Source organism: Blennius ocellaris (genome assembly GCF_963422515.1).
Source record: "Blennius ocellaris genome assembly, chromosome: 14".
Taxonomy (NCBI): domain Eukaryota; kingdom Metazoa; phylum Chordata; class Actinopteri; order Blenniiformes; family Blenniidae; genus Blennius; species Blennius ocellaris.
The window spans coordinates 25,450,309-25,521,674 of NC_137663.1; the positions used below are offsets into that span (position 1 = coordinate 25,450,309).

A 71,366-nucleotide genomic window follows, 5' to 3' on the forward strand; every position below is an offset into this window, starting at 1 on the left:
TGAATTTGCTTTTGTAAGAAAACAAAGCAGTAACGCGTCTTCTCGTTGGCCACGAGCCAAATGCTGCAAGTTAAGCTTTGTTTCCACTGCGCAAAATATTTCCGATTGGAATGGGGCGAAATGTGACGGTGGCCCCCGACCCAATCTCTCTTGCACATTCCCACCGCAGAAAGCATGGTTAAAATGTAGGTGGGACTGTGAGCGCCGCAGGTATGCGATGTCGCAACAGTGGTGTCAGTGGGCGGGGGGGGCATTGTGTTCCACCCCAGCAAATTTTGTGCAGTGGAAACGGGGCATCAGGTGGTCATTTTGTGGTATTTTTCAAACCCACAGTGATCCTGTGGACTCAGAACAGACTGAATCGTCCTGAAAACGAATAAGAAGCAATAGGCTGGTGCTGATTTAGGAACCGTTGCCCGACAGAGACTATGAGCTAATATTTAAGAATCAAAGAGAATGAATTAGGCTGATTATTTCCGAGTGTACGATTCTGAAACTCGTAGTTTAGAGCAGTGATTCCCAACCGGGGGTACACGGACCCCTAGGGGTACACGAGGGTATTGCAGGGGGTACGCAGAAAGATTATAAATTAGCCTACAGTATCCACACACACAAAAAAAAAAATTATACTATATTATATTGTATTATATCATGAATTTTAGTAAGGCCATACGTTTATTTTCCATGAGTAGCAGTTCGTCCACAGTGATTGTAACACTACAATGCACATAATATGAAAAGACTATAAAGTGGCGCGCTTTAAAAAAAAAAAAAAAAAAAAAGGTTCACGTTCTTGCTGCGGGCGCGCACGATTCGCGAAGCTAGCTACCTCTAGCTGCATACCGACTGTAAACATGGATGCATGGCTAGGCAGGAGTAAACGTCCAGCTACCGCTACTGCTACCATCGCCTCGGACGCAGGCACAGGGGAGCCCAGTGAAAAAAGGAATTATGAAAGACTTATGAAAGACAAGCAAGCGCAAGTGTCTCATTAAAAGGTATGTTTTTACACTCACAATAATTGTTTTATTTAAATGAGCAGTTGGATAGATAGAAAGACAAAGGGTTAAATATAAGTACACATTAAGGCGAATAATCACACACGAGAGAGGGGGTACTTTTCACATGGAAACCAGCTCAAGGGGTACACTGGTCGAAAAAGGTTGGGAACCACTGGTTTAGAGGAGCAAGTGGAGGGAACTGGTGGTAAACTGGCGTGGTGAGAAAGAGCTTTTCAGATGCTTATATTTAGATTAATTCGTCAATGGTATAAAAACTTGTTGATAGCCAAATAAGAAAATCTTTTTTTTTTTTTTTTCGTGGGCTATCTTCAGTGCTCAACCCTTTAAATGCTTGTCATAATGTTGTGGCAAAAAAGTTGCGCAACCCCTTCACTGTGTCATTTGGGTGTGTTAAAATATGCTGTCAATAAACCCGAACTACAACATTGTCCCACCAAGTATTCATTACGAGGAAATGTGACTGCTTAATCTAAAAAAAAATCTCGACTTTGATTTTGGACTTTTTCTGAAGTGAATGAAGGTTTTTTTTTTTTTTTTTTTAGCCTCTGAATTCCTTCAGTGGCCCTAATACTCTTCCAATAAAAATTGGAATCCAATATTCAATAAAATGTCATTCAAAATAAAACTCCGTGTCTCAGTATCACAATTTATGTCTCTACTCCTGCACGGGACTTCTTTTCAATTTGTCATTTTCTGGAGATAACATTTCAAACACACCAGTGATCCATTTCTTGACAAACTCGTTTGCATTGTTTCCAGCCACTTGATATGACGCACGCATCACAGACCTTGCTCAATCCCTGAACTAACTGGTTCTGTTTTTGAGTTTCACATTTAAAAATCTTTCAGAAAGTCCTGGTCATTAAAATTTTAAATTGTGCAACTTTTTAAAACTTGTACAACTTTTTAAAAAAGTGTCAAACAGTTAAATAAGTGTCAAACAGTTAAAAAAGTTCAAACAGTTAAAAAAGTTCAAACAGTTAAAAAAGTGTCAAACAGTTAAAAAAGTTTCAAAAAGTTAAAAAAGTTTCAAAAAGTTGAACAAGTTTCAAAAAGTTGAAATAGTGGAACAGTTTAAAAGTCGAATGGTTGAAATCGGTGAAGATTTGAAGAAGTTATAGCGAGTTAAAACATTTCTCCATCCGTTAACATTGGAAAAAAGTTGCACAAAAGTTGAAATATTTCAAAAAGTTGATGAGATTTCAAAAAGCTAGAACTTAGCCGGAAAGGGCCGAAAAAGCTGCACGATTTGATATTTGAATGGTTACGAACGGGTGAAGATTGCCAGAGTTTTAGCGATTCAAAAAACGTACAGAATAAACAAACAGAATCTCAAGAGTGTGAATGTCTTGCATTCACACTAACAAAGACTCTCCCAACCGTGGACAGGGCGTGTCCTCGCTTGTCTACTTGCTGCTAACAGATGATGTCAGGTAATAAATATATTGCAAGTTCAAGCCGATACTTAATACTGCCATCAGTGTGTCCCTTCTATTAATTGTGTGTTCATGCTTGACTGCTATTACAAGTTTTTTCAATACTTACTTTGTGCTAGTGTTGTAACATATATGTTATTTGTTTTACTTTGTATATTTATTTTGAAAATGAATAGAACAAAATAGCATTATTATGCCCAACAAGACAGAGATGAGCCACCACCACCACCACCACCATAACAACTGAAACTAGATGATCTGCATTTCCCGCGGCAAATGCATGATAGTGTGAATGCTGCTGGCAAACTGTAATGTACCTGCGGCCGGTAGACTGTAATGCTTTGTCCTGCCGGCCCGTCTCTGGTCTGGAGTGAGAGTTGAAACTTGTGCAACTTTTTGAAATGCTACCTGCGGCAGGTAAACTGTAATGCTTTGTCCTGGTGACCCGTCTCTGGTCTAGACTGAGAGTTTAAACTTGTGCAGCTCCTTTTAAAAGTGTCAAACAGTTAAAAATGTGCAAACAGTTAAAAAAGTGCAAACAGTGAAAAAGGTGCAAACAGTGAAAAAGGTGCAAACAGTGAAAAAGGTTCAAACAGTGAAAAAGGTGCAAACAGTGGAAAAAGGTGCAAACAGTGGAAAAAGGTGCAAACAGTGAAAAAGGTGCAAACAGTGAAAAAGGTGCAAACAGTGAAAAAGGTGCAAACAGTGGAAAAAGGTGCAAACAGTGAAAAAGGTGCAAACAGTGGAAAAAGGTGCAAACAGTGAAAAAGGTGCAAACAGTGAAAAAGGTGCAAACAGTGAAAAAAGTATAAACAGTTAAAAAAGTATAAACAGTGAAAAAAGTTCAAACAGTGAAAAAAGTTGAAAAAAGTTGAACAAGTTTCAAAAAGTTGAAACTCTAGAAAGTGTCAAACAGTTGAAAAAGTAAGGAAAAGTGAAAAAAGTGGAAAAAGTTGAAAAAATTTGAAAGTTTCAAAAAGTTGAACAAGTTTCAAAAAGTTGAAACAGTTGAAACATTTGGAAAAGTGTTAAACAGTTGAAAAAGTAGAAAAAAGTAGAAAAAAGTGGAAAAAGTTGAAAAAAGTTTCAAAAAGTTGCACAAGTTTCAAAAAGTTGAAACAGTTGAACAAGTTGGGAAAAGTGTCAAACAGTTGAAAAGGTTGAAAAAGTTGAAAAATTATCAGTTGAAATAGTGTCAACATGTCAAAAAAGTTGCACAAGTTTCAAAAAGTTGCAACAGTTGCAACAGTTGAAATAGTGGAACAGTTTAAAAGTTGAATGGTTGAAATCGGTAAAGATTTGAAGAAGTTATAGCGAGTTAAAACATTTCTCCATCCGTTAACATTGGAAAAAAGTTGCACAAAAGTTGAAATATTTCAAAAAGTTGACGAGATTTCAAAAAGCTAGAACATAGCCGGAAAGTCCCAAAAAAGTGGCACGGTTTAATATTTGAATGATTACGAACGGGCGAAGATTGCCAGAGAAGAAGCGGTTTGAAAAACGTACAGAATAAACAGAATAATAATGAATCTCAAGAGTGTGAATGCCATGCATTCACACTAATAATAAAGATTTGAATCTCAAGAGTGTGAATGCCATGCATTCACACTAATAATGAAAACATGACATCTGAAAATACACTTTTATTACATCACAATTTACACCACAAAACTACATGATAACTGTTACCTAGAATTCTCTTTTGGAGAATGAATATTCAACCATTTTAATAAACTATATCTGAATCTCAACTTGGCTTTTATGTCCATCGTGATACAGCAGACCCATGTCATATTGCTCTCATAACATTCTAAGAATGTAGATAATTTAAAAAAAATATAATTTGTAATTATATGCATATGAATATTCTGTTTATAAAAAAAAAAAAATCACATCTTCATTTCACGTGACAATTTTCATTACAGCGTATGAGCGGAGCTTGTTCCTAATTTCTCCGCCCCTTGAAGGCCACCGATGTGTAGAAAAGAAGCCATGCTATAAAGACATTTCTAAATCTGCTTAATACCTGGATCAGGTCAAGTGTGTCAAGTCTCGATGCTGGGGTCTGCACCAGAAAAAAAAGGTGGTGGTTTTTCAGTGCGAGTGTGCCATACTAAAACCTGTGGGCAAGAAGAAAAGCAGACACAAGCAGAAAAACAGCCAATATGAGTACAGTCTAGCAAACAGATTCTGGTTGAAAATACTAAAAGAAAATGTATACAGAGCATTTAAGATTAGCTATGGATCCGAAGAGGCACTTAAAAGCTTCAGTGTTTTTTTTTTAAAATAGTCTAAAATGATCCAAACCTTTGAATCGAGTGTGGAAAAAAGAGACTGCATCTTCAACGACTCAAAGGACAAGTTTTTTTTTTTTTTTTTTTTTTACGATATGTAAATCACACCCAAAACCTCCTTTTCTTACCTTGGTGCAGTTGTCAGCTTTGGGCTCCAGGTCGTCGATAGTGACCAGATCCTCTAAAAATCTGGTCTCCTGTTGCCCCACGTCTACATTGTACAGTCTGAAATTTGCCTTGGGTTTGGACAGAAGCAGCTTCAGATTCACAGCAAAACCCGCCATGTCAATGGCAAAGGGTCGATCTGGAGCGTATCTCGTCTTCCAGCCGTACACTTTGCCCAAGGCGTTGACTTTGATGGACTGGTAGCGCATAGCTCCCGTAAAACCCACGGGCCACACGGACACCTTTTCAGTGTAGCGCATCTGAAAAGTAAAACAGAGACAGAAATGCAAGTCATTTACTTAATACAAGTTCAGTTTCATGAACCACTGCAGAAGGCAAAGGTAAAGTGTACAATACTCCGACTCCTCTTCAGCATCCCATCCCTCAGGTTAATGAGAGGGTGGATGGTCGTTGACATTTAGGAAATAAATTACCGCAAGTGTTGACGATGTCGCCTAAACAATGCACAACACTAAATATTCAGCTGCGATATATATGAAATGATAGCGTCACATGATTGTACCTAATGACAAATTCTACTGACATTGGCTGTGTGGGGGTCGCCATGTTACATCCGTTATTATTGATTATGACTAGCATCAAGCTAGCTTTAGCAGGTGGACAGTCGGCTCGGCCAGGCTCCTTCACAACGGAGACAGTTCGGCAGCTAATTTTTGTCTGTCCGCTCTGCGCCTTCACGTTGACCAATGAAGGGATGAGCGCGACAGGGGAGGGCCAAGGGCGAGAGCTCTAGCACCACCTAGTGTCTATCTGAGCCACGCATGTTGTCTGCGTCTATGCTTACCTGTCCTTCCTGTCTGCGGCCGCTATTGTTGTTTTATGTGTTTTTTACACCGATGCACCAGGGGCAAGCAGAAGTTAAACGTCAGTGCCGGAAGTCCTTGTTAATATAGGGTTTGACTAGAAATGGGCTATACCGATTTGTCATGCAACCTTTTGTTTGGCTGCTTTTTGGTTGCGTGTGAAAACTGGGGTAACTCTGGTGATTTGCAAGTACGTCCCCAGGTGGGCAAAAAAAAACACCACCATATGAGCTTCCCCATTTTTGAGGGCAGGCAGGTTATTGCTGGTGGTTTATACCCAACTCTACCAACCTTGAGAAAACCAACTGACCAAAATTACCCCAAAAGATGTGTCCCACATCTGGGCTGATGGACAGAGCCATGCTAGCTGGCATTTGGGAAGGTCGCCAGTCCCCCATACTGATAACTTCTCTCTCATCCTGCATACTCATGGATTAAAACTGTGTGAACATCTGGTTTTATCTCTGCAGTCTTGGCGTTTATCGTGTAATGGTGTACAAACATTCCAAGCTGTTGGAAAGAGAGACGAGGTATAGCATGGGGGCGTGACGACTCCGGAAACGACAATAAGCGAGTGTTGTTTGTAAACTGGCTGGGACTGAAAGGACAGACGTCTGAGACGGAGTCAGAGCAGAAGCTGTGCAAGTCTGTTCAGCACTGAGACAGACGGAGAGCTGACTCGCAACAAAGCACCCGACAATAAGCTGCAGTTACCAAGCTTGGGAAAGTCTGTTTGATGCTGAGAACCCACAGGGTGGTGCTGCGCCCCGTTACAATCGCCTCACCTCGTCGAACAGCTGCAGACTGTACGTGTTGTCGTCGTCTCCAAAGAAGACGACTCCATGATGGCTGTCATTTACGCCGAACGTGTCCCGGAGCCACGTCAAGGCCAGGTTTCTCTGCCTGCTGCCTCTGGAAGTAAGCTTCTCGACTTCCTGCACGTTGAGGTGGGTGTAGTTCAGCCCCGTGTTCTTCAGGAGGTTTCCAACCAAACTGGTCTTCTTGTCGGCGTCTTCGACCACGATCCAGTGCAGGTTGGCCACGTGGAGCAGCGTGTTGGACATGCGTGTGAGGTCCGCCTTCTGCACCAGTCGGGTGTATGTCGGAGTGATGACGTAGATCGTGGGCAGGCTGTGGGACCAGGGCGGAGGCCGAACGTAGACACGTTTAGTGCAGTGCTCCTTGTTCCCCCTCGGGAAGAAAATCCTGACAGTTCCAATCCCTCTGGCACCGATATCTAGTCAAGGAAATAAAATACAGTCAATGAGCTCCTGCAGGATGTCACATATAGGCCCTGCTTGTGCTACAACAAAAACGAGTGTAACCGCAAAACTTTCTTCACGTATGGGGTTCTGTTTCCACAACACCGGTGCTCAGATCCACTGCAACCCTGTCTTTGCAACTGGATATGTAAAGAATCTTAAAAAACAGACCATGATTTAAAATCACAGTAGTAGTCTGATACTTACATATTATAGACCAGATTCTATATATATATTTTTTTTTTAAAGAAAAAAGAAGAAGCTAATTTTGGCTTCTTTAATATCTTTTTCTCAACAAGGTCATGTTATGTTATTCAGTTGTGTAGTTGCTTATATATTCTGTATAACTGCATGTGTTGTTGGTGCGATCAGTTGAAACCCCCCCCCCCCCACCAGATGATTACCATTATGGTGGCTAATGTCCCTCATATTGCTAATGTTCATGCTCAGCCATCGGTACAACCTGCTGCAAAATGTTCATCTCAATCCCTGTGGCAGTTATTCTTAATCAGAAGTGCTGCATTTGTACGCAGCATGTTGATATTATGCAAGTCATGAAAGGGGAATTGTTTTCTTCCGGAGTGGATTTTTTGAAGAGCAACGCATCTCAAAAGGCTTTACATCAGCACACATGAACAGCAACAAATGCAGAATAATGAGAAATACAATAATGATGAGAGACGTACGAGCAGCTTTGTTTCATATAACCACGGCAAACGTCACCTTGTCCGGGAGCAACCAGAGGTTCGATGGTGCCGTAATAAGAAGCTTGAAGGAGCAGTGTAGCGACTGGCACGACGATCACCACAAATGCAAGGATGTGCTTCTTCTTAAGCGGCATCCTGTCTGCGTGGCGCCACGACCTGCAAGACAAATGCACATGCGACGTGGCCCACGGTCAGAAAGACCAGCCTGAACCTCCCTGTCACAAAACCTACGCCCGTCTGAATCGGTGATAAACCTTCGGAGGTCTTCCTCTGAGTGCGGTTGGAGCCATATTTTATGGACGTAAAGATATCTACGTGACGATGTTATTCACATTCAGCTGGAACAATGACGTGCATGGAAAGACGGAATAAAATCAAATAGTTCCATTCATCCAATGGTGTGAATTATGAATTCATTTCACATTTAACTTAAATACCAATGATTGTATCTGGCTTAAAATAAACAAAAAAAATCCCCTTAACGTCCCTATTTGTTGTGCCATACGACATTGAGGTGAAAAAATTGGGTTGGCCAAAAAGAAACTATCCCTAAATATATTAAAAACAGAAATTGTTTTGTTTTTAAGAAAAAATGTATGTTTCTTGGCATAATTCTTGATCACAAGCATCCCAAGTCTCAAGAATATATATATGTGTGTGTGTGTGTGTGTGTGTGTGTGTGTGTGTGTGTGTGTGTGTGTGTGTGTGTGTGTGTGTGTGTGTGTGTGTGTGTGTGTGTGTTTTACTCTTATTTATGTAACGAACAGGAAGTTCATTCCTCATTTTAAGCACTCACAGCACTTTGTTCCAGCACTTTAAGGCTATTTGCACACATATAAATGACATTTGTTTTTAACCCTCTGGGGCCTGAAGCATTTTGTGCCGTTTTTCACTTCAATTGATTTTTCCTTTATATCTCAGATATAGAATCCTTAAACCTTGCCTTGTTTGGTGTCATTTTGTTCAGGACAACCTCATAAATGCATTTCTGAAGTATTTTCATCACTTTGGCATACTGTATTAAAACAGTGGATCTAAAAACACCATAACATTACAAATTCGGGTGGTAAAAACATAGAGGTATTGACTGGAAAAGTCACAGACATGGTTAACGACTCATTTTGTTTACTTGTAAAGTAAGTCTAAACTACAACTAACTAAAATGTATCAAAACAGGACTGAAAAAACAGTTATATACAGATATTTACAGTGAAATAGAAGCACTGCCACAGGCGTTTTTGTAAAACTATTTATAAAAGGTCACACATATTTTTCCTCATATCTCCATTTGGGCTATCAACGTCATTTAAAAACGAGCTTGTAGTTTTATATCTGCACTTTCGACACGGATTGAAACACTGGACCAGATGACGCTGTGCTGTGACGCTACTGCCTTTTCAAACGGTCATGTGACGAGGACTCACTGGTGAGTCCATGGGCCCCAGAGGGTTAATTGTTTATTGAATTTGGTTCAATTTCATTTTGGTGTGAAATAATGACTAAGAACCAATAACTACTAACAACATAACATTTAATCAATATATAGTTGTTTGTGACTAATAACAGACTTGTTGCGTTATTAAGTCATTTCTCAAGCGGCGCTCCCATTACATGCCAGATGTCCTCCGGATAGTTTGGTCCCATGCCAGATTCATCATCGCAGTCTTTCATTGTTCAGTTTAGCTTTGAGACGGGTTGTTTTAATACTTGTCAATGACTTTACTTCAGGTGAATGACAAACAAAACAAACAAAGACACATAAAAAAAACAACCAAATAATTGGTGCTTTCATACATTGTTTTCTTTTTGGTTAATCCTTAAACCTGACAGGTAACTGTGTTGGCAGGTGTACAGGGACATTCCATATTTTACCATGCTTCCCTCTCACAAGAGAACACGATCAACTTCAGTGTTCAAACAGCATTACACGGGTGTTTTTTTTCCGTCTAAAAGTATGAGGGAAAGAATAAAAAGTGGTCACGGGTTTCTGAGCCTTGTGTTCATGGAGGCGGGTGTCCGGGTGCTGAAAACCTGGTTTCTGCTTCCTGTGAACACAATAAAGGAACGCAGCCTCTCTTTCTGATCCTCATCAGTGGAAGTTTGATGTGACTGATCTTTGTCAAAGGTCATATTTTCTTTTCTCTCGAAGCCAGAGATGATCTGACATGTTTGTAGATATATTAAAAAACAAAACACACACAACAGAAGAGAACATCAGAACCAGTTTGACCTCAATGGTGTTTGCGCTCTCTCTCTTTCTTCACGACGCTGTAACGCTTTAATATCTATTGTGTCATCAGAAGGAGGAGAGAATCACACCCGAGGCAGGATGGAATGGAGTGAAGACCCAGAATAAACATGATCCTGATCACTTTCTGGAAGAAGAACGTCATTTACCCTGAACCCTGGCCAGACCCACCCCTGAAAACCCCTCGGAACCTGGAAACCCGTAAGAACGCGCAATAACGCGAAGAAAAGCTCGGCTGTGACGTCGGGCCAGCCGGAGAGCTTGGTACTCTGAGGACAAGCCACGCCCCCTCACAGCAGGCACACTTCTGTGAATTTAAAAGAAAAGTGGAAAAAGCAGGCAAACCCATCTACTGTTCTGTAGTGACACATACTGTGCAATGCAAGTGAGGCTATTGACCAGGAATTCCTATAAAAAAAAAAGTGAAACTGGAGAACAGAACCAGTTGGTTCAGGGATTTAGCAAGCGCTGAAAAGACTGTGACATGTGCGTCATGTCAAGCGGCCAGGAGAACTTCACGTGGCCCCCAAAAAAAAAAAAGCCATACAATGAAGATTAGTTTGTCACTCATAAGGTGGAAATATTATCTCCAGACAAAAAAAACTGTCAACCTCAGACCATTGAGGGATATGATAATACGTATCTGGGAATTCACTAACTGACTATTAGCTCATTGTCAAGTATTTGGACTGGTTTTACTGGCTCTGCTCAAGTCCCCCCCGTAATTAGCATGTTAATATTTGGTTCTCGTGCAAAAGCAAACCTGTCGTGACGAACATCGAGCGTTAAAAAAACAGCTCCATTCATCCAATGGTGTGAATTATGAATTCATTTCACATTTAACTTAAATACCAATGATTGACAATATTTGGTTTGACAATATTTGGTTCTCGTGCAAAAGCAAACCTGTCGTGACGAACATCGAGCGTTAAAGAAACAGGAATCAAACGTGAACTTATCAGTCAATACGCTGCGTGTTTTGTGGCTTTTCTTGGATTGTGCGGCCTGAAGAGGGAAGAATTTGACCTCTTCCTTAATTCTGCCAGACTGTATTCTGTGTTTGATTGAGTTGATTTGAGTCCGCAGGACCATTTGTCCAGAGACACAGGGGGAAAACAGGGGTCATGCGAGCTCCGCAAAACAAGTGAGGCGCTGGCGAAGGTATGCACTCTAATGCGTGTCGCTCCAGTCTCATGTTGCATTTGCATGACATAGGAAGTTTGTACATGCGTGTAATGGGGCTGTTTGTGGTGTCGTAAATTATTTGGCTCTCGATCTCTAAGTCAACAGTCAAATGGGGGACTGTCAGTTTGAAGACTACCAAAAAATGATCAACTCACATTACTCCTCATTAAAGTGTGTTGCCTTGGACTCATTTTACAGGCTCTGCTTAAGTTCTGGGGAAATACATGTTAAGCCGAAGCAAATCAAAAGCAAACCTGCTGTGATGAACATCGAGCATTAAAAAACCCGGAATTAACTACAAAAAACAGGAATTCAATTGGACTCCATCTGTCACTACGTGGCTTTTCTCGGATCGCGCGGCTTAAAGCGGGAAGAATTTGACCTTTTATTCTGTTAACTAATTCTGCCATAATGGGTTTTGTGTTTGAATGGCTTCATTTGAGACCACGTGACATTTCGTCTCGAACAATACACTGTAAACACTAAAGATGGCAGTAAACGGACATTTGAATGGACGGAAAAGTCGGATTCCTCTTACGGGTAACTCATTAAGTTACATTTTGGATTTTTGGATTTCGCTCTCCTCTCTTGGCAAAGTACACCTCGGTCCAGTGATGTGAGCATTTGTCTTTGAAATGGGACCCACGACTTACATCGTTCTGCTCAGTGCCCATATTTGTCACTCATACTCACATATACGCTTTTTACACGTTATTATAAATACAGCAACACAGATGAGATGTAAATTCCGACTTTCTGGTAAAAAAAAAGTTGGAATTCGGACTTGTGCTGTTCTCGCGCACGCACAAAAAAAACCCCTGTTGACGTTCGTATTTTTATCTGTTTTATTGGTTTAAAGTTTCACCAAAACAAACAATACCTGGAAGGTTGTTTTTTTTTTATTCTTTTTGACCAACTCATTGTGCGTCTCGGCCCAGTGCTACATACATGCGGGTGTGTGTGTGTGTGTCACTGATTATGAATGTAGGTTTTTCACATACCAGTCTGTTACATGATATATCTTGTCTCCCCCCCCCCCCCAAGCCCAAAGCAATAACGACCCAAACAAACCAGACAAGCCCGTTGCTCAACCTAAATGTCTGCATTCATAACGGCGCTGAAAAAGCCTCCAAGATATAGACACAAAAGCCACATTTCAATTAAACATACCAGGGACCTTTAGGCCCCGTTTCCATGACAACAGTGTTCGGGGCAACCGTGACTATTTCAAACCAGGTGGGACTTTTGTCTGTCGCCCCCCCCGACGCCGACGAAGAGAGACGGCCGGAGTGTATGTATTAGTTAATTATAGTTATAGTAGTTAATTATAGTTTCATAGTTCAGGCTCACCGCGAACAGGATCCAATTCCTCATCCGTTCATACGAATGTTTTAAATGTTAACAGTTATAGCGTATCGTCTTCTGCGAACGCTCACGGAACTATTTCAAAAACACCCAACAGTGCCGTCTCCTGACGCGGTGTGCGCACTGCATCGTTTGTAAACGGAGTTGTTTTTTGTTTTTTTCTCAGAACATGGCCGTGTAAAGATAAAGACTTCTCTGAAACGAATGAGGTGTTGTGACTTGGAATGTTGTCGTGCAGAAAGGGGGGGGGGGGCTGAGTTGCAAATGCTTTTCTTCCTTGAAAGGTACTTGTGGGTAATGGAGTACAGTATCAAGTAAACCATGTTCAGAGCAATATTCGATTAATGTAAACCTCTAGGGGCCCACATATAATGCAAAATATAACTTCTTAATGCCCATAATGTGCTTGAGTTCTCAATTCAATACCATGAAAACTCTCAGGAGGCGAAAATGTTTCTCTTGACTGTTGTTTCAGGAGACGACAGCCAAAGTGTTTGGGTGTGGTGTCGTCGTGCGGCGGCTCAAAACGTCAAAGTGAAAGAGACGAGACGGCGAGCCAGTTTGAAAAGACCCCCAGATGCCTGCAGCGGAAACACTTTTCCAAAACAGCCATTCCAAAATGTCGATGACCAAAGTCATTCCTTCGCCACGGCTTTCAGGTCACAGGACACCATCTAGGCCGCTGACCAGTTCTCACCATTACACCTGAGCCACACAGAGACGCGCTTCAGGACTGTTTGTTTGCGGGGCCGAACTGAAAGGCAGACGACAGATCGAAAGTGCACAAAAAAAGCTGAGTCGGGACTCCCAGAGCGTCGTCTCAAAACGGCACGACGCCAATTTGTTCATGGCCTCCAGACAAGTTGCCGGAAGGCCCGATTCTCATGAATGGAGCAGTGTTTCCCCTACATGCCATGACGCGCACGCCGCCGCCGCCGCCGCTGATTTATTCATTTATTCAGTTTTACAGTTACTCTGTGAAAAAGTACCATTAGATATACGGTGGCTTCATATCCGGGTCAATCCACCCCACATGGAAAGAACCTATATGAGGATATATGCACATATATGAAACCTATATGCAGCATATATGCACATATATGACAATATATATGCTGTATATATGCACATATATGCACATATATGACAATATATATGCTGCATATCTGCACATATATGACCATATATATGCTGCATATATGCACATATATGACAATATATATGCAGCATATATGCACATAAATGCTGCATATATGCACATATATGACAATATATGGGCTGCATATATGCACATATATGACAATATATGCTGCATATATGCACATATATGACAATATATATGACAATATATATGCTGCATATATGGAAAGTCCCACATGGACAGAACCTATATAAACATATATGTTTTAATATAGGTTTTGATATAGGTTTTGAATATATGTGACATATAAAATTGGCCATTTTCCTATATTTTATGCACATATATGGACCTATATGCACAGATAGGTATATATTTTATTTTTTATATATATATATATACACATATACACATACACACACACACACAAATATATATATATATGTATATATATATGTGTGTGTGTGTGTGTGTGTGTGTGTGTGTGTGTGTGTGTGTGTGTGTGTGTGTGTGTGTGTGTATATATATATATATACATATATATATATGTTGGGATCTGCAGGACCACAGAAAGTTTGTTCATTTCTGGGGAGAGACAATATTCATTTGTCATGAGACGCAGTCATGACATGAATTCTGACCCAGGAATGTGATGGCCTTTCACACCTAGAGTGGGGAAGGGGGGACATTCTCCAGGACCTTCCACCCCCCCCTTTCTGCTCACAAGACTCTTCCCCCATGCAATCAGCCAGTCACTGATTGGTTAAAGCTCTCAGGCTTTGACACCTCTGAATCCACACGTGGAACAAAGAGCCTGCGAAGCCAGGCTTCTTTCTAAAGAGACTCTTGCAAAAGCAAACTCCAACGAGGTGGGTTGCTGGAGAGCAGCTCATCCAGTGTTAGCACACAGCTAACACGAGAGGCCGGCAACCAGAGGCCTCCACTCCTCAACTCATCTGCTGACCCACCACGAGGGTCAGACCTTCCCCTGATCCAGAGACCAGCACCCAGAGTCTGCTCTCCAGGGAAACCAACCGGTTCCTCCAGGACGGGACCAGGGACCCTCACAGAACTTCTTTGTGTTTTTCCTGAACAAGCAGGAAAGCCATCACAGGCCTGAGCGATCAGCTCCTCAGTCTGAACAAAGGGACAGCCAGGCGCTGCAAAGAAGGACAGCTCCTGAAACACCAACTCCACCTTCTTCTTCTCAGCCTGCAGAACCAGCAACCACAGTTAGCAGGAGGTGCTAACTACAGGAGAAGGCACCAGCTTCCCTCCAGCACGACAACTGAACTCTTCCAAGGAAGTGGTAACAACTGGGCATTACTTGAGATTAGTTAAACTTGATGCTATGCATAGAACTGTTTAACTTTATGAAGATGTGTTGATTCTGTTACAGTGATCGCGTTCTGTTGATTATGATATTAGGCACCGTTATCAACCTGTAAACCACTGTTAGCTCTGCCACAGACACAGGGTCTGCATGCTAATCTGCTTTACTAACTTGTTAACTCGCAACCCTACACATATCACATCAAAGACAACATCACACCGTAACCGAACACCATCTGACGACTCCTGACGTTTTACAAGACAAGTCTCATTCACATAAACTCATTCTAGAAATGGTCCCTTAGCAGAGACACACAGAAGCAGATGCTGTGGCTAGCTTCTATTGTTCTTTTGCTATCAGCACATGGCCGAGCTGTAAAGGACAGACTTCCTGTTCTCTGACAACCTCCATTTGGAATGTAGTTTCTTGTGATCCGCCATCTTGTTTTGTAGTTCCATCACACGTCACACACACACACTCCCTCCAACTCTCTCTCTCTCTTTCTCTCTCCACACACACACACACATGCACCTACACACACCCAGCTGTATATAGGTAGTTAGAATCTGTGTTTTATTTGTTTTCATTGTTAATAAATATATTTTTGGAATCATACTTGCTGTTTTATTAATGTGCACAAAGGTGAATGAAATGTCGACCTCTTCTGTGTTAAGAACTCCAAAATCCTTCAAGCTTTACTGTTAATTCTGGTAATTGTAATTAATTTCACTATTAATTCAAATTCCTGATTAACTGTTTAGTATATCTTATGAGACTGATATAACTGAATTGGCTATCATTTCCTGTTACGACAGGTGGTGCTCCGAGGTATCTGTAACAGATCAGATTAAATTTCAACATTATTAATAACTATCTTTGATAATTATTAATCATTATTGATAGCCAACCAAAACATAAATAGTGATCCATATGAGGACATAATGGTCCCAACATATATATATATATATACATATATACATATATATATATATATATATATATATACATATATATATATATATATATATATATATATATATATATATATATATATATATATATATATATATACCTATCTGTGCATATAGGTCCATATATGTGCATAAAATATAGGAAAATGGCCAATTTTATATATGTCACATATATTCAAAACCTATATCAAAACCTATATTAAAACATATATGTTTATATAGGTTCTATACAGAGACACACACAGAGACGCCCTTCTTTTCTCTTCACGCGTCGCATAATAACATTATATAATAATGTCAACATCCCGCCTTATAATGTGATGACTGGTATTGTTATGACGAGAGACTTGTGTTCAAATGGTGTGGATCTAATGTTGTTTTCTGATTGGTTGCAGTGACATCCCCCCCCCCCCCCCCCCCACCCCCAGGAACATGTGGGGGAACTTCCACTTTGTGTCGTAAACATACAACACATATTGGCCACAGTTAGCTCAACTTTAACGGGCAGATTGTCCAATTAAAACCAGTGCTGGAAGTAAGAAAGAAATGTCAGATTGTTACGTATCAACATTTTCAGAATATATTCTTCATATTCTTTGCACAAAAACGATCAAAAACTCAGTTTTTACGCCATCGTGTTGATGGTCCACACTCACTGGACAAATGGAGTCGTTTGTACAATGTACCCTTGAACTAATAAGACTTTGACATCCGCTGTAAAAGTACAAAATCCCTTCCAAAGTCAGAGAGGAGCTTGAAATTATGAGACTGTTTCTACAAAGACACACATTAAAAAAAAAAAAAAAGAGAGAGATTAAAGAAGATATATTTAAAAAACAAAAAAGGTGATTAAGTTGAAGGTATAAAATAGACTAAAAAGCATGATAAATACCTTGTAAGGATAAACTGTCCAAACGGTGCTTCCTCTCGTACGGGACGATCCAAGTGGAACTAAATTTATTCTGCACAGCAAAGTAAATTAGTTCAGTGGTTTCTTGACAAAGACGGGTTGGGCGTGTTCCTCTGGGATCGAAAATGTTTACAGAATTCATTCACTTTACTCAAACCCTCATGAGAAAACAAACGGTTTCGGAGCGTATTCGATTGTACAGGAAGCTAAAAACAGAGAAAACCTCCTAAAAACAAGGACAAACTGGAGATGGGAGAAACACTTTTTGTTTGAGGTCGTGTAACTCGCTGCTTGTTTGCGTATTGTTCTTTAAGTCGAGTCCTCGGGGCTCGTTTAACTGCCAAGTGAGAACTGCAGACATGCAGACAAATACATAATCAATAAATACACATTTAAATATATATATATATATATATATATATCAAATATATTAGTATATAAAAATATGAACAAACAAACAAACAAATAAATACATACATACATAAATAAATAAATAAATCCCTTTGAGAAAATCAATGGGTTTTGTGGCTGGTTCATATATAAAACGAAAGGTATATCAGGTATATTTTCAAACAACACATCAATCCATCTTTTTAGAACGCTTTGTAAGAAACCTCAAAAGAAAATTGCCAAAAAAAACTGCGCTTTAGATTTTCACAGATCAATAAATAAGATCATATCTAAACATTATAAACATTTAACAAACCTGGAGCACGTTGGCAAAAACGTCTGAACACGTTTCATGTTTGTGTGCATTTAAAACGACTATATACCTGGAGGAGCTTAAACCTGACCGGCAGCTTTCCAGACAAATTTCTTCATTAACGTTGAAGCAGAACGGAGTTTAAGCCGATCGCCGGGCGGATTTGGCCAAATCAAGAAACCGGCTCTTTTACTGAAGATTATCTTTAGAAAATAAAACGTATACAGTTCGGGGAGCCATTGTTAGTTTGTTGGCATAAACCTATTTCGACATCGTTACAGTTTATTAATATATTTCATCATTTCTTTTTCCGCAGCCTTCAAAGGTGATCATTTTCGGTGACTTGTCGTTTACGTGTGAACGAAAAACGGGTTTCCGGTTGCGTCCCTGATTGAAGAGGTGCTCCATCGTTTGAACGCGTAAACCCATTTCTGAGAATAACTTAAACCCGAGACGTTTTAGAATAAAGCGACTCCACGATTAGAAAATCTCTATTTTCGACGCAGTCATTCCCCGGTGCGTTTGTATGGAGGCGGTGGTTAATGCATGACGGGGGGGGGTGTTAGCCCTGTTGATGAGTTAAGATTTCCCTAACGCTGCACTGAGGCACTCCCACGAGGCGGTGCGAGGTTCAGGGGGCCGGCGTCATGCGCTCATGTGCTGCCAGTGAAGTCAGCGCCACTGCTGCCCGTGTGACCGACGGTCCCTCCCAACGCCACCGATGGTTGTCCTGAGAGCGAGGGGCCTGCACAAACGGAAATATGCGCTCATCTGCCTGTGCATTGTTGGCCTCGTCATGTACAGATATATTCGGTGAGTTGAAGCTCTCTTTGTGCTTTTAAAAATTATATATATATATATATAATATATATGACCACTTGTTAGGACTGAACCTGCACTGCCAACACTGGTATTAATTTTTTACGATAGTATGTTTATTGTACTTATCCTACACTTTGCCCCCCCATCATAGTTTATTTTCCTTGTATCTCATCTTACTGTATATTCTGCTCCCCTTAGAACTTATTGTACTTTATTATAGTTTGTGATTTTTATCTTATTTTTAGTCCTATTTGATAGTCATTGTATATAAGATTCCTCTATTCTTATCTGTTTGCACATTTCTTGTCTTTCCTTTCCTCATGAGTATATATATATATAAAACCCTTCAGAGTACATGTACCACAGGTATCATAGACTTTAATAGCAGTAGTTCCATTGTATTCTATCATCTTATCTCCAATATGAAACGTGAGGTCCGTATCACTGCATGGACGTCTGTCTTGCCTTCCCGTTGTGATGTGTCCTTGTCCCTCAGCGATTCTGCTCGTCTTGCACATTTTCCACTTAACGAGCGCGTCATGTGGTGGAGCCCCCCCCCCCTCCGCCCCCCCCAACAACAATAGCCAATGCTCTGCATTATGTGATTTCGGGCTCGCTAATGACCTCCACCCCGTCTCCCAGCATGCCGGCGAGGGGCCGGAGGTTGAGCAGGAAGGTGGGCCTCAGCGCCAACACGTCCCAGTTCACCCTGGAGGGGGAGCCGTTCCGCATCCTGGGGGGTCCGTCCACTACTTCCGTGTGCCCCGGGCCTACTGGAGGGACCGCCTGATGAAGATGAAGGCCTGTGGCATCAACACCCTCACAACGTATGACGGTTTTTTTTATTAAGGGGGGAGGGGGTTAACGAGCCCCCGTCGTCACGGTGGGGGGGGGGGGGTCGTTAACCCCGGCTGTCACACGTTCGTCCCCTTGCAGATTTGTGCCCTGGAGTCTGCACCAGCCGGGGAGGGGGGCCTTTGACTTCAACGCTCAGCTGGATCTAGAGTGAGAAGCGTCGTCTTCATTTGACTGCGATGCAAAAACACCAGCGTTTAATCACTCAGCGGGGTTAGAAAACACTCCGGACCACGTCTGCAGCTGCTCCAGCAGGGACAAAACAAAAAAAACAAAAACAAAAAAAAACACCAACGCGTCTTGTTAGTGTGTGGGAATACTCTGACTCCGGAGCCCGGGGGGGGGGGAGAAGCTCCAGTCTCACCTGGCAACAGCAGCAACTCCACAACAACAACAACAGTGATGTGCTGTGGTGAGTTTCTACACCTCCGCCACACACACACACACACACACACACACACACACGCATATGCAATTGTTTATCTTCAGATTCACTGACAAATGCACACTTTCTCATAAATAGTAATAATAGTGGAGATCTCTGTGTATATGTTGGCCAACCACATGAATATTTCCTTTTTTTAACATGTTATTGTTAATTACTTGATATTTAAATAATTCTATTCTATTAATGTTCTGTGTGTAGAAAACTGTTGATAGAATCTATCTCTCTCTCTCTCTCTCTCTCTCTCTCTCTCTCTCTCTCTCTCTCTCTCTCTCTCTCTCTCTCTCTCTCCTCCCTCCCTCCTCCCTCCCTCCCTCCCTCCCTCCTCCCTCCCTCCCTATCTATCTATCTATCTATCTATCTATCTATCTATCTATCTATCTATCTCTCTCTCTTGCTCTCTCTCTCTGTGTCTCCCCCCCTCCCTCCCTCTCTCTCTCTCTCTCTCTCTCTCTCTCTCTCTCTCCTCTCTCTCTCTCTCTCTCCCTCCCTCCCTCCCTCCCTCCCTCCCTCCATCCCTCCATCCATCCATCCATCCATCCATCCATCCATCTCTCTCTCTCTCTCTCTCTCTCTCTCTCTCTCTCTCTCTCTCTCTCTCTCTCTCTCTCTCTCTCTCTCTCTCTCTCTCTATATATATATATATATATATATATATAATATATATATATATATATATATATCCCTCCTCCAGAGCCTACATCGGTCTGGCGGATGAACTGGGTTGTGGGTGATTCTCCGTCCAGGACCTTACGTTTCCTCGGAGCTGGACTTGGGAGGGTTGCCTAGGTAACGACGCTTCAATCTGCTGTCTGAGCATGAAAGACGGAAGGTTCAGGATGGAGGTTGTGCCTTTTCCTGCTTTCACTTAACGATAGAACTATAGTGAGGTAAAAACAGCAATCATTTAAATTAAATAAAAAAAAAAAAAACGTCCTTAGAAAAACAAAGAGAGGCATCGAATAATGGTCATACATGAAAGCTTGTTTTCAGCGTTCCTGTGGTTCCTATGTAAATGTACATCGTTTTCACAACACTGTAAACATGAAACGTTTCGGAAACGAAACCCGCAAAAAATTGTGCCACCAAATGTTTTTAGTACCTGCTCCACATTGAAACAACGAATCGAAGAATAAAAATGTAAAACACACAATAATGTTAACAATAACAATGCAAATTAGACCACAGAAGATATACACAAGTATATAAAAAAATATATATCCATGTATGTATATTGCACATAGAAATAGAAGCTCCTTCTCAGCCTGTTTCCCTTCAGGCAGAACTGCCACCGCCCTGCTGGCAGCAGAGAGAACAGTCTGAGACTGGGGTGGTTTTGTATTTATTTTTGTTGTTGTTGTTCTTTTGCAGCTGGCTCCTCCGAGACGCCGGCATGAGGCTGAGGACGACCCACCCAGGATTCACTCGGGCCGTCGACACGTACTTTGACAAGCTGATACCGAAAGTGGTTCCACTGCAGGTCGCTTTTTCAGAATTAAAACCGGGGGGGGGGGGGGGGGGGGGGGGGGGGGGGGCAGTCATTGAAAAAGGCGGGCGTTTATTCAAATTGTGATCACGGTGGAAACATGTTCACGTGTCCTAGTTCAAGAAGGGGGGTCCCGTCATCGCGGTGCAGGTGGAGAACGAGTACGGGTCGTATGCGAAAGATCAAAGCTACATGCTTTTCATCAAAGAGGTGCAGTCCAGCAGGCTTAAGATGACCAACCTGTAACGTCACTATATTTAAATGTTGGGTGTTTTTTTTTTTTTTTTTTAAGGCTCTACAATCGAGAGGAATCAGCGAACTTTTGCTCACATCAGACGACCACAATACATTAAAGTCCGGGGGGCGTGGAAGGAGGTACAGCATGTTTTCACTGTGAAGTCGCTTAAATCTTCGGGGCCCGTTCACCTAAACCAGCTGTTTTTGTCCTGTCGTCCACGTGAGGCATGTTTTAGGAGCGGGAAATTTTAAAACCCCGGCTCGTGCCGTCCAACCACCCCGGGTAATCACCCCCCCCCCCCGCCGCGATCCGTGATGTCATCAAGTAACCACAACAATCAGGGGCTACAAGCTCCGGTGGAGCTGCAGAAGCTACTGACGCTAGCAGCAGGAGGAGCGGGGCCATAGACCTATAGAACTAGAACTATATAGAGGTTTACGAGCAGGATTCTACTTCTAAAGTTCTACGTGGATGTGGTGGTGACGCTGCAGGTCAAAGGCCAGGAAGCTGAAGCGAGTGAGGCCATCCACTCCAGTCACAGACTGCTCTCTCTGCCGCTTATTTTTGATTTATTTATTTTCAAAATTGTTGTTTTTTACGTGGAACAAGTGCTAAAAAAAACCGTAACCCTCACGCTCTCTTCAGTTTGTCCTGTGCTGAACACCAGGATCCCTCTAACCGTCCCGTCTTGTAGCCGTCAGGTCGGTGAAGCTGCAGAAGCTGAGTCAGCGAGACGTCCAGGATCTGATGGCTGTGCAGGTTTGTGTCTCTTTCCTCCTTCCTCTCTTTCACCGTGTCTCAGAGGGACGTCGGCGTCACCAAACCCCTCTGCTCCTGACGTTTCAGCCTCACGGCCCCGCCATGGTGATGGATTACTGGACCGGGTGGTACGACGTGTGGGGGGACCTCCACCATGTGCTGCCCCCGAGGGTCAGGAGCGATACTGCTTTTTAAAAAAATGTTTTTACCTTTTACGCTTTCTGTTAAGCCGACCAGTAAAATTGAATTCCCGGTTTTGTTTTTCAGCCAGGTCTGCCGGCGTTAGTCCAAGTTGTCAAATGAGCATTAATCCAAGCTGTCTTTTAACACCTGTACACAACATCTCTATCTCACCATGACAAGTGTTTTGCATGACAAATGCTCAGCGACCTGCAAGCATGAAAATCAGTGTGGCTCTGCTTTGAATGAGTCACATTAGCTCCTGTTGAGCTGCTCAGTATGGAAGTAGAACTGTGCCATCAGATTCTGAATTCGAATTTCTAACTCTGAATTTTTTTTACCATCAAAATCAGACTATGAATTTTAAAAGCTGTCGAATTTCAAGTACGTATCTTTTTTTGCTTGTGATTTTTTTCCCCCAACATCTAAAAATATTCAGTGTGTAAAAATTCAATGTGTCTAAAAATTCAGCTGTAAAAAATTCAGCTGCAAAAAAAATTCAGCCACAAAAACAAATTGTGACCAACAAAGCTTCCCTTGATTGGATGTTGGGTGAGTGAGACAGGCATCGATTGCATCGTCCTGACGGCACAGATATTCTGGCTGTTTTGCAGCTGAATTTTTCGCAGCTGAATTTGTTTTTGCAGCTGAATTTTTTTTTACAGCTGAATTTTTTTTGCAGCTGAATTTATAGACACATTGAATTTTTACACACTGAATATTTTTAGATGTTGAAAAAAAATCAGAAGCAAAAAAGATACGTACTTGAAATTCGACAGCTTTTAAAATTCAAAGTGTGATTTCGAAAAAATTCAGAGTTAGAAATTCGAATTCAGAATCTGATGGCACAGTTCTACTTCCATACTGAGCAGCTCAACAGGAGCTAATGTGACTCATTCAAAGCAGAGCCACACTGATTTTCATGCTTGCAGGTCGCTGAGCATTTGTCATGCAAAACACTTTACAGCTGAATTTTTTTACAGCTGAATTTTTTTGCAGCTGAATTTTTAGACACATTGAATTTTTACACACTGAATATTTTTAGAAAAATCAGAAGCAAAAAAAGATACGTACTTGAAATTCGACAGCTTTTAAAATTCAAAGTCTGATTTCGATGGTAACAAAAATTCAGAGTTAGAAATTCGAAATTCAGAATCTGATGGCACAGTTCTACTTCCATACCTCAGGCCACAAAGGCGGATTCAAAACTGATTGAAATTCCAGTTCCAATCCCTCCTTTTTGTGCCGTTTGTCAGACGTGGTGTCCACCGTGAGGGAGATCCTGAGGAGGGGCATGTCTGTCAACCTGTACATGTTCCACGGAGGATCCAGCTTTGGCTTCATGAGCGGCGCCCTGTCCGACCCGTCCTACAGAGCTTTGGTCCCCAGCTACGGTCGGTTCCTTATTTCAACAATGACACCCTGCCCTGCTTTGGTATTTTTGCCATCGAAGGAACAGCAAAATGACTGTCACGTCCAGCAGATGGCAGCGCCTGACAGGCTATTTGTTCTGCAGATTATGACGCTCCGCTGACTGAAGCTGGGGAATACTCTCCAAAGTACCACCTCCTGAGGGACCTGCTTTCTCGATACAACAGTGAGTTGAACGCACGGTGGCGCACTGGTTGACCTTTTGCCCTGCTGATTGGCTTTTTTTTTTTTTCTTTTCTTTTAAACCTCCTGTGCACAGGAGGGGACCCTTTCCCCGACATGCCCGCCCTGCACTACAAGGAGGCCTACGAATCAGCTATTACCTACCATCACCTGTCCTTATGGGAGGCTTTGAGTTTCACTGAGGAAGTATGGCGGATTATCATATGTCTTTGACACAAAGGGGGGATTTCTATGGGGTTATATTTGTGCCAAAATTCTGAGTGAGCGATGGGAAAATTTGAGGGCGAAAAAATTAATTGTGCAAGCGCACTAATAGCATTTTGAGGAAATATTTAAATTGCGCAAAGAAAAACTTTGCACGCTCAAAAATCATTTCTGCTCTCAGTTTCTCTCCATGTTCGCTCAACCTCTCTCTCTCGCTCTCTCTCTCTCTCTCTCTCTCTCTCTCGCTCGCTCAAATCTCTCCACCTCCGCCCAAGTTCTGCTGTGCGGTCGCTCAAAATGTGCAAAGCCCAAATGTGACAGACACAGTTGTCCACCAATCACAGAAATTCAGAGCGGGCATTGAACTCTGATTGGTTGCTTCGGATTCCGGAAGTTCCTCACAACCAACGAAGAAGAAGAAGAGGGAAAAACAAACTGCGAGGGAAAACAAATGTTGTTATCCAGAATCGTTATCTTTAGTTTTCCGTATTTCTGTTTTCCCCTCGCGGTTTATTTTTCCCTCTTCTTCTTCTTGGAGAGAAACAGAGCAGAAATGATTTTTGAGCGCGCAATCTCAAGTTTTTCTTTGCGCAATTTAAATATTTCCTCAAAATGCTACTAGTTGCGCTTGCACAATCAATTTTTTTGCGCTCAAATTTTCCCATCGCTCGCTCAGAATCTTGGCACAAATTGAACCCCATAGATATCAGTAATCATTCACGTGTCTCACTGCAGCCGTTCAAGTCCGAGAAGCCGGTCAGCATGGAGAATCTGCCGGCGAACAACGGAAACGGCCAGTCGTACGGCTACACCCTGTACGAGACGGAAATCAGCAGCGGAGGGCTGTTGAAGTCTGGAGACAACGTTCGAGACCGAGCGCTGGTGAGCCCCCCCCCCCCCCCCCCACCTTTTCTCACCGGATGTACAGTAAAAAAAACCAGCTACTCTTCTATTATAAATGGATCATAAATCGATGTTGTGTAAACAAAAGGCTTTGAGGCGAAACACTTTCTGGTCGAAAATCAAAGCAGACGGAAGAAGCGATGCTTGTTTTTGCTGTTTTGGCTTTGTAGCATAATTACTTGATGATTATCGCCCCCCAGGTGTTCGTAGACAGAGTCTACATCGGCCTTTTCAAGCGCCAGAGGCTGGAGCTGGCGGTCCCTGACGGTAAGGTATGGCATCAGACACGCAGACGCCTCAATGGAACCCGTGGATTCGCCGACGTCTCGGCCGTTCGGAGTCAAAAGACGCTAAAAGCGCTCGACCCTTTGCAGGAGCGGCGTACTCTGAGCTTATTGGTGGAGAACTGCGGCCGGGTCCACCGGGGGCGGGACCTTGACAGGCAACATAAGGGTGATTGACAGACGAGGAAAAAAACAACAACAATTTCCTCGCTACGCCGGCTATGAAATCACCGGAACACACGATCGGTCGTTTACAAGCTAAATTTGATTTGGTTTTCTCGCAGGACTGGTGGGAGACGTTTTATTAAACGACGTCCCCTTGCGGGATTTTACGATCTACAGCCTGGATATGAAACCCGGCTTTATTGACAGGTTTGTTCGCCCGATTGAATCGGACTACGTGCAACCTTCATTTCTCTGCAGCGGAGTGTAAAATATCCTTTTTTTGGGGGGGGGGGGTTTCAGTCTTTACCAGGCACCTTGGAAAACTCTTCCTGAAAATCCAAGTTTCCCCGGATTTTTCATGGGAAGGCTTTTCGCGTACGGATATCCCAGCGACACGTTCGTGAAGCTGCCAGTAAGTACAGCGGAGGGGTCGTTCCTGTTTCATCAAAACGGCGAGTGTTTTTATTTCACCTGAATGTTATGTCCTGAATATATATATATAAGTATAGATATAAAAAAAATTTTTAAAAATAAAATAAATATATATGTATATATACAGTATATTTAAAAAAAAAATTTATATATATATATGTATTTTTAAAAAATGTAAAAAAATAAAAAAAATGTAAAAAAAAATAAAAAATGTAAAAACATTTTTTTAAATGAAGTATTCAAGATATTCCCCACTTGTATTTTTCCATTAAGATTTATTTTAAATACACTAAAATGAAAATAAATTATACTAAAAAAACAGCGTGGTCAAGTTGCTTGGAAATAGTAATTAGTTACTCACTATTGATTACTTCCCTGAGAAAGTAATCCAGTTACTTTACTGATTTCTTCTTCTTAGGTCCTTTTTTAGTTGCTTTTCAACAAAAGTGATGCACAACCTGAATACGCCATAAAGCAATAGATCTTTTTGTCTCATTCTATTGGTTTGATTTGATTCCATCATATAAAACTGAATTAATTAATTTAGTTCATTTCAGTGTTTTAACATGTTGCATCAAGCAGAAGTTAAATATACATTTAAACAATCTCTGACTTCCTGAACTTTGCATCGCATCTTAATGACGCCAATTAAGAGTTTCTTCTGTTAACTTGCTGAGTTGCCGCTTTTTCCTCAGATTTAAGGTGGAATTTTTTTGTTTTTCTTGTATTTGGAGGTAAATCATTCAAAGAGCGTCGTCACTGGTTCTTCATAGACGTTTAAACAGTTCCGTCGCCCGATTCTTACTGCGTTTCTGATCGCGGCTCCTGTGTGCGGCTGCTCAGGGCTGGGGAGAAAGGCGTGGTGTTCATAAACGGCGTGTGAACCTGGGCCGGTACTGGTCCATCGGGCCCCAGCAGGCTCTCTACCTCCCGGGCCGTTCCTCAACGGCGGCATCAACCAGGTAACGGCGGCTTCTCTCGGCTCCTGTGTCCCAACAAGCTGTGAGAATATCTGTTGGGGGGGAGAAACGTGACGTCTCCCTTGTTTCCTCAACATAAATCAGGTGGTTGTGTTTGAGGAGCAGGAGGGGGACTACAAGGTCCTCTTCGAGATGTGCCGGATCTCGGCATGGCAGCAGACGTTCAGTGACTCTCATCCCCCCAAACACTGGAACTGACTTCTTTATATATATATATATATATATATATATTATATATATATATATATACTATATATATATATATATATTCAGTGACTCTCACATCCCCCGAAACACTGGAACTGACTTCTTTATTTATATATATATATATATGTATATATATATATATATATGTGTGTGTGTGTGTGTATAAATAAAGAAGTCATGTGTCATTTATTGGTGTTATTTTGTTTTCATTGCAACAGCTTCAGATTGTTACGGTATTTTGCACGTAAAATTAGCATGATGAATAAAAAGTGACTGATGGGCTCGGGGATTGAGGATTCACTGTTTCAGTGTGTAAAAGACACATGCAGCCACAGGTAGAACATGTTCTCATTTAAACCTTCATCTGTATTCATAAACATACATTATAGGATATGCAACATTTATTTTCTTTTTTTTCATTTGAACATGCATTTGACCAAATAAGATATATAAATTACCAACAACAACAATAACATTTACATGGAAACTACATTAATTCACAAGTTACCCCCACAAACATACAGTACAACTGCTACTTTGTTTCCTTGTGTGTTCATTCAACCATTTTTTTTATAAAATAGACCTGAACTTATTTTATAATATGATGGATAATGTCAACTTGCTCTATGATGGGATGCTTCTTTATAATACATGAAGGCACACGTCATAATTCCATTATGAGAGGAATGTAGATTAAGTTGCATTTTTATTAAAAAAAAAAAATAATAATAATAATAATCATTTTTAAATATTTAAATATGTCACATTTTCATTTCAAGTGACATTTATTTTGACAACACATGCTGAGGTAGTTTCTCATTGCTCCGCCCCCTAAAAGCAGTCAACGTGTCAATATGTCATCATGCTCCAAGACATTCTTTTTTTTTCTTTCTTCCTGTTCGGTGGCTTCGACAAACAATATCATGTGACTGAGAGCCTTCTGGTGTCAGGACAGTTTTTGCTCTTGCAACAGGCAGAGACTAAGAGTCTCCAACCGTTGCTGCTTTTATTAGAAGTTGGCAAAGCTTCTGTGGGGGGGGGGGGGGGGGGGACGACGCTCAGAGAGAGAGAGAGAGAGGAGAGGGCTGCCCACCCCTGGTCGAGAAAGTAACATGGTTTTCAAGCAGGAACATAAATTAACAAAGTAACAACAACAAAAGAAGAACGTTTTGATAGTTGAATGAACGATGGCAGAGAACAAGCAACATCAGCAGCACATCTCATTGATGAGGAGTGGAAATGTGTGTGTGTGTGGTTGGGGGGGGGGGGCCCTGTAGCGGCTACAGGGCCCCCCCCAGACCTGGGAAGGTCCCGGCGAACCACCCCAGAGAGCCACACCCTAGCCCAGAAGGCACCAGGCACCCCTCCCCAGGCAAGAGGAGCCCACAAGAGAAAGATAAAGGCATGCAACCCAAGCCGCCAAGTCCAAACGTGTGGCGATCCCGGTGGTGAGGGCCGCTGCATGCCCCCCTACCCCCCCTTCCGACCAGGGAAGAACGAAGGCTCGGCCGGATCCACTCGGAGGACAGACAACTCCCCCTGCCCCCAGGAGCCCCGTGTCTCGAAGGACATTTCTAAATCTGCCGTCAGATGACGTGTCATGTCTCAATGAACGGGTTTCCATAACCTCTGTAAAGAGGCGGCGGTGCAGCACGAGTGTGCCAAACTAAAACCTGTGGATGAGAAGAAAAGCAGACACAAGCAGAAAAATGGTCAATATGAGTCGAGTCCAACACACAGATCCTGGTTTAAAATACCACACAGTGTGTACATAGGACATTTAAGATAAGCCGTGGACCTTAAGAGGCACTTTAAAGGTTCACTGTACTGTTTCTGAAAAATAGTCTAAAATGATCCAAACCTATGAATAATTTTGGGGTAAAAAAAACTTCTTGTCAAAGTAGCTTGAAAACGTTGTGTTCTGTGGTACTATTAATAGAGTTACTTAAAGGAGTCATATTATGCTAAATTGACTTTCTAATGGTTTTCCAACTTTAATAATCATCCCCAGACCGTGTCCTCTCTCTCCCCAGCTTGTTTTCACTTGTGTGTCGCTCCAACCAGCCAATCAGAAATCAAACCCTATATAGTGTCAACGGGGGGGGGTTTAGCCAATCACAATCAAGGTATGCTCCTCCCCTTTGACTCCTCCCACAATTAGGCAGCTCTGCTCTGGCCCATGGCACCACGAGAGGAAGTACTTCCTCCTCTTCCCATAGATGGGCGTGTGTGTGGACGGAGCCAGTCCAGCTCACACAGACACAGCAGATTCTGAATGGAGCTCCTATGATCCAATATTCTAATGGGGAAGCAATAAACATTGAATACAATGTTTCTGGACCCACGGGACTCGTGTGAAAGTGTTGAAAAGCTGCATAATAGGACCATCACCAGATTGACCGACCCTGTTGTCGTGTTCCACCCCGTCAAGTAACCACTTCTACACGCTGCACCTTCGATCACTCTAAGAACAAATGTTATCTACTCCAACCTTCCCTTTCTCACCTTGGTGCAGTTCTCAGCTTTGGGCTCCAGGTCGCTCAGAGTGACCAGACCCTCTAAGAACCTGGTCTCCTGATGTCCCGATGGTACCCCGTACAGCTTGAAGTTCGCATCAGGTTTGGACAGAATGAGCTGCAGGTTCACCGCAAATCCCGCCATGTCGATGGCAAAGGGTCGATTCGGGGCATATTTAACGTCCCAGCCGGACACCTTGCCCGAGGCGTTGACTTTGGGGGCCTCAAATCGCATGGCACCCACAAAGGCCACGGGCCACACGGATACTTTTTTAGTGTAGCGCATCTGAAAGGGAAAACAGATGAAAATACAAGTCATTAATTTAATAAAAGTTGAATTTCATAAACTACAGCAAAAGGCAGAGGACAGAATGAGGAGGCCGGAAATGATGCGTTGAACCCAATGAAGAAATGGTTTTAGAGGTGAAGGCGAGAATTATCTTTGGTATTCTGCCTCCAAGAAACTATAGTTATTGTTGTGGAATGGTTTTCCAGGAATCTCATTATAACCCGATGGCTGGTCACAAGGGGTATGGGGTAATTGTGGAGCAGATAATCGCCAGATTCTCATGACCCTGCATCCACTTGTGAGCCTAATGCAGATAGTAATGCTTTAGAAAAGCACCACATTGCCAGAATAAACTCTCCTGTGAAAGTCTGTTTGTGCTGAGAACCCACAGGGTGGTGCTGCGCCCCGGTACAATCGCCTCACCTCGTCGAACAGCTCCAGACTGTACGTGTTGTCGTCGTCTGCAAAGAAGACGACTCCAGGTCGGCTGTCATTTACGCTGAACGTGTCCCGGAGCCACTTCAAACCCACGTTTCTCTGGCCGCTGCCCTTGGAACTAAGCTTATCAGTTATCTGCACGTTGAGGTGGGTGTAGTTCAGCCCCGTGTTTTCGAGGAGGCGGCCGACAAAATTGGACTTTCTGTTGGAGTCTTCGACCACGATCCAGTGCAGGTTGGCCACGTGGAGCAGAGTGTTGGACATGCGTATCAATTCCGCCTTCTGCATTATTCGGTAGTATGTCGGAGTGATGACGTAGATCGTGGGCAGGCTGTGGGACCAGGGCGGAGGCCGAACGTAGACATTTTTACTGATGACCTTGCTCCCCCTCTTGAACAAATCGATATCTATTCAGGAAGCAGAATAAAGACAATGAGCTCCCACGTGATGTCAGATGTAGATTAAACATTGTGCTACATTCAGTTGCTGAACACTTATCTCAGTTAACTTGTAGTTAGGAGAAAGTGTTGTTGACGCAGGGCTTATATCTTGAAAGGCAGCTATGCAATAGTCTAGCAAAAACCTGGAAATCCATTTTGGAGAGTTATTTTGAAGGAGTTTGGGGTATTCATTTTGTAACGCAGGTGAACGGGTCATTGTTTGACTGACATCTGATAGCGCAATATCGGGTGTGAATTGCACAACAGTGTTCTGCCAAGCTGCAGTTGATGACATCATCTCGATGTTGGGGAAATGGATTTCATAGATTTCACAACTTCGGACACATTTTAAGGCGTTTATCATTTCTTGAAAGGAAACTTTGTTATCTGGATTTCGAAGCAGTCAAACTTATACTGTAGAGAGTCGGAGCCTCTGCATGATCCCCCCCCCCCCCCCCCCCCCCATTAGAGCCCATTATTTATTAAAAAATTTTTTTTTATTTAACTTAATTTAAAAAAAAATTCATTAGAGCCCATTATAAATCACCCTTAAAATTCCAGGAAGACATCAGATAACAACATTTATCTCTCACCAGACACGCTATGTGTTTTGGAAGTAACCCAACATGCGTTATCTTGTCTCGTCACTTTGTTGGAGTGACAGTTAAGCCACTTGTTTGCTTTTGATCAGGGCGGGATTTAAACCCTCAGGACGTTTTTCTTCCCCCATGTATTTCAATGAGAGGAGGAAAACGGCGGGATTCGAACTCCAACTTTGATGACAAAGTCTACAAAGCTCGAGTTATGATAACGTAGTACAGAAATTTGAATCAGAAGGGACTCCTTTGTTATTTGAACAGTTTTAAAGAGGATACAATAATCACCCTCCAAGGAGATATCGTTTTTGCGAAGCACAAATTGGAGAAGAAATCTTACTTTGAACGGCAAATTGCGGACTTCCTGTTGGCTTTAGGTCAGGGATGTGAGCACGGGACTTTTAAATCTTGATGAGACGAACAAATGAGTTTTGCTTTGATCCCTTTGTGACATTCCTACTATGGAATCACAGGATGGCCAAAATGAAAAGGAAATAAATGTGGAAATATAAAGAGAATCAATAATACAAAAAAATACACAAAGGTAGTCGTATTCTTTTTCTATCTTGTCTTTGCTTTTTCCATTTTGTCAATGCTCCTCCTGTTTTGTCTTGGTCTTTTTTCATTTGCTTTTTGTCATCGCATTTACTGGATGAGTCAATCGAGTGACCAGGCGCTGACTCATCACCCTGAACGGGAAGCCCCGCCCACAGCCCTCACTGATTTGCATTGCATTGCTTTTGTCTTTTGACTTGACTCATCCAGTTTATTTCCTATTCATTTTGGCACTCCCGTAACTCCACATCCAACAGGTTTCCAGGGGGCGCCACAGAGCAGATTTTGCCACTCTGGAGGTTAATCTTTGCATTTTATTAAGTTGTTCGCATGTTAAATTAAACTGTTTGATGCTCAGCCACTGGTATAACCTGCTGCAAAATGTTAATCGCAATCTCTGTAACAGTTATTGATATTTAGCGCTGCGCAAGTAAGAAAAGGGTTTAACATTTTCAAGTAACAAGGCATTTCCAAAGGCTTGACATTAGCACAAGTAAAAAACAAAACAAAACATTGTTTAAATGGTGGGAAGATGCTGATGAAGATGTAGACAAGCATCTTTGTTTTCATATATCTAATGCAAAAGTTACCTTTTCCTTTTGTAATCAGAGGTGTGATGGTGCTGTGGAAAGAAGCTTGAAGGAACCACGCCAAGGGCAACGCGATGATCAAAACCTTAGCGATGCGCTTTACCTTCACCGGCGGCATCCTGTCGCGCAACGATCTGTAAAAAAAAAAAAAAAAACATGTGATACGACACGCAGTGAGAAAGATCAGTGTGAACATTCCAGCCATGAAGCTTCCAGCACAAAGTCTCAACTAGTTATAAATCTTTTGGAGGTTAAAACCGGCTGAACACCGGCGACAACTACTGTCCTGACATGCAAACTACAGTGATTGTTTTGAGGAAAAAAAAACCCAAAAACATTGGCATCAGAACGTGAAACTTGTTTATTTTACGGGGAAAAAAAGCACAAAAAAAAGCCCATGCAGTTCCCAGTCCGCCGTTGTTTTGAGAACAGAGCCAGTGGAGGGGAAACATGCCGGTGTTTCTCAAAAAAAAAAAAAAAAGACGAGACCAACTGGAAAGTCAAGACACGGAGGGTGTGGAGAGGAAGACGGGATGCCAGCTCTCAGGTAAGGCGGCAGCGCGGAGCACGACATGAAGGCAATGACACTTTAATTATAGGATTGACAAAACAAAGACACAACAAAAGAAATAGTCTTAATGAATTCCCCAGCTATTTTCTCTTTGCGGCTCCTTAAACCCGGCAGGTGTGCAAGGACATTCCATATTTTACAATTCTTCCCTCACCCTTCCCTGGAATCTAAACGCCGTTGCATGTTTGTTTGGTTTTTTTTGTCCATCTAAAAGTATGAGGGACAGAATAAAAAGAGGTCAATGGATTCTGAGCCTTGTGTTCATGGAGGCGGGTGTCCGGGTGCTGACAACCTGGTTTCTTCTTCCTATGAACACTAAAAAAAAAGAAACGCAGCCTCTCTTTCCCATCCTCATCAGTGGAAGTTTGATGTAACTGATCTTATTTGAGGACAAGATAACTCCGAGGATCACATTTTATGTTTGTAATCCAGCAACTATCCAAAATGTTTGTTTAAAAAAAAAAAAAAAAGCCAACAGAAAATAACATGAGAACCAGTTTGACATCAGTGATGTTTGCGCTCTCTCTCTTTTTTCATGATGTTGTAACACTTTATGTAAGGATCTATTGTGTAATCAGAAGGAGGAGAGAATCACCCCGAGGCAGGATGGAATGGAGTGAAGACCCAGAATGACATGATCCTGATCACTTTTTGGGAGAAGAAGGTCATTTATCCTGAACCCTGGCCAGACCCACCCCTGAAAACCCTTGAAACCCCTTGAAACCCTTGACGCTGGCGTCATGTGTTCACTGGTTATCTGGGTGGAGGAGGAGCAGACGAGGAAACACCACCAACAGTGTTCGTCACTCAGTGATGTTCAGTGCTCGTCCAGTTTCACCGGCCATGAAGCAGGATGAGCCTCCCTGGCAGTGATTGACTCCTGGGACGGATCAATGAGGCTTTTTAACTGACTTGCTTTGGCAAGTCGCTAAACGTTTGGTCCAAAAGACGGACATCTTCAGGCAACTCGTCAAACCTTGACAAGAAATGATCCCGAATCTTCATAAAGTGTCCTCCACCCCCTCAGAGAAGTAATATTAATCACGTTATTCCCTGATAGTCAACAGTTTTCAGGGACACACTTTGATCGGAATCCCAGTTTTCTGTCGTTCAACCACACAAACAGTCTAATTTAACCCCCTTCGGAATGAAAAGTCCTCTGCGCAGTCAGAAAAAAAAAAAAGACACTTCTGTTTGTCAGCGCTCCAAATACCAAGAAAATGAAAATAAAGAGTTCAGACCTTAACAGCAAAAATGAAGCTCCTCAACATCCACTCCTGCTCAGGTCGTCCTCTCGCTTGGTTTTCTCTTCAGGTTAAAGTGAGAAAGATAGAATGATGACAGCTGAAATATTATGTGGCGGGTGTGGCGTGAATCAACCAACTTTATAAGAGCGTAGCTCCGCATGTCGCCAAACCTGATTGTTCATCTCATCATGTCGGCGGCTCCTATTCAACCTGCCATGAAAAGAAAACCACAAAAAGTAAATAAACCTCAGGAGCCAATTGAAAGAAATCTTTTGTTTTTTTTCTTTGTGGGGTTTCCCCCCCCCCACAATATTTAATCAGGTTTTTGACTACGAGGCGCGAAAATCCTTCAACATTTTGGTATTACACATATACACATTCGGAACGGGGAAGCGTTGTGTTTGTGCAAACGGTGAAAATATGTGTTTCGCTTTGGGTAGGAATGTTTAGATGAGCGGTCGGAGGGAAGCAGCACTACAGCACTTTGACAAAGCGTACAGGAGGAACACTTTCAGATGAGGACGGGTTGAGTTCACTTTATATATTTATTTTGATGAAGTCATAATTAGGATTTCTTCCGTCGGCGCTGGGTGACACGAGAGGGTGACGTATTCTTGGCAATTAGTGAGTGTGAGACGGAGGTTTGGAATTTCTAACTGTGGACGTCTCCCTGCTGGCTCTTTTGCCGCTGCTTTGTTGAACAGATTTATTTTTTGATGTCGCCCGACAGAAACACAATTTTACTGTGTTTTATTTGTGTTGTTTTCTTTCTGCATGTGCGTGTATGACTTTTATTAAATAACGTTCTAAATGCATGTATTTACATTTATAAAACTAGATATTTATAATCCAGAATGATAACTGTATAACGTGACTATAGAATATTGGAGGAGGGGTAGAATTAAATAATCTGAACTTCCTTCTTTACCTTTTCAGGCTTGTTCAAGTTGACTAATGTTAAAGTTGACTAATGTTCAAGTTGACTAATGTTAAAGTTCACTAATGTTAAAGTTGCCTGTTGTTAAAGTTGACTATTATTAAAGTTGACTAATGTTAAAGTTGCCTGTTTTAAAGTTCACTAATGTTAAAGTTGCCTGTTGTTAAAGTTGACTAACGTTAAAGTTCACTAATGTTAAAGTTGCCTGTTGTTAAAGTTGACTAATGTTAAAGTTGACTAATGTTAAAGTTGACTAATGTTAAAGTTGACTAATGTTAAAGTTGCCTATTGTTAAAGTTGCCTAATGTTAAAGTTGCCTGTTTTAAAGTTCACTAATGTTAAAGTTGCCTGTTGTTAAAGTTGACTAATGTTAAAGTTCACTAATGTTAAAGTTGCCTGTTGTTAAAGTTGACTAATGTTAAAGTTGACTAATGTTAAAGTTGACTAATGTTAAAGTTGACTAATGTTAAAGTTGCCTATTGTTAAAGTTGCCTAATGTTAAAGTTGCCTGTTGTTAAAGTTGACTAATGTTAAAGTTGACTAATGTTAAAGTTGACTATTGTTAAAGTTGACTAATGTCAAAGTTGCCTGTTGTTAAAGTTGACTAATGTTAAAGTTGCCTGTTGTTAAAGTTGACTATTATTAAAGTTGACTAATGTTAAAGTTGACTAATGTTAATGTTGCCTGTTTTAAAGTTGACTAATGTTAAAGTTTCCTGTTGTTAAAGTTGACTAACGTTAAAGTTGACTAATGTTAAAGTTGACTAATTTTAAAGTTGCCTGTTGTTAAAGTTGGCTAATGTTAAAGTTGCCTGTTGTTAAAGTCGCCTATTATTAAAGTTGACTAATGTTAAAGTTGACTAGTGTTAAAGTTGACTAATTTTAAAGCTGATTAATGTTAAAGTTGACTAATGTTAAAGTTGCCTATTGTTAAAGTCATGACTGATGAGTATAGATCAGTTTGTGTCAGTACAGGTGTACTAGTATAGGTGTGGACATTTTTGGATTAACAATGTAAACGTATTTCTATAGAACACAAATGTAAATATTCATATATTTTATGAACAAAGTGTTTATATGTCTGAAATTAATAATAAAATTTTTTTTTAAAGCATTTAAATCAGGAATATTGGACTTGCCTGTACGTCTTACATAAAGTTTTGCCCCTAATCTAACTGGTTTAATCAGTTTGTGCCGTTCAGTCAACAGACATGACTAATGCCGCGTCTCGCTGCGGAGCGCAGGTATTTGAACTGTGCTCATCGTTGCCACAGGCCCTTCGGAGGGAAAACCGTGTTTATTATTAAAGATGCGTGTGCGCGTCAACCAGGGACGTCATTATCCACAGCTGCTCTATTGTGCTCCGACGACTTTCATTGTTTTGATTTTTCTTGCCACTCCGGTTGTTTCCAATTATTTTTTTTGGGTTTTTTTTGTCAGGTCTTTAATTCAGATCAAACGACCACGCTGGTGTTTTCTGAAGGGGCCCCCCGGGGGTTACAGTCGATCACAGCAAAGATTGGAAAAACCAGTTCTGCGAATGCTTGACGTCAGGAGTCAGAAAGTAAAAGTCACTCGTCGCGTTTGCATTCATGAAGTGAAGAGATTTGCAGCAGGCAACCCAAGAGGCTCAATTTCACAAAGAAGAGATTTTAAATGAGTTTCTTTTTTTGAAATGTGTGCGTTCATGAGCCGTGTGTCTGGTTGTTTTATTTAATGCATATGATGAGCAAAGACGTGCTACCGCTTCTACGGCAATAGAAAAGAAATACCTCATTATAGCCCAGAGGGGTTGATTAAAATTAAAAATGAAGAATCTCCCACACAGATCAAGTTCATGATATTTGATCCTCTGAAAAATGCAAATTTAAAACACTTTATCAGCCGAACAGTTTAATAAGCATCACATCTATTTACAGCCACAAAGTGAATAAATTAATAGAACCACATTGAGTGAGATAAATACAACAAGCATGGAGTTTTATTGCAAAAGTTCAACTTTACTGGCAGTCGTGGAGATTTCAGGTCGTCAAACATTCCAGTGCAGAACAACACAGGAGTGTTGGAGAGCGTATGATCAGACTGAAACAGCTCTTTCCTTTCAAAATAATAGCGAGTTATAATTAAATTCAGCAAATCTACCAGACACACGTTTTCCACCATCTTGTTTCTTATTAAAATATTTTATTTTCATACTCACAATGAATGTTCTTCTATCGTGTGCTTCTGACATCATCAACAGTCATCGTTTTAGTTTTATTGTAAAGTTTTGTGTTTTACTTTGAACTTTAAGCCTCGTTGTACCGCGACGGCGTTTCAAGTGAAAAGGCATCGTTTGTGCATTTCGAAAACAACACCCGTTTACACAGGAATGGCGGAAACGATGGAAACAATGTTTTTAGCTATAATCTATAAGCATCAGCAAGTCGGATTGTGTGACTTTCAAAATAAAACCACCAAGTCCCGGGACTGGGAGTCATGACACACTGGAGGCGGTTTCAAAAAGTTGGATTTTTTTACCGTTTCCATGGAAAAGGAGCTTTTTCCACACGTTCCTCTTTGGCAGCCATTTTCAAAAAGTAGCATATTCAGTTTTTTCATTTTTAAATTGAATAAGTTGAGTTCGATTGATTGCTGGTTTTTTTCATTGAATTAATTCATTGTATTCAGAATATCATTATGGTTGGACTCAGTAAAATATGTAAAAAAAACCTGGAGATTTAATTGCTTGCTTTAATGTATTTATCTTAATTCTTTGTAAAGCTTTAGTCTATTTCTTTTACATCTGTGTGGAGTACTATGAATTGCTCTATACCGTCATTTACAGACTACAAGCTACGACTTTATTCAGGAGCTTCAAACCCTGCAGCTTAAACAATGATGCGCCTGATTTATATTTTTTTCTTTTTATAGGTTGAGCTTCGCCACAGGCACGTGGCTGACGCGTTCAGGTGCATCACGTAAATCTGCACTTTCTTTTTTTTTTCTTTTGACTTATATTCAGGTGCACACATATAGTCTGGAAATTACGGCAAATAATTTTGCCTTGCCTTCCTGAGTTTAATTTAATTTAATTTAATTTAATTTAATTTAATTTAATTTAATTTAATTTAATTTAATTTAATTTAATTTAATTTAATTTAATTTATTTAATTTATTTATTTATTAGAATTGTTTTCTATTTTACTGCCATAAACACATGCTTGAAGAAGAAGGTACTAAACTGCAATCGTTATTTGTCTTTTGTAATTGCTTCTGCCATTTTTTATTTCTTTTTGACAGAATAACCATACTGAGTGTTGTGACAAGCTTCCCCGCTTGTGGATCGTCGCCACACTTTGCCTCGTCAGAGGAACAAGTAGGTCAAAGCGCCCGGGGAGCCTGCCAGCATTTTGACAGACTTCCAACGTCTCCTGGAAGTTTCTCTCCGGGGAGCCGAAGGTAGTATTTGGGACAAAAGCCGAGCGCAGTAATCTCCATCCCGCAGGGAGGAAATTATTCTTTTTTTAGATAAATAGAAGAAAAAAAAAAAACAGAGAGATAAATATTGAATATGATAAACCAGGGAGGACGTGTGACAGTCGGCTGCAGTGTTGCTTTAAGAGAGCCTGGTGGTTTTGGGTTCCTGCTTCCTTGTTGCTTCACTAAAGCAATATTCACCTTGTTATTGTCGCTGCTACCAGACGGCAGCTGGCGAGAAGGAGCTGTGAGGACGGCGACAACACGGCAAAAAGAAAAAGTTTGCAGGAAGGAGACAAACGTCTCGGCCGAGCCGATTGGCCGGGACGTTTTGTAACCAAAAGCTTCCTGGAAGGGAAGCTTTTTTGTTTTTTTTTCCTCCCAAACCAGCGAATAAAATCACTTCCCAGGCCGGCTTGGTATTCTGTGTGCGATCCTCTGCTCTTTGTCTTGTGAAATGGAGAGCGGAATAAGAAGCAGGCTCAATTTAAAGGTACGCTTTACTCACTGAGGGGTGACTTTGACTCCAACTCTCCTCAGACGCACACAGAATGACAAAAAAAAATATATATACATTTTCTTTAACTTATTTCCATTATGAAACCAGATGAACACTTGCAAACAGAGGCGACAGAAGCAGCAGTCGCACATGAATAAATAACAGGAAAAAGGTTATTTTTTAATAAATACGAGAGGAAAGCGTCCCGCCTTCCACGTTTCTAAAAACCTTCAGATCCATTGAAGTCATTTCATGGAGTCTTGGATCGGGTGTCAGTGACTTCAAGTTGTTTTAGATGTGACAGGTGGAAACCCTCTCCCGTCGTGTCCTTGACGTTATTCTCTGCTTCTGAAGTGTCTGTTGTCATCAAGCTGCGATCTGAGATGTGAGGAGGGATTCAGAACGCTCTTAAAATGATTACAGATATAATCTAATGCTCCACTCTGAATTTCAAACAGCTGCCGACTTTGTTCCGAGGCTCATCAGTGTTGACACATTATCTCGCCTTGTTTTGTCGCCACTTCTTCCACATGAGGAATATAGAGCATCTTCCTCCAACTAACTTCACTTTAACAATCGTGACGATTGAAAGTGATAAAAGATAAGTTACACTCATTTGCAGTTGAAATTCCAAACCCCAGTGACGTGGCACTACGCTGTCGGGGAAAAGGTTCAGGGTCAGGATGTTTGAGCGTTGAGGCGAGCGTCGATCCCACACTGCTTTAGATCAAAGACTTCAAAGGGGACAAATGGAAGAAGGTGGGAGGGGCAAGAAATGAGGGACACGATGCAGGTCAACGCCTGTACCTTGATATTTTTTTATTGAATGAATTAGTGTAAAATCGTGTCCCTCTTCTGGAGAACAAAGAACCAGCGATCAACCTAATGGCCCGTCTTCATCGCGACGTGTGTTTAAAGTGAATTATCCCGTTTCAAACACGGACACATTTCTACAGTGGGACAGAAAACGACCTCAAGAGGCTCCGATCTGAACAAACCGGCAAGAAAATTGTAAAAGAAAAATTCAAAGAACGTAAATTTCTTTCGAGTGGCGACACAAACACTGAGACTCCAGCTGAGATCTCAATGATGCTGTCATGAGAGACAATAAACCGGCGTTAACACCAGAGCCACGCTGTCGGGGGGAGTTTAAAAAAAAAAACACCCAGTATTTTTGACATTTCATTCTATTTTGCAGCAGAAGGTTCCATTCAAATGGGCTTAATGTTGAGATTGTAGTCCTTTTCTGCAGTAATTGTTTGTTTTTTGTGTGAAAATACAGACATTTTCATCACATTTACTGTGAAAAGAAAGAATATCGGAGGTTATTGTGGCGCCATTTTGCCATGTGTGTTTGACGGCCCTGTTGTCGCAGCAGCAGTTTGCGGATGTGATCGCGGGTGGTGTTAAAAGTCGACTGAATATCTCGCCTCAAGAGCGTCAATCAGAAACACTTTAACTGAGGTTTACCGATTCGCACGTATAAATAATGAGCATGGAGCGTCAGAGCAGGTTCCGCGTTGCGCCCCGGTGTTTCTAGAATGCAACATGTTCAAGTAAAAAAAGAGAAGAAGAAGACACATCCATAAAAGTCATGAAACTCAAAAAAAAAAAAGTGAAATCAGTGCAAAGATCAGAAAACAAATTGCCGGTGCAGCAGTCCTCTGAGAGAATCTCCCCACCGTGCATCAGAGAATATTCCTGTTCCCAGCAGAGCGTATAGATCCGGTCACGGTGAGTCCAGCGGGACGGTACCGACGCCGACCGGCGCTTCGAGACCTGCAGTAATCCCCCTCGCTCTTCCAGGCTGGACGACGCAGTCGGTCGCTGAGGAGCAGCTCCCGCAGTTCGTACCTTCGCCGACCGCGGCTCCACGGCTCGTGTCCGGACTCTGGGAGTAGATCAGTCTGTCTGGCACCCGGGAGTGACCAGCCTCTTCCCTCGCCGAGACGTCCCGGTTCAACCCTGGACCAGGTTCTCTGCGTCGTCAAAGTCCACCGGCCCCTCGTCCCCCCCCCGGTCCCGTGAACGCCGATCGATCCTGAAAGACGACAAGGTAACAAATCACCAGTCTGAATTCTGTTCATTTTTCTTCGAAGTGAAGCAGGATGTTTTCAAATTGCCAGTTTGTCTGTTGATCAAGAAATGGCAGAAATCCTAAAAACGATGTAATTTTCATGTCGGGCCACCAGTGGGTGCTGCTGTTTGTTTTTCTAATGAAACCACACACACACCGACTTGGACCGTTATCAAAGTGACTGTCAAAATAAAAGGTATTAAGTGCCTCCGCCATCACTCCCGCTCTTGATATTCTGCAGCCACCCGAGCGTCTTCGCCCCGACAGAAATCTAACCGTCTTTGTTTCCCTCACTCAGACGAGCAGCACGTCAAGCAGATACGTTTTGTTTTTGTTCTTTCACAGCTAAACTGAAATTGATCTGTAATCGCATCTATACAAACTGTAATAGATTTTTTTTTTTTTTTAAACTAAAGTAAATGTGACGCAGAATCAAACTGCAGCAGAGATTGTCAGTCACGTTTGCAGAAAAGCCACAATGGAGCCACCGCTCAGACGCTTTCATCTTTTCAGGGTCGGCTCAAGGTTATTCTACATCACAGAGTGAATTCTTAATGAACCAAACGGTTCTGGTCCGTGTCGATGTGCTGCTGTTGTTGGAAGGAGCCTCTCGGTATGTTGGCTTCAAGACAATAAATAATTCATAAAAACCTTCACACCTGATCACTTTGTGAATACATGCATGCTATTTGATCATATTACGGTTTTCATTGCGCCTATTTAACCTTTCCCGGACGTGTCGCAGTGGCCTTTTCTCTCTCAGGCGTCCATTTATGTTTGTCGAATTGAATCGAGGATTCCAAAACACGAACCAGGGTTTGAATCTGTCTGCCCGTCCGATCATTTCCTCTCCTTCTATTCAACATCCATCTACAGCATGGATAATTATTATTAGGGACCTCGCCAACGGCAGGTCCCTTTTGTAATAGTTTAAAAAATGTAAACATTTTTTTTAGGACTTTTATTTTGAAAAAACGGCATCAAAAGTAGCCAATTAGCTAGTGATTCGTGACCGCAGCGCCCCCATTAGGCCACCTACCAAATTTCAGCTCAATCGGACAATGTTTGCTAGCATGCTAACGGGCATGCTAGGTCGCAAGCTCGCCAATCCACCTGAAAATCTCAGGTGGTACTCGGCAGGTGCCCCCGAGCCGGAATCTGGTTTTACTTCAATTCTGGTGTGAATGACTGATTCGCTGATGGAACATGAAATGTTTTTAAAAAAAACTATAATTAACCGGTCTAGTTTGGGTTTTTTTTCCTGTAAAAGAACATTAATTTGAAATGACGACCTCCCGGGTAATAGTTGCCGTCATGTGGATTTAACAGGCGGTAACAAGTTTAGCATATTTCTCAACGCATTACCGTCGCATGTGAACAGTTTATCATTTAAAATCAATTTCTGACATATCTTTCCAGTTATTTCTGCACAATACTCCAAAATAAACATCAAGCATTCCAAAAAAAACAAACAATTCAGGTCAGACACGTATGTGAAGAAGCAATCATTTCCCGGGAATGCAGTCATTTGCCGATTCCAAACCCGCTATTGTACCTGCGTCGGGCGAAGTATTTCATATCTCCACGTTGGAGTCTGTAAATCCTTTCTTGCCCTCGTTCACCAGCACAGGCTTCTCGGTCCTCGTGTGCCACACTAAGACCTGCAGGGTTTGGGAGCAAAGCGTCCGTCAGTCAGCGTGACGAGATGCTGCGGCGCCAGGAAACGTTCGCGGCGCGGCGCTAGCTTGCCTTGGTGCAGTTGGCGGCTTTGGGCTCCAGGTCGCCGAGGGTCACCAGCTCCTTCAGCAGGCTGCTCTCCTGATAGCCGCCCTTCACGCCGCGCAGCTTGAAGTAAGCCTGAGGTCGGGACAGGACGAGGCGCAGGTTGACCGCGAAGCCCGCCATGTCGATGGCGAAGGGCCGGTGGGGGTCGAACACCGTCTTCCAGCCGTACACCTTGCCCAAGGTGTTGACTTTGGGGGACTCGAACCGCAGGCCGCCCACGAAGGCCACGGGCCAAACGGAGACTTTCTTGGTGGCGCGCATCTGGAAGACGGGAAAACAGAAACGACCGGTTGCGGCCGTTTTTTTTTTTTTTTTTTATCAACAGACAAACTCGTCGTTCATGAGGAAGGCTTTGTTTGTCTTTGCACTCTGAATTTAATATTCCGCAGAAGGCAACTCCCTCAGCCAGGTGACTCAAAACTCAAAACTAAACAAACCTACAAAATAAATAAAATAATTGCAGTTTGTAAACTGATTTTCATTCATCGATTTAGAAAAATTGTGTGTTGGACGGTCGTGTTTGTTTATTCTCTGTGCACAATTTATTTTATGGGGAATATAATTTGTAAGATTTTTTTTAATAGCGTTAGTGTTACACAATCATTTTGTACGTTTTGTACAATTAATGGCAACAGTCGAGGGGTTTCATAATAAACTCTCGCTCCTGCTCAAATATTTCACATTTTTCTCACTTTTGGCCTTTAATTGAGACCAAAACCTTTTAAATAAAAAAATAAAAAAAAATTTCTTATGGAAGCGTATTGCATTCACATGAAACATATTTAAAATCCACTCTGTTTTTCTGAATGAATAAAGATAACAGTTTTCTGAATTTTTTTGGAATTGATGAGATAATTATCTCATAATTAATGCTGTTGTATTAAAAAAAAAATACATTGTAATTAGCAGTCATTGTTTTTGTTTGCAGTGCTCATTTCCAAGCCTCGTTGTGACAATATTTTAATAACAAACCAAAAATTTGTTCTGCTTTTCTGAATTTACGACATAATTATATCCTAATTATGAGATAATATCTCATTTATAATTGTTAAGATATTGTCAGAACTATGAGCACTGTCAACAAAAAGCTCCTAATTGTGAGATAATATGTCATAATTACGACGATTAAAAAAAAAAAAACCCTCCTCACCTCCTCAAACAGCTCCAGGCTGTAGGTGTTGTCGTCGTCCCCGAAGTAGACGACGCCGTTCTGGCTGCCGTTCAGGCTGAAGGCCTCCCGCAGCCAGCGCAGCGCCAGGTTCCTCTGGATGGTGCCGCGGGGAATCCTGGGGTCCCTGACGTCGCCGCGCGCCTTGTAGTTCCTCGGCGTCTCCACGTTGAGGTGGGTGTAGTTGAGGCCGGTGTCGCGGAGGAGGCGGCCGACCAGCGGCGTCCTCCTCGGGGAGTCCTCCACCAGCATCCAGTGCAGGTTGGCCACGTGCAGCAGGGTGTTGGCCATGCGGGTCAGCTCCGCCTTCTGCACCGGCCGGCCGTAGGTGGGCGTGACCACGTGGATGGTGGGCAGGGCGTCCGACCACGGCGGCGGCCGGCTGTACACGAACTCGGTGCGCACCACCTCCACCACGTCCCGGTTCTGGAGGGAGCAGGACTCCCTGACGCCGAAGGTGCTCCTGGAGTTGGGCGGGCCATCGCGCCGGACGTCTAGAAACCGGCGAAACAAACCGTTTGTCGGGGCCTGCTGGCCAGAGTTCGAATTACGGGGGAGCTAAGGGGAGCTGGGCTCCCCTGAAAGCCTAATTTGAAAAATTTAGGGGGAGCTCTAAAAACACTGGCAATTTTCGCATATATATTTATATTTTCTATGGGTTAAGCTTCATCAGGTTCCTGAAATAAATAATAGTAATAAAATTATGTCAATGTTGTGAGTTTATTCGCTCAAGGGTGGATGTCCACCGCAGAAGATAGGTCTATCTGAGACGATTTTCTGTTCTATTTGGCAGCTTTGATCCGTCTACCGGGTGCTGAAGCGCCGTGGCTTGCCAAGCACATTTTTTTACATGCGCGCACGCAAAATAAAATCTCACGCATACCTATTCTACAAACTTGAGAGGTCTGATCGGAAAATAGGGCTCCCCCGAAAGCCACGTTGTAATTCGAACCCTGCTACTGGCCTTTTTGTTTCAGACAACGTGAAGTGGTTTTCATGTTGGGCCAATAGTGGGCGCTGTTGGTAGTTTTTTTTACACCCCAGAAAAAGCAATTTATTGATAAATGCATTATATTCATTTATGTATTCTTTCTACTGATCCTCTCCGAAAATGTGTATCCCACGTCTCTGAGCATTAGAAGTCATTCATCCCAACATATTTATATGTTGTTGATATTTAACAACTCACTGTAAATGTCCTACATTCTTCTCATGTAGCGTTTACACCTGCACTGAGTACATCTCAGTTTCTACCTTCTACACTGTGTGTATATCAATTCTGTTAATTTACTCTATTTTTAGAGGATTTCTTTTCTTACTGGATTGTTTTATTATTATTTTTCTTTTTTTTGCTCTTGTTTAGATATTTACATATGTTTACATATTTTAATTCTTTAATTTATAATTTCTGCACCTTTTTACCTTGAGCTGTTGTAAGTTTGTGTTTCCCCCTGGGGAGGAATAAAGCTCTATTCTTCTTCTTCTTCATGTAGAATTGTTGGATTTTATCTATAAAAATGTCTTAAAATCACTGTGTTGTATATAAATAACGATTTATATATATATATACAGTGGTATGAAAACGTTTGGGCACCCATGTAAATTTTCATAATTTTCCTTTATAAATCATTGGTTGTTTGGATAAAAAATTCCAGTTAAATATATCTTATAAGAGACAAACACAGTGATATTTGAGAAGTGAAATAAAGTTTATGTGATTCACAGAAAGTGTGCAAGAATTATTTAAACAAAATTAGGCATGTGCATACATTTAGGCACCCTTATATCTTATTGATTTTAATACTTTTAGCACTAATTATTGGAACTCAAGATTGGTTTGGTAACCTCAGTGACCCTTGACCTCCATACACAGGTGAGTCCAATCATGAGAAAGGCTATTTAAGGAGGCCTTAAATACCTTCCACCAGAATCCAGAGCCTAACTGGAAGCTATAGGAAGCGTTTAAAGGCTGTTATTTCTGAAAAAGGAGGATGCACAAAATATTGAGTCATTTTTCTTTTGTGATGCCTAAATTTATGCACATGCCTAATTTTGTTTAAATAATTCTTGCACACTTTCTGTAAATCATATAAACTTTATTTCACTTCTCAAATAGCACTGTGTTTGTCTCCTATAAGATATATTTAACTGGAATTTTTTTATTCAAACAACCAATGATTTATAAAGCAAAATCATGAAAATTTACAGGGGTGCCCAAACTTTTTCATACCACTGTATATATATATATTCATCCAGTAATGCTTAATACTCAAAAATCCCAGCGCAAAAGAGCCAGTATTCCAATCATTGAGTCGTTCCAGCTATTTTACTTCTTTTTTTATTTTTCCGTGCCACCGATTTTGTGAGAGATTATTTTAGGCAGATTAAAGCAGAACTGTTACAGCAGCTATCAGCCCCACGTTGTGAAAATTGCACACGATAATGACCAATTTAATGCAAAAGAATTCTGTTTTATACAAATGCTTCATAAACTTCATAAGGACGTGTTAAAAAAAAAAAAAGTTGGAAGTGGTTGTAATACCAGCAGAGAGAAGTGGCATTAAGATAGATTTCAATCAAAACATAGCCTACGGTCACTTTACAACTTCCCAGTTGTAAAAAGCATGTGGAGTTTTTAAATGCACGTGTTGTGATTTCAAGCCACAAAAGTCCTTTTTAATTTGTCAACAATTTTTTTCTGTCCCGAGGGGGGGTTAGTGGGGCCTCATACTCGCAGCGTACGTTCCTTATCTTGCAGAGATAATTCGATTAAACCGCATGAAACCAAGCAGACTCTCCAGGATGGGAGATTGCTATCAGGCACGGTAACGGGGCACCACTTCCTGTGTGCAACGACGCGCGACACTTTTACCTTCGGGTTAGAAAACGCAGACAAAGATTCACCTCACGAGCCACAAACGCCTAAGCAAATACTGTCGGAACCAAAAAAAAATGTTCGTTATCTGATAAAATCGGCAGCACGGACGCTTGCGGTTATCTTTTCTTTTTTCTTTTTTTCTTTACCCTTTCTGGTGGCGAGCAGAGGGGCGACGGCGCTCTGGTGCCAAACGGTGATGAGCAGCGTCCACGGCAACACGATCAGAACGATGGCGACGATGTCTCGTCTCTTCGGCATCTCCAGAGTCACGCCGGGGGCGTGTCACTACCTGCCGGGACACAACACAGGGGGCCGCCATCAAATATTTAATCGTTCAAGTTAAACTTCTGATCGCCCGTTTAATGGAGCGCCGCACGTTCGGGGGAGGGGGAGGAGGAGGAGGGGAGTGGGGGGTCGGTCTAATGCGTTCGCCGCCAGACTTCCGTTACAAGGATCTGCTTTCAGGGTTATATTTAGCCCAGTGGACGAGCCGCTTCGTCTAATGGACCCTCACAATGCGCCGGTCCCCCCCCCCCCCCCCCCCCCCGCGGAAAAGGAGGCGTCCCGATAAAGAAGCCGCGATGAGTCGACGCTATGGAGGCCGGGAAAGCACTGTGAGCGCTCCGACCTCCTCTGGACGACACGGAGCAAAATGAAGGAACGGCTTGAAGAAAGGCCACAGTGTCAGACTCACATGTTGTCTGTGTTACTTTCACATTGAATTAAACTTACATGCACTGGTGTGATTTGTTGGGTTTTTTTGGTTTTATTTCCCTCTGTTCGCACCACATTCTGAGGCTGTTGCACTGACAGACGTGGGAACAAGCCTCGAGCCGAGGCAGAAAAGTAACCGATGAGTAATTTCACTCTTTGCACACGAGCGCATGCTACTGCATTCTGGATGAACTGGATTAATGCAATTTAGAAGGCGTCAATCAAGCGCAGGCCCCTCTGTTTACACGCCACGATGTCGTCAAGTGAAAAATGGTCTCGTTTGGTTTGGAGGGTCCGTGATTCCAGAGCCACGGAGAAACGCGTTGAAAATGGCTCCCAGGCCTGGAAAAATGCAAATGCTTGTGTTTGTGTGAGGCTGCAGTTCAGCTTCAAGTCTCGTAACGTCACCAAACAGAGAGGAAAAATGAAGTTCACGGGTTATAGCCCCATTTTTGTGTCATACGTTTTATTAAACAATGAATTCAGTTCTAAAAAATTTGCATTCCGATATTGTAAATATTTTTTTCCCCCCCATTAATAATCAAAACGTCCAGGAAAACATGACATAAAAAAACACATTGTGACAAAATGAAAAAAATATAAAGGATGTAAATTGGACAGAGATTCTAAGAGGCTTGTTTTTTTGTTTGTTTTTGTTTTTTGAGACAAACAATATCAAATAAGGCTCCGTTTCAAGTGAGAACACACACGCCTCTCTACTGCCCCCTACGTCCTACATCCACCGCGAGTTGTCCTGATTAAACACGATTTGATTATTTGAGAATTTTTGTTTAAGTGGTGTTCTGCCTTCTTTCTTGATGGTTCACATCTTATAACCGACATGATGCTGCGGCTCCGTCGTTGATTTCCGACGAGGCGACGATGAAAACAGAAAGAACTCCAAACAGATCCAGATACTTTAGTGCTGTGAACTTTAGACCGGGAGAGTCAAACACATTTTAGTTCAGGAGCCGCAAACACGTGCTAAAACAAGTTTCTTTATTGAAATCGTTTGCTTTGACTGGAGCCTCCTGCGGGGGCTTTATCTTTGATACCCCCCGCTTTATTAACTCCTCGGTTCCTACCTTTGTTTATTGCAAATCCTCGCTGCCATCCCACCGACTGACGCTGCTCTGCTCCGGATGTGTCGAACAAATTCAGCAGCACCTTCTGACCCTGCAGAGAGAGAACAGTTGACATTATTTCACAGTTTTGTTGAAGCTGCATCATCGGTCGCTTGCTTTGGTCGGACCGATGATGGTGATGGGTTCATGCTCCGGAGTGTTTGTTGCTGGACAGGCTCGTTCCGGACACGATTCAGGACGAAGCACTTGTGGTAACTTTTATCGACATTCAATCGTCGTCTTCTGCGGTCTTCGCACGGATCCGTGATCCACTCTCCGTGATACACTCCGTGATACACTCTCTGTGATACACTCTCCGTGATTACACTCTCCGTGATCCACTCTCCATGATACACTCTCCATGATACACTCTCCATGATACACTCCGTGATACACTCCGTCATACACTCTCCGTGATACACTCTCCGTGATACACTCTCCGTGATACACTCTCCGTGATCCACTCTCCTTGATACACTCTCCGTGATACACTCTCCGTGATCCACTCTTGATCCATCCCTTTTGTTTCCCCTCCGTTCGGGCCTCCCTCCATGAAACGGCTCCTCTGATGCCTAATCACAAGTCTTTAGACGTAATTAATCCTTGATTAAAAAGGATCAACCTCAGTCTGAGATCAAAGGTCAAGACAGCTAATTAACCACATCAGGATGGGATTAATGGGGTCGTGTTCAAAACAGTGTGTCATTCATACAGACAAGCTGATTATCTGCACGCATCAGGCCGAGGAGCTGTGAATCCGCCCCACCTCCTCTTCATTTTTAAAGTCGCGGTGGAAAACAACCACAGACAAACGATACTGAAGCATGAGGTGGGGAAAAAAAAAAAAACAGAAAGTCAGTGTGACCTGGAACGCTCCCTATATTCCTGAAATAAATCGGATGTGCACAGAGGAAAATGATTTTCTGCACCGTGCCCAGTCGGTCCTTCCTCCGCTAACGGGAGCGAGCAGACGTCAACACGAAGGCAGGAGAATGGAACGTTTGTGGACAAACTCTGACAGAAACCAGACGTCATCCTTAAAGTCGTAGTTCTGGAATCAAACCGGGGGTAAGGTTGTTGTGAGGAAAGCGTGTTAACCACTGCGCACTGTGCCGTTTCCTGTCAGAGGCGTCAAAAGCGTTGGTCAAAGCCGTGGGTCTTCTGTTTGCAAAGGCCTATGATCCTCAACTGTTTGTCTTTTTAATGGTTTTGTACCAACCTTTTGAACCCTGCTTTGATCTTTGATCTTAATTAGCATCATTTTATTGAGTTTTAGTGTAAGATGTATTATTATTATTATTATTATTATTATTGTTGTTGTTTTTTATTTGTTCTTATTGTTCTTCCATCTCTGACGCCATTTGGCACACTCATCAAGACTAGTGAAAAATTTAAGGAAATCTTAAAAATTAAACCTTAGAGTTCCCAAATGTGCTCTCCAGCAACATTTTTTTTTTTTTTTAGCAAAATGTGGACAAACTGAAATCATCATTTGTCCAGTAATGTTCAGTAAACACCAGAGGTTCATTCTGTGGAATTCATGTCCAACTGTAATAATTGAATGTCCTCCTTGTGTCTTCCCGGTTATCTGTAAAACAGATCTATAGACTCCACCTGCTCCAGAAGATGGAAAAAAACTGCTAAGGAAATGCAGGACTTGGACCACCAGATTAGAAAGGCAGATCTTTGCTAACTTGTGCTACTGGAGCACAAGTTAAGGGTGGGTGTACAGTCCCAGGTGAATTATGCTAACTACTAACTACATTAACTAAACCAGCTCTTGTATTTGTAGGAAATAAAGAAGACTAAATGAATTGTGCATCATGTCTTTATTTGGTGGTGGTGGTGTTGGTGGTGATGGTGTTGGTGATGAGGGCATATGGTGTCTCTGACAGTTCTGCCGTCCTGCATAGCTGACGGCTCTTGTCCTGCGGGGAGGCCGGTTGAAGTTCTGTTGGAGAGCGTGGTTCAGGGTCTGGGTAAGGGGTCAGCAGCCGGGGTTGGCATGGGTAACCCTTATCACCCAGCAGAAGGCCATCAAACTCTCCTATAATGTCAAGTGGACACATTAAATGATATGCATGAGGGAGATAGGTGAATTATGTTGTGCAAATCCTGAGGCTACTCACCACGTTGCAGTCTGGTGCTGAGGTCTGACTTGTGGTACATCCGTGAGTCGTGTACAGACCCAGGCCACTTGGCCTCCACATTGGTTATGATGTTTGCAGCATCACATATGATCTGGATGGTGCACAGAAGAACAGATGTTTAACTATGATGCGCTCTTTATCTTTAACATTCTGAAACAATCAATCCTCATGTACCTGCACATTTATGCAGTGAATGGACTTCCTGTTCACAAAATCTGCCTCATTTTGTGAAGGAGCTTTGACGGGGATGTGCGTTCCATCGATGCAGCCTATCACATTTGGGAATCCTGAAAGACAAGAAAATTACTACTCCCACTCTAAGATCGCAGCGCAATATCATAAACAGAATGTTATTTAATATTTATTTAATGGATCTCATCATTTACCTGCAATCCTGTGGAACTCCTCCTTGATGACTCTTGAAGTTTTCACTCCAGGGAAAACAACAAAGTTTGCTAAAAACCTTTTTAGGGCATGGCTACGGCTGGTGATGTTGCTAATGTACGGAGCGATTAAGCTGTGGATGTACATAATGGTCTCTGCAGTAAAACAGTACCGCTCAAAAAGGAAGGTGTCTGGAAATGCCAGTACATCTATGCGCGGTCTGATGATGATCTTGTCTGCGAATATTTAATTCTCGGCGAAGTATGCATCTTCATCGATCGGATCGTTATCAAAACATTGGGAGCCAGAGTTGTGGGGAAACCAGAGCCCATGGAGTAAACCCACATGAATGAGTTTCAGTGGATTCATGTTTTCTGAAGAGTCTGATCTGGACGTCTTTGTCTCGGCAGGTAGTAGAAATGACGGCGGCGGGCGGGTTCTCTGGCGTCCCAGAGAAATAACCTGAACTGTTTGTGGACAGGGGGAAAAAGTCCACGGGATGATCCGAGGCATGATCAGGGCTTCTTATGAGGAGGGGGGAGAAGAAGCGGGATTTCAGGTCAGCATGCAGGAAGGTATGCGGTTGCAGCGCACACTCAGGATCCGGAGAAGAGAAAGAAAAAAAGAAAAAGGGAAAAACAAAGGTGATTCCACGGACGGTTCTCGGCTCGTCCAGCGAGGTGAAGGAACTCCGGGGCCCGGTCAGCGTGTACACGTGGTACTTCGTCTCCGTGCGAAAAGGTGCGTCCGTCTCGACGCAGATTTCGACTTTGAAGAGACAGAAGTTACCTTCGCGGGTGTTTTTATACCTCGCCGCTTGGTTCCGGGTTCCCGCTGCGCTCAGAGCCATGTGGACCAATCCTGAAGGAGGACGTCTTTGTCTCGGCAGGTAGTAGAAATGACCGGTCCCACAGCAAGCTCCTCCTCTGTTGGTCACCTTTTACCTATCTGGAACCATCCTTCTTTCTTTTTCACTTTCTTCTCTCTCTCTCTCTTTCTTTCCTTGCCAGCTGCATGTGTTCCTCGTTCCACTCTTCGATCTCTCTTTAGTTGTCGTGGGGTTCGCCGACCTCTGAAACCTTCTTGGCCTCTTCCACTGTCTCTCTGGCCTTCTTCTCTCTACTGTCATTGTTCACCACCATCTGAAGAGTCGCCTCCAGAAACCTTTTTTCTTCTTTTTCTTGGCCTGGAGTTGCTCCTCTAAGAGCTTTTTGTCCTCCTCCAGCCTGGTCTTCTCAGCCAGCAGGGCATTCCACTGAGTTTGGAGGCTCTTGTTCTCCTCCTGCAGAGACTCGTTCTCCTCCTGCAGAGACTCCTTCTCCTCCTGCAGAGACTCCTTCTCCTGCTGCAGAGACTCCTTCTCCTCCTGCAGAGACTCCCCCTTCTTCTGCAGGGCTTTGTACTTATTGTGGATGGCCTCCTTCTCCTGCCGCAGAGACTCGTTCTCCTCCTGCAGAGACTCCCTCTCCTCCTGCAGGGCTTTGTAGTTATTGTGAAGGGTCTCCTTCTCCCCCTGCAGAGACTCATTCTCCTTCTGGAGGCCTTTGTACTTATTGTGGAGGGTCTCCTTCTCCCCCTGCAGAGACTCATTCTCCTTCTGGAGGCCTTTGTACTTATTGTGGAGGGACTCCTTCTCCCCCTGCAGAGACTCATTCTCCTTCTGGAGGCCTTTGTACTTATTGTGGAGGATATCCTTCTTCCCCTGCAGAGACTCATTCTCCTTCTGGAGGCCTTTGTACTTGTTGTGGAGGGTCTCCTTCGCCTCCTGCAGAGACTCCCTCTCCTCCTGCAGGGCTTTGTAGGTATTGTGGAGGGTCTCCTTCTCCTCCTGCATAGACTCATTCTTCTTCTGGAGGCCTTTGTACTTATTGTGGAGGGACTCCTTCTCCCCCTGCAGAGACTCATTCTCCTTCTGGAGGCCTTTGTACTTATTGTGGAGGGTCTCCTTCTCCCCCTGCAGAGACTCATTCTCCTTCTGGAGACCTTTGTACTTATTGTGGAGGATATCCTTCTTCCCCTGCAGAGACTCATTCTCCTTCTGGAGGCCTTTGTACTTGTTGTGGAGGGTCTCCTTCGCCTCCTGCAGAGACTCCCTCTCCTCCTGCAGGGCTTTGTAGGTATTGTGGAGGGTCTCCTTCTCCTCCTGCATAGACTCATTCTTCTTCTGGAGGCCTTTGTACTTATTGTGGAGGGACTCCTTCTCCCCCTGCAGAGACTCATTCTCCTTCTGGAGGCCTTTGTACTTATTGTGGAGGGTCTCCTTCTCCCCCTGCAGAGACTCATTCTCCTTCTGGAGACCTTTGTACTTATTGTGGAGGGTCTCCTTCTTCCCCTGACCTTTTAATTCAGCTGCGGTTGCACAGGCGAAGTGCAGCGTCGCCGAGGGTCTCTCATTCTCCTTCTGCAGTTCAGCATTGGCTTCTTGGCTGCCACCGAGCTGCTGGATCGCCTCTTGTTTTAAGTCCGTCTCTGTCGTTTGATGTGACTCGCTGCCTGAGGAGGCCTTGGCCTCCCTCTGTCGTTCTGCCTCCAACAATCCAGAATTCATCATGAGAGCCTTCAGTGTGGACAATTTCACCTTCAGCTCCTCTTCAACTAGCGCTAATTCTGGGCAATTGAAAGGATTTTTTTGTCGGAATAATTCCCGACGTTGGTTCGTGAGTTCATTGATACGGCAGCGCATCATCCTCACATGAGCGGCGTTCGGCTTCGGAGCCACAGGAGGGCCCTGTTTAAAACTTTCTCTCACTTTTTCAGCCATTTCTCTCAAAACTTTTTCAAAACAACACTATGTCACGTGGTGGCTACTGTGCAAAATGGTGCTCGTCTTTGCAGGTCTGCAGTTTAAAAGCTTGTGGCGTCTGCACATGAAAGGCTCAATTGCTGCTATCATGTGAGGTCATTGCAAAAAGTTCATTACTTTGATGTAATGGCTTTGATATTGGGACCAAAGCCATTACATCAAAGTCACACCCAGTGATGTAATGGCTTTGATCTTGGGACCAAAGCCATTACATCAAAGTCACACCCAGTGATGTCCTAACACAGTTTTTGTGTTGCTTTAATGTTTCAGGAACAGTCCATAATATCAATATATAATTCTTTCTAAAAGATCCAATGACTCGGGTCCAGTGTAGAGTTGGTGGACTGTATACAGCTCTGACATTCATAACATCTATGCCTTGAAGAGAATGTTTGTTATACAGAAAGCATGTATGACTGTTCTTCGATGCCCAGTTCTGTAAAATTAAAACTACTACTGAAATATCTGTCATTTGTGTATTTGAATATGTGTTGAAACTGGCAAAGGTGCAGACACATTATATTCACATGCCAAGTTATTATTTGCTGAATTTCAACACCACATCAGTAAGATAAGGACAGCAGATCCAGACATAACACTAAATAAAACTACAAGCAGCTACAACCATTACTACTACTACTACTTCTACTACTACTTCTACTAATAATAATAATAAGAAGAAGAAGAATCTATTATCATTGTTACACAACACCTAAGCTGAGAAATTAGTGATGCTGCCATGAAAGACAGTTACCTTGTTGCTATGAAACTACAGCCTCAAAGTCATGCTGTTAATTGACAGTGAATTAAATAAAAATTAAAAAACCCTGCATAATGCAGCAGCCATTTTTGACATTTCACTGTATTTTGCACCAAAACGTTGAAATAAAAAATTTTTATGTTGAGATGGTTGTCATTTTCCATAGTGATTTATTTATTTTTTGTCACAATACAGATGTTTTCATCATTCTTCGCCACAACAAAGGAAAACTTCAACATTTTAAAGTAAAGGTCATTATAGCACTATTTTACCGGTCCGGCTCACTCACTCCGAGCACTGTTGTCATGGAAACGGACTCCCGAAACGCAACGACAAGTTTTTCGACACTGCTCAGCAGAAGAGCTGAGTGGCTAAGCACAGAGGGGGGATTATTTGTTAATGACCTCCACGGGGGGTAGATGAGTCAATAAACAAACAAATCCAACAAATAAACAAGCTGAAGTGGATTTTCACTCACAGTTTCTACGGCATTTTTAAGGGGCATTTTTCCAAAACCTCGTCAGGTCAAGAATATATGTTTGATCAGCCACAAAACGCAGCGTTGTTTTCCTCAGCCGGGCTGTAAACACACCGCCCGTACTGTATTTGAGCACCGAACCAGATCGGCCATTGAAGAAGGGGCCCGGCGAGCAACAAAAGGAGGAATAATTCTGATAAATTATACGCATCTGACCCCTCTACACTCTCACGAGGCACTGACACTGTACTGCAGGAACACATATCTCGTACACTCGCATCATGAGGCGGATCTGGAAACGTCTAAAACATGGCTGTCAAACAAATGTTAGTTCAGTTTTAGTTCACTTTCTGTAGTGTATTTTATATTCTTATTTTCATGAGTGCAAAATCTTTCTTTCTCACATCCATCACTCTGTCTATTCCTGCTTTTCAATTGTCAATGTCCTTGTTTCATTATGGAGCTACAGGGGACGGCAACATGCTTTGATGTAATTTTCTTTTTTTTCTGAGAAAGCTTCACTCCAAGGAGAAACTGTAAAACCTGTTCATTCTGTATATTTGGCCTGAATTCGGGCGTCTTTAATAGAGCTGAATGTGTTGGGTTTTTAAAAAATTAACTAATGTATAAATGTCTCATTAAAGTAGAGGGGAAAATGTCAGTTTCTGCAAAATCCTTGAAAAAAAAACCCCACAAATTTACAAATTGTGACATAAACCCCTTGAGAGGCAACCGGAGACACACAGTTTTATGTAAATCTTGGAGTTTTGTTTTTTTTAGAAATCGTCATTTGTGGAGACTCGTAGCGTTCATGTGTAAATGTGCGGCACAAACGCAAAGTAAAATCACAGTCTTTTCAAGCACAGACGTGGCCTAACTGTCTCTGGATTGAAGCTCCCAGGCTTCATTCCTCGTGTCTGATTGCTGCTCTCCTGCCCTGACGTCTTCCACCTGTGCCTGAGTGTGTGATTGTCTGCACCTGGTGCCTTTAGCATATAAGGGACTTCTCTGCGTTACTGCGTCTCTGTCCTCCCGTACGGCAGCTTCTGTGAACGTCACTGCTGCAAAATGTGTTCAAGAATGTTATTGCAAAATGCGACGTCATTACATAAACGGGGTTAAAATGTACTACGGGATTCCATATTGCACCATTATTACATAATTTGGCGGTACAAGGTGTGATAACTGGACTGGAGTGACGATTCGGCCAGGCATTCAAGTCGGCGCTGAAAAAGATCCACAGTGCCTCGCGAAGCGTCTTTTAAAATGTGTGACACAGCCTGCGAAACCTATAAATAGTTCTCTCTTGGTGTCGGACCCCTCAGTGACATAAATCCCGTCTCGGCTGAGGAATCCATACTAATGTTGTTTGTGTTAACGACGGGGCGACGAAATCGTGTTTGATATCCGACTCATAAGGGTATCCAGAGTCCGACTCCTCGTGGCAAAGCTCATCCTTTTGAGAAAGATGAAAAATAGTTCTGTGTGTGTGTGTGTGTGTGTGTGTGTGTGTGTGTGTGCGTGTGCGTGTGTGTGTGTGTGTGACAGACGGCTGCAGGTAATCTGACGCATTTCCCCCTCTGCTTTTTTTTTTTTTTTTTTGATGTTCTTATGTTTGCGCTCATCCCTTTCAAGTGGTTTGAAGTGTCGACGTTGAGCCGGGCCGCCTTGATCTGCGGACGCTTTGGAATTCTAACACGGCGCCGCTCGGGGATTTGAAGGATGAAGAGTTTCACACCTCGGTACCTTCATCCGTCTCGCGCCTCCGTCTGCTCGCGCTGCGGGGGGAAACTTTTTGAGTTCTGTTGCGTTTCGCATCCACCCGGTGACGTGACCGTTCGCAAAATCGCGGAAATCCAAATTAGAACTTGCGATAAGAGGGGTACTCACAGAGATGAAGGAAGAGCCACAGATCTACGGCGTTGATGAAGCGACAGTTCTCTCTCTCTCTCGCTCTCCCCCTCTTTGCGTTTGACGCTCGCGGGTCGGGGCGACGACGGGCGGATTGGGTTCACGGCGTCCGGTGGGTGCCATCCAATCCCCCCGGGGAAGGGTCGCGTCCTCAGTGCCAGCCCCTGCGGGAGACAGAGGAGGTCACCCCCCACTGGAAGAATGCCGCTTCTCATTGCAAAGACAAAGGCCGGGATTGTCGGAGCTGATGGCAGAGGGACGGGGCCGCGGGGCGGCCGTGGCCGGAGGACCCGGGACAATAGAATAAATCACATAGAAAATGCCGAGCAGGAATCCTTCCTTTGGGGGACGGAGTCGGATTTGAAGAATCCAGAGCGCCATGCATAACACGGGGGTTGTTTATCTGGAGCATAAACAGTTGGTCACATGGCCCGGCCCGGGCCCGGCAGCCAGTGGGGGCATTTCTATTCATTTCGCTTTCGTTTCCTGACGGGCGTATGAAAGGGGAGCACTTTGAATGGACTCCTGTGCTTGAAAAGTCTCATCGAGGGACGGGGTGAAGAATATGCCTCGAACCTTAACGGAGTCTGCAGACGGAGACGAGGCAGCGGGTTGGAGGGAAGAAACTGCTTCAGACTTCAATTGTGTGAAAAATCGAGTTTAAAATTACTCTGATATTGTTGAGAATCGTCATTAAAAAAAAAACACTTAATGCCTTTATGCTGTGAGATCCGTACTTCCAATTAACTGATGCACTTTGCAGTGCAACTGTACATTTCTATTATATTCTGGTTTCATGCCATCACTCATACGCAAGTCAGAATACACACACACACACACAAACACACACACACACACACAACATTTCACACGCTACTACAGTAGCTCCATTCATCGGGGGCCCTCGTAGTTTGTGCTGCACAAAGCCTGGTACTGTTGGACAATCCTCATCTCACAGTTCTGATAGCATCAAACATGAGGCCTACTGTTTGTGGTTTTTCCTCAAATTGGAAAAATTAGATGAAGAAAACCGAATCTTTTCGCGTCAGGAACGTCAAGTGTTGCACGAATAATAATGACAGTCGTAAAGTAAAACTGTTTATGAGCATTGCTTACTTTAAAATCTGACTACACACAATTTCCCCTTTATTAAAACACTTTCACTTGGTCTCGTTGGTCCAAAAACAGTTTTTTTTTTTAATTTATTGCTTTTCCTTGATTTTCCGCCATTTGAATATTGGATCCGAGGAGCTGCATTCAGAATCTGCTGTGTCTGTGTGCGCTGGACTGGCTCCGCCCCTCCCATCTATGGGAAGAGGAAGGAAGTACTTCCTCTCGTGGCGCCATGTGCCAGAGCAGAGCTGCCTGATTGTGGGAGGAGTCAAATGGGGGGAGGCGCCTACCTTGATTGTGATTGCCTAACCCCTGATGACACTATATAGGGTTTGATTTCTGATTGGCTGGTTGGAGCAACACACTTTTTAAAACCTGGAACAAGCCAGGGAGAGAGAGGACACACTTTCTTCACTTCTGGAGCGTCGATCCAGGTGTGGAGACGATTATTACTGCTGGAAAACTTTTAGAAAGTGAGTTTTGCCTGGTCAGTTTTGGTCCACGGGTCTATTTCCATTATGTACGCTCAGCACCACAACGAAGAAACACTTTAAAGTTAAATTTTTTAAAGAATACTATTGCACTCTCTTACCGCCCAAGGTTAAATTGGGTTGTACGAAATGTGTTTGTCACACGTCCATAAAAAAAGCTTAATCTGCTCGTAATTAATTCATGAGACGTTGTGATAAAACGCGCACGCGAGCAACCTCACGTTAAAAAAATTTATATATTCTATCAGTGCGCTCGCGTTTTGATGTGAGCGGCATATCCGGAGGGGATCATCTGTCATTAAACCGACTTTAAAACCCATCATATTCAACAAACTGTGAGCCCTCGCCGCGTTAACCTGAATATAACTGGAGCCTTATTCTTATTCAGGCCACCTGTTATGAAAGACTCCAACTTCTTGCTTTGATAGCGTCTCCCCGAGGTGAGAAACGCCACTCAGAGTTTGACAGATGGGCGATTAATGAAACGCTGGAGCAATTTCAAAGGTGCCCACAGAAAGAGGAAGGTGTAGGTGTGCTATTAAAATGCAAATCATTAGTCTCACATTCAATTAAGGCGTTGCTCACGACTGCCGCATGCAGTGTTGATACGCGTGTGATGAAAACACCGCGAAGCGGAGCTGCTGTGGTATTGTGGCTCCTTTGGAGAACGATCCAGGCGATAATTAGAGGCTTTTGACTGCAAGCGCCTCTTGCAAGTGTCACTCCTCTTGGCTGCTTTTGTGTTTTTGTAGCCTCGCGTCGACGTTTACGCGCTTGATGGTCGGCGCCGCGGCGGGTTCTCACACCGCTCCCCTCATTTGTTCGTTTTCGTCTTTTCTTTTCATCAGAAGCCCGAGAATATAATCAAGGTGCCCTGCGGCGTCTGGCGGCGTCCCAACTGCGGACGAGCCGATGAGATATTGAGGATGTATTTGGTTTTAGATCTTTTTCGCAGCACTCTTGTTGCAGTCGTGGGGGTCAGAGACACATCTGGAAGGATTATTTAGTATATTTGACACAATAACACAAGATATATATTTCGTTTTTGTCCACGATTAATTTTTTTCAGCGTCGTTGATTTGAAGGTGAATTTTGATCTCATACTAACCTGATTTTACACATTATGCCAAATTGTTGTTTTTTTTTGCCAATTTTAACTTCAGGATGAACTTTTTTTAATCTATTTATTTATTTATTTATATTGTTGTTTTGCTTTTATCAGCACATTCTTTTATATTTTATATATTTGTTATAAAACGGCACTTTAACGAGGACTGGACCTTACAATTTCACTGTACGGTGTTTCAATGACAATAAACACATTCTATTCTATTCTATTCTATTCTAGGATGTTTCTATGCAGCAATTCCTAAAGATGCACTTGTTCAATTTGTTTACCATTAAGAGAATGGTAAACAAAGAGAAACAAAGCCATATGGTACAGTACTAAATATATATGGCCATATACTAGATGTATGAATAATATATCAATCAGAAATAACAACGTGTAAAAGCATATTGCACAGGATTTATGTTCTCCAAAACGTTCTGGACGCTCATTCCTCGCCTGACGTTAATCTCCGTTCCGCTGTCGCCTCTTCACACGCTGCAGACGATTAGCTGGTCTCCCAGCATGTCCTCATTTGTCAAGAGGAAATTTCTACAGTGTTCATTTTTTGTTATCCGCAGTCATTTTTGCAGACGGCGGTGACGGGAGCGTCTCCAACCACCGAGGTAAAAATGTCTGACTTATAGGTAAAAAAACACAAAAAACAACACAGACGGGAACACATAGTGTGTCGAAAAGTAACCGCGGCGCGGAACGCTGGAGAAATTCATCTTCTTCTGGATATAAAGCGATTAAAGAACCAGCGCAGCCAGCGAGGGTTAGATCATTCAAAGTGTGGGTTTGTGTGAGTGCAGCTTTGTACGGCGAAGATGTTTACAAGTACAGGCGGTGCGAAGTCTAACGTTTCAGGCGTCGCGTTAATGAGACGCAGGTCGCGGCCGTGCCGGCGCCGCTTTTCACAGCTCAGACGGTGAAAATGTTCCCCGCTCTCTCGGCACAGTTTTGCATTTTCACCGGCTCCCTCTCGTCGGTTTGATCACGACGACACAACCTCCACAATCATATATGGCGAACAGCAGCTGTTGAAATGTTGCTTGTTTTTTGCTTTCCCGTCGCTTAGAAGCAACTTTTCAAACGGAAACATATCAGTGACAGTAGATTTTTGGAATATCTTTTCTTTTTTCTAATTTGAATCTATTCAAAAGTGTTTAAATCTGTATTCATATAGATTTTTCGGGGGGACTTTTTCTTGAATACGTCCAAAATTGTGTACAGATGGATGTATAAGAATCTAAAAACATCCGTATGAAACCAGCTCCACCAGATTTAAGTGTATAAACTAACAATAAGAGTGTGGATCATTTCATTTAAAAGGACGAATAAGAAAGTATCTCCCGATCACAGTTCCCAGACTCCAACTACCACAGTCTGCTTGTCGACCACTTCCCAGACTATTGAGTGCGCCTATATATAAGCCACACCCACCAAATGTAAAAAAAAAAAAAAAAAAAAGGGAAAGTTCGTAGTTACATGATGCACCTGAACGCATCACCAGAAATTACGCTCATTAAACCTGTAAAAACCCATAAATGAGATGTTTCAGGGTTCGCAGGGTGTGGAAAAACGTAATGGCTTATAGTCTGGAAATTACGGTAATTACTTATTTTCAAAAGTGACGAATTACCTAAATAATTACTAAGTTACTTTTCACTTAATTTACAACATGGAAACGCTATAAAGTAATTGACCTTGCAGCCTAATTTCATGTTTTCTGATTGTCTCATCATATAAAACTGAATCCAATCTTGTATTAGCGTCATGCTGTTGATAAAAGTTTTCCACGCAGGGTGCACAGCCGACGCAGACACATTAACAAGAATGCAGCTTCTGGCAGGCGTCCAGGGTGAGAAAAAAAAAAAAAAAAAAAAGAAGGAAATGACACATATACTGTGCCTCCTTTTCCACGTGCAGCTGGAAACTGACAAACACGAGAAGCCAGAAGATGCTACAGAAACGCTCCAAATCCGTTTGGCAAGCAGAACCTCGGAGGCTCCCAACGCTCCGGGCGTCAATCCAAAGCGAATCTGTCTTACATGTCGATTTTTATTTAACGCCAGAATTTCCACTGAGCAAACTAATGAGCATCAGAAATAGTGAGCAAACTTACCGGGCTGGCAAATTAACACAGAAATGAGACGACAGTGTGTGACGTCGTTATGTGATTTCCATATCTTGAGTTTTAAGATGAGATCCCAGCAAACAGAAAGAAAGTGAGCAGACTAGATGTACTGTCCTGGAAAAAAAAAACAAAAACCACCTCATTGAATCCAGCTTGGTGACATTCAGGTAGAAACGACGTGCTCGGCTCTGCTTCATGCATGAGGAGGCTCATCTCGCGACAGGCGAAGCTTCATCCATCTGCAGTCATTCAATCGTCACATTCTGATTTGTTCATTTTCTCTGGCTACTCCGGTCTCCTCCCACACATGTGAGTATAAAATACTGAGTTTAGATGTGTCAATATGCGTGACTGCGAGTGGCTCGTGATGGACGGGGGGGGGGGGGGGGGGGGGGGGGGGGGGGGGGGGGGGGGGAACCTGAACCCGTCGGCTCCAGTCGACTGAGGGACGTCGACGTAATCCCTACGAATCAAGACGCAGAAATCCTCTGAAGCGAATCTCACCAGTTGCATCTGAGGTTTCTGTGTTTGTCTCTCAGCGAGAATACTGCATGTTTGAACCCCTGCAGAAGTGTCCATGAGCAAACGATTCCTTCTGCCCATGCGCCGATAAAACCAACATGGCGGCCCCCCCCCCCCCCCCCCCCCCCCCCCCCGTAGTGCTGTGACTCGCCGTCCATATCGGTAGTTTAATAGTCGAGAGACTCTCCCCGGACGTCGTCCGATTCGCCATCGGCCTAAACGAATATTCAGGTTCTCTGGATTCTGTTCTTAGCGTATCGTTCCGCCCCCCCACGTCTCATGCAACAGCGCCTCCCGGTGGCCCGGCGGACTAACTACATCTATTGTCCGCGTGTCCGCCGCTGGGTTAACACACCATTTCCTACCGACTTCCCTTCACTGGTCAGTAATCTAATTAACATCTCGTGCTCTGTGTTTGAGAGCAATTTGGTGGAGCTGTTCCCTCGGTTCATTTTCTCACCGTTTTGCATGTAAGGGTCTGTTGAGCTCATGTTTGTGTTCTCACTTGCAGCCCCGGGGTAATCAGCGCTCATCAAAACCCGCGTCTTATCACCTCGCTGAATTACAGCCACAATCAGGCGATGATTACGTCGGGACGCGTACATGACCACAACGTGAGTGTATGATAGAAATTCAGGCGTGTAGCTGAGGGTGGGGGGGGGGTGACAGACAATCAGCTCCGTCAAAAAATCACAGTGTGTACATGGAGTGTAATATTCCGCTGAGCGTGTAATTAGCAGTGAGAAACGACAAGTCGGCGCGAGAAGTCGCAGCTAATGACGTCGGCCCGCAAGTCACGTCGGGATATTTTCTTCTCAGATGAAAATGCAGCCGAGGTGCGAAACGTCCGGCCACAAGAAGAGACACTGCCACACGATCGGCGGAGAGTTTAAAACCACCGCGGCACAGAAAGCACAAGAAGAAGAAGAATGTATATATTCATGCAGGCTGCAGCCTTCTTGTTAAATCGGAATAAATTAGCATTCGGTAGCATTTCGCTGATTGAAAACACGGCTCCCCCCCCCCTCAACCCCCCAACCCCCCCAACCCCCCTGCAGAGGCCGTTTTAACTTCCAATAGGAGTAAATATAGAGCGACGCTCCGTAAACAATCAGTACAAACAATCAGGAAGGAAGCGTATGCATGACCTTGACTCAATTATAACACGCCCAGCACGTTCCCTCCTATACCGCGGCACCCTACGCTCTGACACACACACACACACACACACACACACACACACACACACACACACACACACACACACACACACACACACGCACACACCACATACATTAGCTTGTTTACTCAGTCTCTCAGATGGTTTTTCCCGGGGGGGGGGCAGAGAAAAGTTTTAAAGTAGTGCAGTGAGTTTTAAGTAGTGCAATCTTAATCAGAATGGGAACATTTAGATGAGAAGACACACACACACACACACACACACACACACTCACACAGAGTTTGAGGCAGAGGGAGGGTCTTTGTTCGACTCTCGCTGTCTTTTTCAGCACAATCATGAAATATGAAAAACATTCCTCCGAGTCCAGTCTGAAGTCTTATCTGATTGGGAAACACGACGTTCAACAGTTTATATCGTGCAGTGGGCTCAAATCTGCAGATCTGACCTGTTTGCTCGACTCGTGACTGACGATTTGGAGGCGATGAGACATTCAAACTTCTATTAGTCGCGATGGAACATTTGTGCGACGCGACAAAACGGGTGTCATACGACACACAGCAAGTTATTCACTGACCTAAATGAACAAATAGACATTGAGGCACGACTGAAAACACTAATAAAACAAAATACACTGAGATAATCCTGGATCAATAGCAGCCAAGAACAATAAAGGAATGGCTCACATTGCGAAAAAGAAAAATAATAATAATACGGGTTTATTTGAAGTGCCTTCAGGTTTATCACCTTCCCAGCCTTTGTTTTTGTGTTTTTGACGAAACCATCACAATAAGTCTGAACACAGATAAGCAGAGACAAAAACAACAAATGTCACACATCAAGCAGAACTTCCATTGTTGTTCTTAATGTTTCAACCAACTAAAAACACGAGATCCATGTGGTCGTCAACGTTATTTCTTATTTTTCTTTAAAGGGGTCATTATTATTATTATTCAGCTTTTCAAAACATTCCCGAGTCCCGTTGGTCCAGAAACCTTGTTTTTAAAGTTTAAAGCTCCTCCTTGATTTTTCCTCCATTTGAACATTGGATCCTAGGAGCCACATTCAGAATCTGCTGTGTCTGTGTGAGCTGGACTGGCTCCGCCCACACACACGCCCATCTACGGGAAGAGGAGGAAGTACTCCCTCTCGTGGCGCCATGTGCCAGAGCAGAGCTGCCCGGTTGTACCTCTTTGACCTTCATAAAGCTGCATTGACTCATTAAAGGCACAATAAATCTGTGTTTCTTTATCGGCGTGAACTCGACAACAAAGACGACGGATGAATCGACGCCGACCTCGTGGACTCGAGCCGGTGGCCCTTATGTTGCCGCTATGTTTTACGACGACGGTGTGAACATCACGCCGCGGAAAACGTGTTGCGGCGGCCTTGACTCCATAACGCCGAGCCCAGTCCAGCATGTGCCAAGTGTTGTTGTTTATAAACACGGCAGCATCGCACGTTTCCGTACAGCCGTTTCCTTGGTGGACTAATCTGTGTAACGATTGAAAAAAAAAAAAAAAGGGAAATATTGGAAATAAGCATATTCACAATGCTAAAATGGGTTTGGTTTGTCCTCGGTGTCCGTCATAATAAACGTGGCCACTAGAGGTCATAAATCTACATCTTCGGTAGTTAACGCCGGCCCCCTCTCATATCTCAGCGTCCGAACCCCCCGGCCGGACGACCACTTTGTTTCTCCTCGATGTGGCGAGGGGTGAATATCTCTGCATCGCTCACAGTGGAATCCGACGTGAGGAAAGCAGAGTTCGGGACTTCAGAGGAGCCGGCATCCTCGCTCTGCGTATTGATCGGCTCCTGCAGCAGTTTCCCCTCCGCCTCTGATCTGAAGCGGTTTTTTTTACACAATCTGGCTTAAAAAAAAAAAAAAAAGGTGCATCGACGAGTGACGGGGGTGAAAAACGAACGCTCTCCTGTAGATTCAGTCGTCTAGAATAGTCGTTGAGAATGAGACACAAATATCCAATTTCCTTGGACAGTCTGAAAAGACAACATCATGTAAAACACCTTCGAGTCACACGGTCGACTTGGAAATGCGCCGCCTCGGGTCTGAATGAAAGACAACCAGCGGGGGGGATTAAACTTTGCAAACCAAAGCAGCGATTGATCCGAGCTGGAAACCTTGCCCCGGGACTTACCTGCACAACGTGCGCAGTGTGACAACGCAGAGCTGCGAGCTGCACTTTGGGATCTCGTGAGGTTCCTTAATTGAACGACGGTAATAGACTCGCGTAACGATGCCGTTCGGGAGGAGCTTTCGACTCCATTAATGCCAATAGGATGCGATTTCTTAGTGCAGTAAAACACCACTTTACTCTCTGTTGGTATCATAGAAAGGCCAAATAAAATATCTGTAATTCAGTCTGGTCCTTTCAGGAAAGGATAGAGAATTTGTTGGATTCTAATAGTTTCCCTACAGGCTTATTTTATCACCAATTCTCCCTTTATTCGCTATTATTAGAGAATAAACATCCTCCTGTTTGTTAATTAAACTTAAGCCACACCGTCATATTAAGAAATACATCTTCAATGTAAAGAAGGAGACGTTGGCAGATTGAGCGGTTGTTGAAAATGGAAATAAGCGATTGTTTTGGCTCAAAGCAACTTGTTATATGTTTTACTTAAAATCTCAATTTTATTGACTAAAGTCTTAATTAGTGTTTTTTCAATGTATGAAATATGCTTTATGAAATAAACAAAGAAACAGTTGTCTGGGTTCAGTCATTTCAATATATAGCTGAATTGAAGCATATTAAATTCAATATATATGATTAAAAAAAACATAGCAAGACAAAACTTATTTGATCCAACATCTTTTCCAATGTTCAAGAATCAAATTTATTAATTAGTCTGACTCACTGTTTAACAAACCCTGGGTGCTCTAATTCGATCGTCAGTTTCAAAGTAAAGGCATGGAGGTCTTTACATCGTGCTTGCAACTGTTACACATCTTCCATTAAAAATCCATTTTGTGTTGTTTTTTTGTTTTTTTTTATTTGTCTTCCAGAACTCAACCATCATTTCGTGATGAATCTCACTTTACATCTCTAAAGCAACGGAGAAACGAAGATCTGAGTGATCTTTGGTGAAATGACTGAGCAGCTTCAAAGTTTTTCTGCAGCTCGGTGGAAAAACTCCCGTCGCCAGTCGATCGGTACTTCAATACCCGGTACTTCAATACCTGGTACTTTAATATCGGTACTTCAATACCTGGTACTTCAATATCGGTACTTCAATACCAGACTGGCGGCTTGGAAAAGCCTCCGGAAGCCTGTCGGCATCTCCGACCCCGGCAGCCTCCGAGCAGAAATAAAGAAGGGTTCAGACCTTAATTGCAGAGTGTGGCAGCTCAGCATCCTCTCCTCCTCCTCTTCCTCCTCTTCTTCCTCCTCTTCCTCCTCTCCCTCCGTCTCCTTCTGCCACCGAGCGCACAGAGATCTGCTCAAAGCAGATTCCCGTCAGCCTCTGCAGCAGTGATCAGTTTTTCCAGAGGAGTCGTCGCCGACAGAACGGACGAACGGACGCAAGGTTCGCACATCCCGGCGTGACGAGCTGCCAGAGCTCACGCCGAAGACTGAAGATGTGGAGGGAAGAGAGAGAGAGAGAGAGAGAGAGAGAGAGAGAAAGAGAGAGAGCAGCTTATTAGCCAGTGAAAACCCTCCCTCACTCCCTCCCTCCCTTCTGTTTCTCCTTGGTTTACTGTTGGAGCTGTCGTGTTCTGGCAGAAGTCTGCGGATGGGAGAGCGAGAGAGAGAAAGAGCGAGAGAGAGAGAGAGAGACAGAGAGGTAGAGTGAGACATCTGTGAGTGTATTTCTATGGGACTGAAGGGGTTTGTGCTGTGAGGACAAGACCCCCCCACCACCACCCTCCTCCTCCACCACCACCAACACGCCACGGAGGGAGACGGACTGCCTCCAGCGGGTGGCAGGAGGCGGACAGGCCGCTGGTTGGGTTCCAGCTCATTTGTCAAAAGAATCCTGAAAACTCTCCGAGAATCCCAGGAAATTAGAATTTTTTTTGAAACGTGAACATAAGCATGAATTTGGACGATTCAATACATCGGTATGACGAGACGTCACCCAAAAGAGCTGCTGTAATTCTCAATGTGACTTTTTACTAACTAACTAAAGGTCATCTCAGCTTTACACACTTCCACCGGCCCATGAGCACTAGTGCCGTACGCTGACATAACAAACCATCGTGAGATCGATGCTCTTTTTAAAATGCGTCTTTACTGCAAATGCAACGACACGTTTCAGGTTATAAATCAACATTTGTAAAGTGGATTCCAACTGGTGGTCAGTTCCCTCTCGTACACTTCCACAGATCCCATGGTAATCATGATGAGAATTGCTGTTTGTCCTGAAAATGTATCAGTGCTGCAAATGCAATGACTTTGTTTTTTTTTGTTTTTTGTTTTTTTAAAGGAATCTTTGTTAAGTTGATACTCACCAGGACTAACCGGCACACTTCCACAGATCCCATGGCAGGACGGTGTTGAGTGCTTCATTTTGTCCTGGTGAAATACAACAAACCAGTATTTTTTAATTTCATATGAGAGCCGTTGCATCAGACGCATCTCTTTTTAAGGTCACTGCTTCCGTTTGACACACTTCCACTGATCCATCATGTTGCAACGTGTCCCCATAAACTGTCCTAAACTGTTGTGGGACAGGCAAGAGGAACGTTTGTCGTATTTTCAAACATACAAACGCCACAATTTATGTAAAATTTGTAAAATTTCCTACTTACTCACACACTTCCACAGATACCCAGGCTGTCCGTCTCAGTGCTGCTGCATGTCGTGGTAAAAACGAAGCAGTAGTAATTGTTTTAAGTCAAAAGACAAGCAACACTTTATAAATATCCCTTCAATCTTACGTACGTACGTCTGACTGGAGATTGCTTAATTCAAGCACACGAGATCACTTCCACTGATCCACGAGCACTCCTGCTGCGTGTCGCTGGATACCCTAATTGTTGCGAGAGTTTTATTTGATAAAGGTATTATTTAATGTATTTAATTCACACTTTTGTTTCAAGTTGCCTCTTGCTGAAAGGGTCAGTTGCATCTCACTTCCACTGATCCAAAACCAGGCCACCGTGGGAACGGTCAGTTTGAATAATCACGTTTTTTTTGTTGTTGTTTTTAAACAAAAATTGGATATTTTCATGTATAAGAAATCACTGGAGACGGGTCACCTCTCGCATACTTCCCCTGATCCGACAGGCAGTCCTGCAGAGAGCCACCAATACTCTTTTTTTTTTTTTTTTTTTGGAAATTGCAAGGTCATCATTTTTTGTGTGTCTGGTTTCACTGTGATGATATATTTTCATTATTCATGCGGTCGGGGGCGACTGATGGGTTTCCTGTGGTTCCCATTCAACCGAACACTAAATCACCTCCCGAACACGCGGGACGCGACTGCGATTTTATTTTTTTTGACAGTGAAGCATCGCCCTTTAGGATCCATTAAGTGCAACTTTTCCTCTTTCTGCACGGCGTGACATTTAGAAGAAATGCTAAGCTACCGTGGATAATCCACCAAACTGCTGCCTAACCTTTACTAAATAATGGATGGCGGCTGAGCGTCATGTGACACCCCCCCCCCCCCCCCCCCCCTCCAGTAATTGGAAAAAAACAAAGTGAGAATCCGGGGAGTCTCAATACAACAGTTTTAATCTATATATATATATGAGTTTAACGAGATGCCGCCACCGCAGCTTTTCAAACGTTCAAATCTCTGAACTTTATCGTCACACAAGTCCAGGCGCACATAGTGAGGAAAAATAAAATGGAACACGGGCTTAAAATGCAGGATTTGTTGTATTTTTTAGTTGTTTTTTTTTTTTTTTGCCTGAAACACCGAATCCCACTGAGTTTTGACGAATTCCAGCAGCAAAAATAAAAAAAATGGCACAAAGCCCTCCAACACAACTTGGGCGTGTGCACAACTCGTGATGTCACTCTGTTATTGTCAGAAGCTCCGCCCAGCAGCGGAAATACCGCCGTTTATCGGCTATTTTCTCGCAGATTGCCGTGTTTTAACATTGAGGACGGCGACAACATGGCAAAAAGAAAAAGTTTGCAGGAAGGAGACAAACGTCTCGGCCGAGCCGATTGGCCGGGACGTCTCGTCCCCGAGTGTCTCACTGGGCAGCGTCGGGTGAATTCCCCCCCCCCCCCCCCGACACAAAAAAAGCCTGGAAGGGAAGCTTCTTCTTTCTTTTTTTCTTTTGTCTTCTTCTCCCAAACCAGTGAATAATCACTTCCCAGGCCAGCTTGGTATTCTGTGTGCGATCCTCTGCTCTTTGTCTTGTGAAATGGAGAGCGGAATACGAAGCAGGCTCAATTTAAAGGTACGCTTTACTCACTGAGGGGTGACTTTGACTCCAACTCTCCTCAGACGCACACGGAATGACAAAATAAAAACCTTTGATCGGACACATTTCGTTTCCCCCCCCGTCTCATATATACGTATATATAAAACCCGGAAAACTTGTTTGGCTGTTGAAGTTGGTTCTTCTTAACTTTTACTCTCTTCCGTGTGAAATAGGGGAAAAACTAGATTGGCGAACTCACATTCCGGTCCGTCCATTAATTGGGCTGTACCAGCAACACTCAGGTAGGAACCAATGTGTTGCAAGTAAACATAAACTATCTAATTAAAATAATTAATTAAATTATATATAAGGCACCAAAAACAAATCTACATTATTACATACAAACGGACTGGACACAAAATGGTCCTTTTACCAGTTTCATTTAAATTAGAGGGGAAAAGAAATACAGAATGTGTCACGTAGAAGATACGCGTCTGATCTTCCACATTCTTTATGCAGGTAGAATAGAAATACTCTGCTCAAGGACACTTCGGCACGGCGGACAGGTGGAGACGGGGATTTCCGTGCCACGCGGACAAAAGGCCTAAGAGAACGCGTGTCCTCCATGTGAAGGCGAAATGCAAATATCTGACGGGGAAAAACAAACAGAGGGAATCAAACGTTCAATAATCCCGTCCGGTGCTTCGGGACGTGATCCGTTCTGTGGAAACGACTTCCATTCACCGCGGCAGGCCGACGCACCGCTTTCTAATTATGACTGGAACAAAGGAGTTGTCGTGTCTGTGGGATCTGAACCGACAACCGAGAAACAGAAAGCCTTTTTTTTTTATAATTAATAAGCGACGTACAATGGAGTCCGGGAGCCGCCCTGTCACTGCACAAATGAGTGTTTGTTTTTGTTTTGAAATACCTTTAGGAGGCCAACAGGTGGAAACCAGTTGAT

General features: G+C 43.0%; 4 protein-coding genes across 5 annotated transcripts; 1 reads left to right on the top strand and 3 right to left on the bottom strand.

The window, feature by feature from the left end:
• Positions 1-4,503: 4,503 nt before the first annotated feature.
• On the bottom strand, positions 4,504-10,103 carry LOC308139595 (galactosylgalactosylxylosylprotein 3-beta-glucuronosyltransferase 1-like; the record flags this gene model as incomplete). The annotated part of the gene is made up of 5 exons (XM_080509057.1): positions 4,504-4,578; positions 4,881-5,177; positions 6,527-6,978; positions 7,727-7,866; positions 10,030-10,103. 5 exons carry the CDS (start codon positions 10,101-10,103, stop codon positions 4,504-4,506), a joined length of 1,038 nt encoding a protein of 345 aa, XP_080365183.1.
• An 8,181-nt stretch (positions 10,104-18,284) lies between these two features.
• Positions 18,285-27,100, top strand: LOC308139232 (beta-galactosidase-1-like protein 2; the record flags this gene model as incomplete). The annotated part of the gene is given in 26 exon segments (XM_080508589.1): positions 18,285-18,376; positions 19,028-19,116; positions 19,119-19,212; positions 19,322-19,390; positions 20,380-20,405; positions 20,408-20,474; positions 21,057-21,165; positions 21,289-21,381; positions 21,464-21,529; positions 21,531-21,546; positions 22,104-22,168; positions 22,256-22,340; positions 23,605-23,742; positions 23,865-23,945; positions 24,039-24,148; positions 24,902-25,048; positions 25,270-25,341; positions 25,444-25,522; positions 25,638-25,725; positions 25,819-25,930; positions 26,794-26,799; positions 26,801-26,827; positions 26,830-26,875; positions 26,878-26,912; positions 27,015-27,056; positions 27,062-27,100. Coding segments are annotated over 26 exon segments (1,893 nt in total).
• Positions 27,101-28,438: 1,338 nt separating this feature from the next.
• LOC308139235 (galactosylgalactosylxylosylprotein 3-beta-glucuronosyltransferase 1-like) lies at positions 28,439-34,475 on the bottom strand. Of its 2 annotated transcripts, XM_080508598.1 has the most exons (5): positions 34,374-34,475; positions 32,562-32,695; positions 30,366-30,787; positions 29,643-29,939; positions 28,439-28,810 (listed from the first exon to the last, which is right to left on the bottom strand). In XM_080508598.1, exons 2-5 carry the CDS (start codon positions 32,677-32,679, stop codon positions 28,736-28,738), a joined length of 912 nt encoding a protein of 303 aa, XP_080364724.1. In that variant the 5' UTR covers positions 32,680-32,695; positions 34,374-34,475; the 3' UTR covers positions 28,439-28,735. The 2 variants fall into 2 exon arrangements, with proteins under 2 accessions (XP_080364724.1, XP_080364723.1); XM_080508597.1 differs by lacking the exon at positions 34,374-34,475 and having other exon boundaries at positions 32,562-33,426.
• A 5,762-nt stretch (positions 34,476-40,237) lies between these two features.
• On the bottom strand, positions 40,238-57,536 carry LOC308139237 (galactosylgalactosylxylosylprotein 3-beta-glucuronosyltransferase 1-like). Its single transcript, XM_080508601.1, has 7 exons — positions 57,485-57,536; positions 48,981-49,071; positions 47,328-47,470; positions 44,286-44,797; positions 43,100-43,396; positions 42,906-43,011; positions 40,238-41,314 (listed from the first exon to the last, which is right to left on the bottom strand). The coding sequence occupies exons 3-6, from the start codon at positions 47,437-47,439 to the stop codon at positions 42,925-42,927; spliced, it is 1,008 nt and encodes a 335-aa protein (XP_080364727.1). The 5' UTR covers positions 47,440-47,470; positions 48,981-49,071; positions 57,485-57,536; the 3' UTR covers positions 40,238-41,314; positions 42,906-42,924.
• Between the last annotated feature and the right edge of the window lie 13,830 nt (positions 57,537-71,366).

Bases quoted from the DNA above. Each gene is read 5' to 3' on its own strand.
- LOC308139237 (XM_080508601.1), bottom strand. From the start codon at position 47,439: ATGCCGAAGAGACGAGACATCGTCGCCATCGTTCTGATCGTGTTGCCG. The intron at 43,397-44,285 runs GTGAGGAGGGTT...CCCGTCTTCCAG, and splicing joins GCCTGGAGCTGTTTGAGGAG to ATGCGCGCCACCAAGAAAGT. The intron at 43,012-43,099 runs GCAAGCTAGCGC...CAAACCCTGCAG, and splicing joins AAGCCGCCAACTGCACCAAG to GTCTTAGTGTGGCACACGAG.
- LOC308139235 (XM_080508597.1), bottom strand. From the start codon at position 32,766: ATGGCTGGAATGTTCACACTGATCTTTCTCACTGCGTGTCGTATCACA. The intron at 30,788-32,561 runs GTAACTTTTGCA...CTTCCTGAATAG, and splicing joins TCTGATTACAAAAGGAAAAG to ATATCGATTTGTTCAAGAGG. The intron at 29,940-30,365 runs GTGAGGCGATTG...TTTCCCTTTCAG, and splicing joins GTCTGGAGCTGTTCGACGAG to ATGCGCTACACTAAAAAAGT.